The 71,266-nt window shown below is 44.7% G+C and overlaps 1 protein-coding gene across 3 annotated transcripts; it reads left to right on the forward strand.

Moving 5' to 3' along the window:
- The first annotated feature begins 14,695 nt into the window (after positions 1 to 14,695).
- KCNJ15 (potassium inwardly rectifying channel subfamily J member 15) lies at positions 14,696 to 50,281 on the forward strand. 3 transcript variants are annotated; one of them, XM_053970276.1, is made up of 2 exons: positions 14,696 to 14,777; positions 48,143 to 50,281. In XM_053970276.1, the coding sequence occupies exon 2, from the start codon at positions 48,159 to 48,161 to the stop codon at positions 49,287 to 49,289; it is 1,131 nt and encodes a 376-aa protein (XP_053826251.1). In that variant the 5' UTR covers positions 14,696 to 14,777; positions 48,143 to 48,158; the 3' UTR covers positions 49,290 to 50,281. The 3 variants fall into 3 exon arrangements, with proteins under 3 accessions (XP_053826251.1, XP_053826249.1, XP_053826250.1); XM_053970274.1 differs by lacking the exon at positions 14,696 to 14,777 and adding an exon at positions 43,996 to 44,117; XM_053970275.1 differs by lacking the exon at positions 14,696 to 14,777 and adding an exon at positions 47,681 to 47,790.
- Positions 50,282 to 71,266: the final 20,985 nt, after the last annotated feature.

Here is a 71,266-nt window from a genome sequence, read left to right on the forward strand (position 1 = left end):
ATCTTACTGTTTCTCTGGTTTTCCAATGAATTATTTGCACTTCTTTAGACAAATGAGGAGATTAGCTGGAAACCTTAAGTAATGAGTATTCTCCATTGTCTCTCTGATTAAAGCTGAGATTATCTCTCTGAGTCTTTGTTATCCAGGCTGTGATTTCACAAGTCATTTAAGCGTGTTGCTTAACATTTAAATATGCAAGAAAGAATTAGTTTTGTGATGGAAGTCCTCACTAATTTTGGGTTTCATACAAGGGGGGACTGTTGAAGAATTCTAGCTTTCCTCAAGAAACTCTAATATACTCTTTTAATTCGAATTTATTTGTAAATAATCGTAGAAAAAATGGCTAAAAATGAGGATGTTTATTCATCACCCAGAGAAGTCATAAACTGTGCATCATTCAGGGACAACTGTTGTGCAACAGCTGAAAGAAAGTTATTTGTATCTCTTGATTAAAAAGTGGCATGAAACCCAGGCAAAAAAAGGTAAGAAAATATTGGAAAGGAAATTATCACTTCTAGGTTTTGCAACAAGAAAAAAAAAAAAAAAGGGAAAAAATTTGTAAGCAGGTCTTCAGTGCATAAAAATAAGCGCAATTAATAAATTCTTAATTGAGTGAAAGTCACTTCCCTCTTGAAGGGGAATTTTTTGCCACATTCCATAACTATTCTTAGCAGAGAATGGACAGGTCACAGAGCAAGAGAGCAAACCCTTTTCCTGGTGTGCAGGCAGTAAACAAAGGAAACGCATCTGAAGCTGTGACCCTGGCCCTAAAACCTTGTGTCTCTCTCGGTATCAGCAATCAGGAAATGGGAACGTTTGCTAAAGAGATTTGCACATTACTCAGAGCGTGCTCAGGGTGAGAAAGATTCACGGAACATCCAGAAGATGGCATAGATGCAGCAAGGCTGGTGTGGGGAAAGAGGGGGAATGAAAAAAGGGAAGGGAAGGGAAGGGAAGGGAAGGGAAGGGAAGGAAGGGAAGGGAAGGGAAGGGAAGGGAAGGGAAGGGAAGGGAAGGGAAGGGAAGGGAAGGGAAGGGAAGGGAAGGGAAGGGAAGGGAAGGAAGGGAAGGGAAGGGAAGGGAAGGGAAGGGAAGGAAGGGAAGGGAAGGGAAGGGAAGGGAAGGGAAGGGAAGGGAAGGGAAGGAGGAAGGGAAGGGAAGGGAAGGGAAGGGAAGGGAAGGGAAGGGAAGGGAAGGGAAGGGAAGGGAAGGGAAGGGAAGGGAAGGGAAGGGAAGGGAAGGGAAGGGAAGGGAAGGGAAGGGAAGGGAAGGGAAGGGAAGGGAAGGGAAGGGAAGGGAAGGGAAGGGAAGGGAAGGAAGGGAAGGGAAGGGAAGGGAAGGGAAGGGGAAGGGAAGGGAAGGGAAGGGAAGGGAAGGGAAGGGAAGGGAAGGGAAGGGAAGGGAAGGGAAGGGAAGGGAAGGGAAGGGAAGGGAAGGGAAGGGAAGGGAAGGGAAGGGAAGGGAAGGGAAGGAAGGAAAGGAAAGGAAAGGAAAGGAAAGGAAAGGAAAGGAAAGGAAAGGAAAGGAAAGGAAAGGAAAGGAAAGAAAGGAAAGGAAAGGAAAGGAAAGGAAAGGAAAGGAAAGGAAAGGAAAGGAAAGGAAAGGAAAGGAAAGGAAAGGAAAGGAAAGGAAAGGAAAGGAAGAAGGAATGTCACAAATCTTCACTGGGCTACTCCAGGAAATATCAACACATGTACCAAAAGGATGGAGTAACAAATTTTCGAGGAAAAGTGTGAGGAGCTGGACTTGCAGAGCTGCAGGCAGGGTCAGAGAGGGGATGGAGCCTCTTGGAGAGGCTGGAACCTACAGAAAACGAGGGGCAGCGAGGAGGCTGGGAGAGGCTGCAGGAGAGAAGGGGCAGAACCAAAATTTAGGATATCTGTAGGGAAACCACGGTGGGACAGGCCTGTCAATAGCTCCTGAAGGACTTGGAAAGGGAAGGCTGCTTCTTTGGATGTTACTGAGATGTTATGAATGTGGATTATTGTAATAGTGTTTTTATTAGGTGTTAATAATGGGTACTATTAAATTGATATTAATAAGTGTGCTGCTATTGTCTGCCTTGGATTGGGGAAGAAGTATGTTCCACATAACAAGTCTGTTATTCCAAAAATAACTAAAATATTATTTTAATAATGAAATAATGGTAATATAATTATTTAAATGATATCAATATAAATAATAGAAAACCAAAAAATGTATATAATATAACATAAATATCTGTTAACATAATATTATGTTAATAACATAAATATAATCATTTAAACACTATTTTTAAAAATTATTGTAGCCAATAGCTCATGGTCAACCACAATGAAATATTTTATTTGGGATGGTCATTTGGGAAATCAGGAAACACTGGGCAACTTAAGCTTTCCCCATAAAATATGATCTCAGTACACAATACCCAGCCAGCTCTCCTGGTACACAGTGTCAAAGACACTTAGATCCCAATCTTTGATTGACCACTTTCTATGGTAAATAATTAAATATACTCTTTGGTGGAAGAGGAGCCAGTCCAGTTTAAAGTGAAAACCACAATTTCTGTGAAGAATTAAGAAAGAAGAAGAAAGCAGACAGTGTCTTCTCCTATTTTAGTAGCAAACCTATTGCTCTAAAATATGATTTCCTGCTTCGTGGTTTCTACATCATCTTAAAGGATGACAATAGGAGTGTCTTGCACAAAGCACAGTTCCATTTCTGGGGTAGGATACCAGACTCCCCTTCCAAAAATCCAACTGTCCTGATCCACCATGAATATGTAAACTTTTAGTATGGGATCTATTTTTTTGTTACTGAACATGTTCTAGATTGTGAGATTGTGAGGATAAAGAATTCATAATAATTAGGGCTGTAAAACCTGTTTTTGTATTAGGAAGTCAAAAATGTCATGTTTGACTTCTTAAATAAATTTCCACTTCTTTGGCTGACAGGTATAGAGTTGTCAGTGCTGGAGATATTTAACTGTCACTTATAGAAAAATTATTCTCTTTTTGAGATTACATTGAAACTATTGCTTTGTCCAGAATTCTTATGTATAAAGGAATCTTCTATTAATTACCTTTGGGCTAGCAGAAAAAGAAATGTCAACGAGCTTGTTTAAGGAGATAATTATGAAATAAAACTTAATGAATGGCTGTGTTCCAGAAAAACCATACAGTTTCTTCCATGTAAATGAAGCAGGCCTTATAAATATCTCAGGCTTATCTACAACATTCCGTGGCATCTTCTGGTTTAGAGCAAGTGCTGTGTGTTCACTTTGGTGTTCAGAGTTTGATTGGGAGGGGAGCAGTTCTCCCTCATGGGACCATGGAATAGTTTGGGTTGGAAGAGTATCTTGGCTTGAAAAGTCAGGAATCTACTAAGGAAGGCAGAAGCCTCCCATGAAATGGAAAATGTAAAGCCCCTCCCTCCAAATTATTATAAATTTGAAATTAAAAGGCTCTCAGGCAAAGATATGGGAATAGGAATAACAGTTCTTTATTAGGGAAAATTAAAAATAAATGCGGTAATACAAAACAACCCTGCCAGGGTCAGAGCAGGCCCTGGCAGCCTGTGGGTCAGGGTGGTGGCAGCAGTCCCATTCCATGGTGGCTCAGCCCTCCTGCAGTGCCAGCTGTGCTTCTGCTGGAGCAGGATCCTGGACAAGGCTGGAGTTTTCCTCTGGAGCTCCAGGGCTGCTGGAGATGGGCCTGGGCTTCCTCTGGGAATGCAGTGGGGCAGAAAGCTGCTCCTCTGGGAATGCAGTGGGGCAGAAAGCTGCTCCTCTGGGAATGCAGTGGGGAAGAAAGCTGCTCCTCTGGGAATGCAGTGGGGCAGAAAGCTGCTCCTCTGGGAATGCAGTGGGGCAGAAAGCTGCTCCTCTGGGAATGCAGTGGGGAAGAAAGCTGCTCCTCTGGGAATGCAGTGGGCAAAGGCTGCTGTGGTGTTCCCCAGGTCAGATTGTATCCAGGTAGGAATGCTTGGCTCCTCCCCTGGGCACAGCATCTCCCCATGGGATGATGGAATTTTCTCAGCCATGCAGGGACACTCACTGGCCATGAACAGGAGATAATTAATAATTAATGGCCCATGGACAGAAGAGATCTCCTGGAGGGAGGATTGGCTGTTGGAGAGATAAAGAAAAAACTGCCCAGTGAACAGCAGAGAACTGCCCCAGCTCTGACAGATGGGAAATAGAACACACACCCCCAACTACATCTTGCATTTTCAACCCAAGACAAAGGGACATGCAAGATCATCCAGTTCCATGCATGATTCTTCCACTGTGCCAGGCTGCTCCCAGCCCCAATGTCCAACCTGGCCTTGGGCACTTCCAGGGATCCAGGGGCAGCCACAGCTGCTCTGTGGCTCTGGGAAATCTGTTCCAGTTCCTTTTGGCTCAAGCAGGGTGCTGAGAACTCCTGGTCCCAGTCCCACGTCCCTCTGAGGTCTCACTGTGGTGCTAACGAGGTTCATTTTTCCAGGCTTTAATTGCCTGTTCCGTGTTGGCTTTTGGAGCTGTCAGGGTGAACTTGCAGAAGCTTAGCCAGCATTTTGTGAGGCACGTAATTATCCCACCTCTCCACCAGCCTTGTGAAATCAAAAATAGCCGTGCCAAAAGATAACTGTTTCGTAAGCACATCCCTCCTTGCTGAACCCAGAGGCCTCAGTGCTCAGTTAGTTAATCACAAATCAGACTGATTGTTTTATTCACATTAACAAAGCTCCTAATTTTGGCTTTCTGCCTTTGTGGAGACTCAGCTGTTCTGTCTGAAGTGACTCTTTGAGATGTCCCTTGTCTCATAAATCTCTTCTTTTGGCTCGTGTTTTTAAATTTCCCATTTTCTCTTCTTTTGGCTCGTGTTTTAAATTGCCCATTTCTTGTCAGATTTTACCAGTGAGCAGCCCATACAAAAATGTTAATGTTGGTTTCTCCTCAAACATAGGCTCTGAATTTTAACCTGCCTGGAATTTAAACACCACCTCCTCCTCAAGCAGCTTAAAGTAAGATTAAAACAGTAACTTGACATGGAGTTTTAAAACACAAACATCTTTCCAATCACTTCATTTTTGATGTGTTTTAAAATTTGGCAAAATGTAAGAATTTTGTGTTTACTGCTTGCCAGAATGCTGCACATACTCCACAGCAAGTGGAATGCTGCTCACCCTCTGAAGTAATTTATTGTTATAAATCAAACTGCTGACTCTCCATTTCTAAACAGAGGAGGAATCACCAAAATTCAGCCTTTTTAACGGGAAGGGTTGGAACAGCAAAGCAACTACCCTGGGATGGTTTGGAGTAAAACTCACTGACTGCATTGTCAGAGACTGCATGTCTTTCTTTTCTCATTCATAATTGGGATATTTAATTTATTTAATTAATATGACACTTTTTTTTTTTAATTGCTGATTTTCACAGGAAAGAAAACCCCTCCCCTATCTAATTCTACCACTTTATATATATATATAATTGAAAGTCTAGTGCCAACTTTGATTTTGCCCTTTTTTTGTCATTACTTGGAAAATTCCTCTAAGACCACCAGGAATAACCAACCTATTCCTTTCTACTTGGGGCACTGCACCTTCAGGAAGGATAGGACCAGTGAAAGAGTGTTTAAAAACATCAGAGAGATAAAAACAAGAGAGAACTGGTTTGAATTAAGTGTTTGTGTTATGGAAAAGAAGATTGAGTTAGATAGAGCAAGTTTTCAATTATATAAAAGATGTGGGGAGGAAAATCTGATCAAAACAAGTCTCTGTGAGTGGGTTCAGTGCACAGAGAACCATTCAGGAGATGAACCCTGCCCCACCTCATGCACCACTGGATCTCTAACCTGACATTTCTCGGGAAATATTTATCCCCAAGCATGTATTTTTATTTATTTTTTTAATATATATGTCCATTTGGTTTCCATTAAAATTGAAATACACATTTAAATTCACAGCTCTCATTTATCTTGATTTAAATTCTGGCTGTAAAAGACTACAAAGCTGATAAAGTTGCTCTTAAAATCCCATTTATGGCAAAGGGAAAGTGCACCTCATGTAGCAATAAAGTAATGAATTCACTAAAATCTTAAGAACAAAATCATGATTATTCCAGATCTAATAGTTACAGGAAAAAAATAGTGCTTGAATTCAAATTGATATCTGTGTGATTTTTAGTGGAGAGGGTCACAAGCTTTTCCTCTTGTTCAACAAGGAGATGCATGAAGTGCACATGAAATACCTGCTCAAATTGGATGCTGAATCAGGAGCTTAATTGGTTGAAAATCTACAGCTCTGCCTTGAGCTTTTCTCTCCTCTTTGGCTGGAGTCCCTGAGAGCAGCTCTGCTCAGTTGCAGTCCAGTAATGTCAAAATCACCAGGCATGAGGGCACAGTTTGCTTCTGGTGAAAGCAGGAACAGTTTGTGATCATTCGTGTTCAGAGCTGCACTAGAACAAAACATAATCGAGTTCAGCTTTTTAAGGGGGAAAAAATAAAATATGAGAGGGGCTGGGAGCTGAACCTATGGACTGCAAGGGCCAGAGGAGGATTCCTGGGTAGGAAATACAGCTGAAGAGGCACTGCCAGGAGAGTGGCCAGCCTTCAACACTTCCCCACTCCCAGAAATCAGGGGTATCTACCAGAAAAAGCTCTTGAAAATCTCCTTTCTAATTCTTGAGAAGGAATGGACTGACACTTAAAGGGGGATGCAGAATCAGAGGCTTCTGAGGTGGTTCTGAGTGGCAATCAGGGGCCAAGGTAATTTGACATTTTTTATACCAATTTTTATTTTGGTTAGGGAAGTATAATTGACCTAATTAAAATTAAGATGTAATGGATTTGGACAGTATTCAAACGTATCAGAAACATGGCTTAAGTTTTGAAAGTAAAAGAGGCTGTATTTTGTTAGGGCCATGTACAGCTGCTTATACAGTTATAAATGCAGAAACTTTCATCCCTTAGAACAGATGATAGAAAAGGCAGCAGATGTTTCTTTTGAAAAACTTACTTTTAACCTGGCAATGATATTTTTCACCTCACAAGTTGCTGCACTGTGTTCTGTTTTCATACATTTTTTAAGGATTGTCTTGCTTCTTTCTAGGTTAAATGTTGTGGCAGGAGTGTCTGGAAAAGTGTTGTTAAGAACAGTTTAAAAGTTGTTAAAGAGTGTTAAAAGTTTAACTTCTGTGCTCACGGTATGAGGGCAGTCTGACTCTTCCTTCACACTTCTCTTTGGCAATTGCACACTGAGAAAGGGAGAAGAGCAAGTTCTGAATTCAAGAATCCTTTAAAATCTCCAGTGCAATGGAGTTAAGGAAAGCTTTCTGAGTGTGCACAGCTATTTCTTTGGGAAGCAAGCTCCCGAAGCAGCACTGCAGATTGCAGGAAGCTTTTCAACATCTGTGAAATGCAGACTGTAAGTGGAGCTGAAAAGAACCCAAATCTGTGAAAACACCCGGTCAAACCACCCAGACAACTTCATCTGGGCTCCCTCTGGTGCTGCCTGAGGCAAGAAAAACAGAACCCGCAGGCAACTTTATCCAGGCATCACTAAAGAGTCTTGTTCGGTGAGTTCCTGTCTAGCATCATTCCCACAGCCAGGGAAAGCATCCTCTGGATGTTTTGGGATTTTTTAAGGTTTGCTGGAGCTTTCACTGAGTCTCCAACACCTGCTGCTGTTTCTAAAGAGCCTCAGCCTCACTAAATGCAGCAGAAATTTCATTTCCTCAGGGTCTGCACAGAGCACCTGAGGTTTCTGCAGTTTCCTTGGCACTCAGGATGTCTGTGGCAGCTTTTCCTGGGATAGGGCAGGTTGGAAGTTTGTCTCCTGTTCTGTAGGGGCAGACAACCACTATTGCAAGCAGAGGGAAAAGCCAGCTTTGCTCCCAGTTTTTCCAAATCCACAGCCTTGCTCTGGAGCTTAACTCCATCTTTTCTGCTCAGCTTCAAGAGTCTCAGCCTGCTGCCTCCTCTCTGTGTTTCCTCCTGCCAGCTCTCCCTCTTTGCAGGATGCTTAAACCTCTCTTGTTTTCCACTAAAAAAAGGGATCATGGGTTGCATTTGTCCCTCTCACAAATTCCAAGTGGCCAACGCTGGCATTAAGATTAAAATTCAGCTGTGATTGTCCAACTAAAGAAGGCTCACCAGCCTTGAGTTTCTTATGAATTAGCTCCTGAAAAAAAGATCCACAATTCAAAATGTCCAAATGGGTTCATGCTTCCCAGGATTTGGAAGCCCACAGCAGAAGCCCTAAAACACAGCCCCTGGGAGGTAACTAAAACACAGGCAAGTTTATAATGAAAAACCACACAATTCTCTTTATTTTCCATGTGCTAAGGAGGGAAAAAAAGGAGGAAAAAATGTTTCCTTCTGCTTTGCTTTAAATGTCCCAGTGTGTGAACACACACCAGTCACTCCAGGCAGGAGTTAAAAGAGGGGCTGAAAATACAAAATCTGTAATGGATGTCTAGACTTGGAGTCACTTCCAACACCTTAATATTCCTGCCCATGGGTGAGAACAAGGTGGGTATGTCCACTTTCAATTAGCAGCACATTCCTCCACATTTTCTCCTAATTTTTTTTTACTCCACACAAATAAAACTCAACAGCCACTTTACAGATGTTTAATTAGACAATTCCCTTCCTGTTAAAAATTTTACATTGAGTTGTCTCAAAAGGCACAGGAGTGAGACATGACTTTTATAGAGAGGAAAAAAAAAAAGAGTTGGACCACAAGGAGCAAATTAAAGCAATAGTTAAAAAATGAACTGCTAATTCAACCACATCTTCAATGGAAAATTCATATTACAATGCAAACACCAGCATATTTCTTTCTCCTTTGTGAGTTTAACTTGGAACCTCACCACAGCTTTAAAACTGGATGAAAAGCAAAGAGTTTTGGAGTGAGAATTTCTAGCATCTGTTTTGCTGTGGCAGCACTACAAGAAAAAAAGGCCCTTGTATTAAAAGATAGCTGAGGATGTTTGGCTCAGTTTTCTGACCTTGATCTTCATGTTGACACTGAGAAAATCTGATCACTATACCGTAATTTACTTTTTTTTCCTTTGTGCAAACTATAATTCTGCACTTTCCAATTATTTCTGATGTTATTTAAGAGACATTTCCAGGACCTCAGCATGACAGACAGGTCTTGGTTTTTTTTGCTAAAGGTTACAAGATGTACAGTTTGAAAGCTGTCAAATTAAATAATCAGTCCACTGCAGTTACAGGAGGGCCACTAATAGGATCAGAAGGCTGGAACACCTCTGTGCTTGAGCCAGGCTGGGAGAGCTGGGATTGTTCAGCCTGGAGAAGTCCCTAGGGGGAGCTTAGAGCCCCTTCCAGTGCCTGGAGGGGATCCAAGAGAACTGGAGAGGGACTGGGGACAAGGGATGGAGTGATGGAACATGGAACAATGGCGTAAAATGGCAAGAGAGTAGGTTTAGATGGCATATTGGGCAGGAGTTGTTCCCTGGCAGGGTGGGCAGGCCCTGTGCCCAGAGCAGCTGTGGCTGGCCCTGGATCCCTGGCAGTGCCCAAGGCCAGGTTGGACACTGGGGCTTGGAGCAGCCTGGCACAGTGGGAGGTGTCCCTGCCATGGCAGGGGTGGCACCGGATGGGCTTTGAGGTCCCTTCCAACCCAAACCATTCCATGATTCCACGATTTTAAACTGGTGTCTTAGGTTGGAAATGGGGGTGTGTGTTCTATTTCCCATCTGTCAGAGCTGGGGCAGTTCTCTGCTGTTCACTGGGCAGTTTTTTCTTTATCTCTCCCACAGCCAATCCTCCCTCCAGGAGATCTCTTCTGTTCATGGGCCATCAATTATTAATTCTCTTCTGTTCATGGCCAGTGAGTGTCCCTGCATGGCTGAGAAAATTCCATCATCCCATGGGGAGATGTTCTGCCCAGGGGAGGAGCCAAGCATTCCTACCTGGATACAATCTGACCTGGGGAACACCACAGCAGCCTTTGCCCACTGCATTCCCAGAGCAGCAGCTTCCTTCCCCACTGCATTCCCAGAGGGAGCCCAGGCCCATCTCCAGCAGCCCTGGAGCTGCAGAGGAAAACTCCAGCCTTGTCCAGGATCCTGCTCCAGCAGAAGCACAGCTGGCACTGCAGGAGGGCTGAGCCACCATGGAATGGGACTGCTGCCACCACCCTGACCCACAGGGGGTCAGGGCATGTTCTGACTCTGTCGGTTTGTTTGTTTGTTTGTTTGTACTATTGCATTTGTATTTTTAATTTTCCTAGTAAAGAACTGTTATTTCTATTCCCTTATCTTTGCCTGAGGGCCCCTTAATGTCAAATTGATAATAATTTGGAGGGAGAGGGTTTACATTTTCCATTTCAAGGGAGGCTCCTGCCTTCCTTAGCAGACACCTGTCTTTTCAAACCAAGACAATTGGTGATGGAATTCCCCAGCTCCCTTGCCTGGTGCTTGCTTATCCTGAAAGAAAGGCCTGAAGCATTGCCTTGTGGCACAGCAGTGCCATGGCCAGGGCCACCAAGCAAGAATTGTCCCCTTGCACCTCTAAGGAGCTGCTTGGACCCTCAATTGACCTCTGGACCTCCAGTTGCTACAGGAGGATGCAGGAACTCTGAGGGCAATTACTCCAGGGCAGGAATTCGCCCTCTGATTACAAAACATCTGACCCTGTGTACATTTTCAAGATTTTTTTCTCACCAGAAATGGTTAAGAAGTAGCCAGAATACAGTTCATACATAATCAGAGTTGTAATGAGGCGTTAAACATTGTGGAAGATGAGGTACTTGTACCAAGGATTTAATACAGAAGTGGTTCCCTTCACATCACAGACAACTTTGTCCTTGTAGATTGAAGGTTTGCTGACAAATGAGTGCTGAGTCCTGACCCTTGTGATATCAGCAGTAATTTGTCATGTGCTTTCAGTCACAAGGTTTACCACTGGCACGATGTTTTATAGAAAATCAGAGTAGTGTTTTTTCTCTTTGGAATGCATGGTGTGGTTTGATCAGTAAAAATACAAGATTTCATTGTTTTACTGAAGTCTTCTTTGGATTCTTGAGTTTGCCTGCTGCGGTGCCACACTGGGACTGAGTTTTGGCTTTCACAAGAAGCAGAAAAAGAGATGTTATAACAACCCCTGCAGTTAATGGATCTGTCAGAGTCTTTATACTACAGCCTCATTAAGTGCACTTTTAGCTGAAAACAATTGCCCAGTGACAGTGACAAGGAGAACACAAGCAAATAAAAAGTTTTATTTCCTACAGGAGTGGACTAAATAATTGATTTTATATCCAAGTGATCTATGGGAAATGCAATGCCAGTTGTTCCAATACAAATAGGAAAGAATTAATTTCTCCACAAGGAAAATCCGTATTGATCAGCCGAGCCTCATTAACCACTCACAAGTCAGACCATTTAAAGTAAACTTCAGGAAATCACTTTTGTGGCAATTTGTTTCCCTTCCTCAGTGTGAATCAAGCAGAGAAGTAATTTTTTGAAGTGAAGCAAACACTGGTTTGGTGATCCATAATCTCAGCTGGGCTTGTAATTCCAATCAGTTTGGAACAACTCAGGTTCACTGCTCCGCTTCTGCCTGGTCTGGGATTACTCCTAGGGAGATCCTTCTGTGGCTGAGAGAACCATTCAGGATCCCATTTTCTGGGGGAGAATATAAATCAGCTGAGAGCTGATATAAACCATGGATACTGCTGCAAAAGCCTGGCCTAGGTCCCACAGAAGGAGTATGTGGTGACAGGAATCTGCTGAAGGATTCTCCTGAGTTCTCAAGGGTTAAATTTTGGGTGCCCCCACAAGCACATCCTTTCAAGCTGTCCATAAACCAAGGGTGAAGCAACAGGACTGAGTAGGAAACCCTGACATCTCCAATCTGGCCAATTTTTGAGGCTGCAGTAAATGATCTACTTCCAGATTTTTGGTGATTTGCCTTAGAAGAACCCAAAAGATCAGGGCTTCCTAATTTTCCTTGTTTCTTTACCCCTGGATTACCAGAGAGCATGCAAGAGTGTGCTTCTGGGGGCTTTTTTAACATCAGTACAAAGCATGATCCCAGAGTTGTGCAGCACACAGGAAACCAGGTGCCCACATTTAAATTGAAACCTGCCAAATGTCCTGCTTGGGGAACGCTTTTGCAAGTTTCCCAAGGAGAACACTGCAAAGGTAAATCTTGCCCCACCTTGTGGGGTGAGAAAAGTAAGAGACTTTCCTTTTCACATCTCAGTTTGCATGGAAATCAGGCAAAATGACTGAGCCATCTCAGTCCTGTGCAGAGAAACAAAACAGACCATGAGGAGCAGTGTCGGGGCTGGTCTGTGCTGTGAGGATTTGACACCAGCCCATCCCCAAACCCCACCACCAGCCCAAACTGGAGTGACCCCCAGATGGAGTGATTGCCAGGAAATCTGGAGAAGGAGATGAAAATCTGTATAAAAACAGAGAACATGAAATTCTGCACTTGTCATGCTCTGACTTTGACCATAGCTCTTTCCTCATCACATCTCCCTAATGATGTTTGAAAATGGATTTGCTGCCAAACCATTTTTGCTGTAATTTTTTTTTTTTATATTCCTGAGCTGAAAACCAGCATGCATCAACACAGACATTGATACTCTTCTATATACAATTTTTGTTTAATATAATTTGAAGCACAAAATCCTGAAACTCTACAAAATTTTAAATCCTGCTGGCCCCGGCAGACCACAAACTCTCTGCTTGTCTTTCCTAAGAGAAGACTGTTTCAATAGGTCTAAGAAGTTGAAAAGACCATCTGTTGGTCAGCTTTGACACCTGAAAATCACAGGCACTTCTCATATGAATTTTCAAGGTTATTGGACTATGTGCATTGTTGTATTTTCATTGAACCATAAACACTGATAAGGTGATTTCAACAAAAGATCAGTTTTCACCTCGGAGGATGTGGGCTCACGTTTGCCTGTTGCACTGTACTAAAACAAATGTGTTTGTCTGAATTCTTCCAACCAAAGAGCAAAAACATCACTGGGAGCCAGTGAGTTCTGATACAGAGAGAGAGCTGGCTCAGCTTTAGTCCATGTGGCCAAGGAGGCCACTGGCAGCAGGGCTGGGTGAGGAATTGTGTGTCCAGCAGGAGCAGGGCAGGGATTGTCCCTCTGGGCTGGCTCTGAGAGGCCCCTCGAGGGCTGTGTCCAGTTCTGGTCCTGCAGGAGAGACCTGGAGGGGCTGGAGCATGTCCAGGGCAGGGAAGGGAGCTGGGAAGGGGCTGGAGAATTCCTGAGGGAGCTGGGAAGGGGCTGAGCCTGGAGAAAAGGAGGCTCAGGGAAGACCTTGTGGCTCTGCACAGCTCCTGCCAGGAGGGGACAGCTGGGGGGGTCGGGCTCTGCTGCCTGTCTCAGGTAAAAGAATGAGAGGAAATGGCCTCAAGTTGCAGCAGAGGAGGTTCAGATTAGATACGAGAAAAAAAAAATTCTCTACAAGAGAAGTCAGGCATTGAAATGCACTTTTCAGGGAGGTTTGGACTCACTGTCTGTGGGATTGCTCAGGAGGAGTCTGGATGTAGTCCCTGGGGACAGGGTTTGGGGTGATGCTGGTGGGGCTGGGGTGGCACTGGATGATCCTGGAGGGCTCTTCCCACCCTGATGATTCTGGGATTCTGTGATCTCTGCTTGCAGTTTTATTCCTGTGATCTCTCCTTGTAGTTGTGCACACACAGATCTGTGCTGGAAGTCCACGATTAGCTGCAGTGTATTTAATTTGTGCATGTTGGATATAGAGAAAAACTGCACAGAATTGTAAGTGGAGAAATGGAGGCCAGAAAAGTTGTGTCTGTTCTATAGGAGTAAAAGCTGAGCTTAGCTTTTTTTTCCTGTGTGCTGTCATTTCTGTGGTAAATTGTTAGTCCATTTCATTTACAGTATTCCTGAGAAATGCCAATGGGCTATTTCCCTAATCCAGATGCACCAAAAATAAAGCAATATAATATACTTGGAATTTTAATATCAAGGATAAAACCAGCAAAACTTTACAGAGAATCACCACTGTAAACGAGCCATGCTTTATGTGTTTAATTTATCTGCCTAGTACAGAGGCAGCATCTGTTTTCAGTGAGATGCTGCTTTTTTAGAATTTTCTTTCTCGAACTCAGCAGCTGGAATAAATGAAATAGCAGCCAAATTAACAGTTGGAGGGAATGATTCTGCTGGAATGAGGGCATGGAAGGACAGTTGAGGAGGACAGTGGCGGGAGGAGTTGTAAGCTCAGGATGTCCCAGGAATAACTCCCAGGACCCTCCATACACAGCTCCATCTCAGGAAAGTTTCTTGCAGTGCTGCTGATTCCTCTCTTATCACTTTCCACCCACAGAGCTGCAGGAAGCAGAGGAGTGAAGGAGAGGTTGCTCTGAACCCACCACACATCCATGATGTTGGAAAATTCCTGCAGGACACGGGCCACAGTGTTGCAATAGGAATAAACCTGCCCCTCTCCGCTCTGTAACTGGAGAGCCAAACATTTTGGCCTCAAGTCACGTTCTTAAGCTTCTTCCTGGATTCCAGCTTCCAAAATACCAAAGTATAAATTCTCTTCTTTCTTCTTTTGCTCTCCAGCCCTTGGGCTCACCACCTCAACCTGCTCCAGCAGCGGGGAGTGAGGGAGCTGCAGGAGCAGGCAGGGCTGGAGGGAAGGACGGAGCCCCAGGAACCAGCGGGGCAGGACAGGGGTGAGATGAACTTCCCGACTCTCAGCAGCTGCCTGCCAACACCCTCAGGAGGTGCCATCAGGAAGAGGAGCCCCTGGCTGCTGAGGAAGGACCAGGAATAAAAAAAAAAAGGTATTTTGGGCGGGTGCATGGCAGAGTGGGCAGACAGTGAAGGGTTGGCATGGCTGGCCACAAGGAATGGTGGAATGAGTTTAAATTGCCTTTATTCCAGTGAAGAAAATTAACGGAGTTTTTAGTCATCCCAATTAAAGGTCTTACCACACTAGATTGTCCTGGTTAGAAGCAGGGCTCCATCACAACTTGACCAATTAAGGATCTCTGTTTAAATACCTTTTCTAGCCCTGTGTTTTCTCTCAGAGGATCTGAACCTTTCTAACACTTAGGTCCCTCCATGCTGCCAGAGAGAGCTGAGTGGATTTGAGAACAATACCTGGAATATTCTTCATTTCCTTCTCTCCATGGCTGTGTGGCACTGCAGAGCTCTGGTTGCTGGTTTGCACCTTATGGAATGCTATTTTCTTTAACAGTGGCACTGGTATTAAAGTGTAAAATCCCCCTGCTGTCCCCTTCCCCTTTACAATGCTGAATGCAGCACCCACATTAGGAGCCCACCCAGGGAAAGGATCAGCCTGCCAGGAGCTGGAATATTTTGGATGAGAAGCACTACACAAATGCAAGATGATAGTGCTGATAGCATTAACTACCTTGTAGCTCTGTGTTTCAGGCGTTGGAGAGGACTGAATGATTCAGAGACTGTGTTTGCAGTAATAGCTTTGCACAAAGGGGTCACTTAGAGATAAAGTGGCAGTTAATTCAAACCAGAATTTCAGGCTTAGCTTTGCCTTTTTCCCCCCTCTTTGAAGGAAATGAGAGGTGACACAATTGGATTAGCTACACATTTTAGGCTTTTTCAGAAACTGGGATATTATTTGCTGAAAAGATTGTAACAGTTCCAGGCTGATAAATGCAGTACATTGTTTTTGGCATGCATATCAATTCTTAAAACAAATGCTCTTTACCAGAAATTTTGTAGAAGCTCCTTTGGACTCTGGACAGTCTATTAGGTAAATATGGGCTTCGCAGCACTATAGGAAAATGTAGAGTTATACAGAAGCTTTTCAAAGCTTGGCAACACCATCCAGCCCAGCTTCCTTTACTTTATAACAAAGCTCTTGAGATAAGAAGAGTGAGGGAGATAGAGAGGTACTTTGATTGGCAAATGTGTCAGGAACAGAGATACAGAAATGGGAATCTGTGTGAGGCTGTTCCAGAAACCCGAGAGAAGCAAAGGATCCTTTTCTTCTCCAAGAGCACTGGGATGTCTGGGATCACAGGAGGTGAAAGGGATCCAGTCTGCCAAGGAATGTGTGAAAAGCTGCCTTCTAGAAAGTGCCTTTGTTCTGTGTGCACACATTTGCCATCGAGTACCAGCGTGGGGGTACAAATTCAGGTTTTATTTGCACGCAGGTGCCCATCTCAATGCAGATATAGACTGCAATGACTTTAATTTAATTGACCTTCATTTCAGAAACTGCTGGCAGCTCTTCAGAGAGGACCACTTCTCTTTGCTCTTTCCATCATTCAGCTGGTTTCATCTTTGCTCGAGTTCAGTGAAACGTTTTCCTTGCTGTGGAACTCCAGTTAAGGAAGGATTCACCTGCTTTGGAGTCTGCTCCCAGACCCAGAACTGGCAGGACATCTTGTAATGTGCTGCGTCCAAACACTGTCTTGCCAAAGCTGGAACAAAATTGTCTCGCTCAGTTTTGATAGCTCCGGATTCCTGGAGGTTCAACTTATTGGAAATCCAGAGCCCTTTCCATGGCCTGGGCCCGAGGGCCAAGCTCCAGAAGAAAATCAGTGTGGCTCAGTGAGTTCTTCTGCCTTTTTGGGCAGCAAGAAAAGTCACATCAGGGCCCACGGTGTGGCCAGGACCAGGTGTTGCCCTCTTGCTGTCCAAAATCAGCTTATCTCCACCATCCAGGTGGGAATTTTGGGTGTTTTTTGAGACAGACTCACCTGTGTGGCTCTCTGAGTTGTCATCCCCTGCCTCAACTGGCTCAGTAGAATCTTATCCATGATATTCACTGGAAATCTTTTGGCTTTGGTCACAGTAGAGGTTTTTCCTGCTTTGATTCACCTGTGAAAGCACCTCAAACTTCCTGTGTCCAAGCGCAGGGCTGTGTTAAGGGATAGCTCCTGCCAGTCTTCCAAGGTGGCTTTGGGTGATTTTCAGGCCACTGATTGGCAAAGATGAAGAAATCTCCCTGCAGATCTGCTGGGATATATTCAAGGAAGTGATAAAAAACCAAGTGAAGGAAGTTATTGAAAAATACACATAGTGAATGATGGTCTAGATGAGCAATAAAACAAGGCAATATGGGGAAAATGTAAACAAGCCAGGCCTGAAGGGAAACAAAAGAAGTAAAAGTATCTTGCAGAGCACTGAGAAAATCACTCTTGAGACTGGATAAGCAGGGAGAGATCTGAGGGAAGATCAGGAAAGCAAAGTGCAGAGCAGTGTCCTAAGGGTTAACTTCTCTGGAAATGCAGTTGGGCTTATAATACCAACAATTAGAGGAGAAAAAAAAAAAAAAGAAAAAAAAAAAAAAAAAAGTGGTGAACCACATAGCCCAAAGGTGAAGTAAATATGGAAGAAATATTTTGAAGCCTGCCTTAGCCAGCTTTAGGAGATTGCAGTTCCTCCCTGCAATGCAAACACTGTGGACAGGTTTGAAAGGGCTCAGTTTCTCCAGCAGAAAACTCTGCTCCAAGAAGGAGTTAAAAGGAGAGATCCTCCAAGAAGGGATAAATACCACAGCTGGCCTTTGAGGGACAAAAACATCTGAAAAGGTGTATTGGAGCAAGTGGAGGTTGGAGGTAGCTGAGTAAAGAAAACAGTGGAATGAACCCTGAGGAAAAGAATTCCTTTCATTCCAAGCAGTCCAGAGGTATAATTCATTGTCCTGATGAAATCAATTGTCAACAGGCTGCACTCAAGGCACAGAATGGGGGAAGAGACAGAGTGGTTCAAAACAGGGAATGTTGCAGTGGCCAAGGTTTCAGAAGCCAGGGAATACATGGAAAAGTGTGGAGAGTGCAGGCACTCCCTGTGAGTCCATTTTCAGTTATTCAGCTGAGGTATGCTGTGGGGAGCAGAAGAAACACAGGGAAAATGTGAAATTGTGGAATGATTTGGGTTGGAAGGGACCTTAAAGCCCATCCAGTGCCACCCCTGCCATGGCAGGGACACCTCCCACTGTGCCAGGCTGCTCCAAGCCCCAGTGTCCAACCTGGCCTTGGGCACTGCCAGGGATCCAGGGGCAGCCACAGCTGCTCTGGAAATTCCATCCCAGCCCCTGCCCACCCTGCCAGGGAACAATTCCAATATCCCATCTAAACCTATGGTCTTTCAGTCTGAAGCTGTTTAATGCACTGATGAAATTTCTGCTTGAACTCTTACACCATAGAGCCTTGAGGATTTATGGGGTTAAGCAATTGCTTCACATATTCAAAAATTCCTAAATTTAGTGAATGGCAAACCAGTCTGATTTCACCGTCATCCTTTTGGCTTTTTATCAGGCATTATAAAAACTGGATGTATTACAGAAAAAAGTCACTGCAAGTCTGATGTTAAGGTTCATGTGCAGGTGCAATTGCAGATCTGCTAGACATTCTTAGGTTGCAGACAATCTGGAGGAATTATTTAGCAATAATTGGCATGTGGATGCATTGGTTGTAGCTAGAAAAAGGAAGTTATAAAACAAGCTGATTGTTATGTGAACCCTGTTAGCTTTGTCTTAGCCAGGCATTTTGTGGTGCTTGAGGTTAAAAGTGTGGCATTAAAGTGTTATATTTCATGTCAAATATGCATGTGTCAGGACAGAGCATGAAGAGTGTGTTTTGGTGGACTGAATGACATAGTCAGTAAAAGTAGATATGGCACATAAATGCTGAAGTTGGAACAATACTGAGTGCAAAATACAATCATTTGGAAAGAAAAATGCTGGAAAGCAGCTCTGAGGAGAAGTATCTGGGGTCCTGAGGGACAATGAGATGTCCCTGGGCCAGCAGAGTGCAGAAGGCCTGGGGATCATCGGGATGGGCACTGCCAGCAGGTCAGGGGTGACCCTGCCCCTGTGCCCAGCCCTGGAGGCACCTCTGGGTGCTGTGTCCAGCTCTGGCTCCTCAGCACAGCAGGGACAGGAGCTCCTGGAGCTGAGCAAGGGCCTGGAGCATCTCCGTGCCCAGGAAAGGCTGAGGGAGCTGGGGCTGCTCAGCCTGGAGAGGAGCCCCAGTGAGAGGGGCCTCAGCCCTGGCTGTCCCTGTCTGTCCCTGTGTGTTCCTGTGTGTCCCTGTCTGTCTGTCCCAGTGTGTCCCAGTCTGTCCCTGTCTGTCCCAGTCTGTCCCTGTGTGCAGGAGGGCAGAGCAGCCCCAGGCTCTGCTCCAGGCCCAGCAATGGCCCCAGAGCCACGGGCAGGGGCTGAGCCCAGCAATTCCTGCACAGGAGGCACAACTTCTGCCCTGGGCAGTGCCCAGCCCTGAGCAGAGCCCAGAGAGGCTCTGGGCTCTCCTCCCTGGGATATTCCAGAGCCATCTGGACACAGCCCTGTGCTCTGGATTGACCCTGCTCCAGCACGTGTCCCCAGATGTAGCTGTAGTCTGGAGGGTGTGCAGCCTCACAGGCCAGACCGACTGGAACAAATTTGTACTCCCAGAGACCTTTGGACAGCTCTAGTCTTTATTGGGGCCTGTAGGGAGACTGGCTTTTCCTGTCTGTACAGTAACTTTCAGACATATTTTCTGTGGATGATAAAATCAGGAGAATGTGTGGGGGTATATGAGGCCACCTGGGTGCGATTTCCTAATAGCACACGTGGGGTTTTGTTCTGGGGTTGTTTGTGGCTTTGAGTGCTGCTCAGCATCTCAATCCCAATGCATTGGTCTGTAAAGCCCCTAGAGAGCATTTTCAACCATGGGTACCTGTAGTTCAGCATCTAGATCCATGTTTTAAGGCTCTTTCAAGTGGTCTGCTTTTGAGAAATGGAGAATGTTTAATGGCCTTGACACTGACTGACACAGCCTGTGACAATGGAGGGGAATGTGCAACCCTTAGATTCTTAATTAACTGCTCAACTAACTAACTTAATTAACTAACTTAAGGAAACTTAAGAAAAGCAAGTGTCCCATGCTAGAGACACTCAGAGGGACAAAACAGACCCAGCCTCCTCTCCTGGTATCTTGAAGATTGTATTTAACACCACTTTTCAATAGTTGTCCCTGATATAAACATGGTGGAGTTAATTGTCATTAAAGGAGCCTTTTAGTCAGGGCAGTATCTCCCAGTTAAATCTCTCTTTTCTTCACCTGCTGCCATTTGCAAGCCTAAACAGTCCTTGCAAACATTAAAATCAGGAGAGCTCTGATGTGTTTTTCATGCCTTTAATTTTCCCCTTCACATGATGGATGGTGGGATTTATTGTAGCTCAGAGGAACAAACCAGTTGTTATTCAATCTGCCCCAGGCAAGCTGCCCTGGCAACAGCCAAAAATAATAGCCATGGTCCCTGAAAAGATTCTGCTTAGAATTTCTGAAAGAATTCACCTTTGGGGCAGGGAGCAAGCATGGAAAAATGCAGCCCCAAAGGTCAGCATTTTGCAATGCTCATGGCACATGAAAATAGGAGGTTGTGATGGAAACTGTGGTGCAATCCTGGTGACAACGGGTGCAGCCAGCACCCCTGTCCATCTTCCTGTCATGGAGCCATCACTTGCTTCCCCTCTCATATCATGGGTTGGATTTTACTTCCTCTCAAGGCTGAGTTCTGCAGATCAACGATGACAACTCTGCTTTCTGCAAAAACCTGATCTTGAAGCTGAGCCTTTCCAGCCCTGTCTGGACAAATGTTTGCCCTTGGTGTTTGGAAGATCACTTTCCATATCTTCTTTTGCCATGATCTCTGTTGGTGATAGCAAACTTCAGGACAGTCTTTGTACACACACCCTGTACTGAAAACTCTGTGCCCTTCCCTTTATTACCCTCTTTTTGTGCACTTTCTGTGGAGTTCCATGCTCTGTCAACCTCAGGAGTTGTCTGTAGGCTCACTTCTTAATCCTCTTGGATAAAGTTTGGCAAAAGTACACACTTCAGTTCCTTTCATTCAAGCCAGAAGATATTTTTCCAGGAAGACACATTTAAAAATGCACAAAGGTACTCATTTAATTTGCTCTGCCTTTTTACTGCTGTTTCCTGAGAGGCCATCTAGTCTGGCTATCTGAAACCAGTGGCAGTAATGCCACATTTTTGTCCCAAGTAGTCACAGCTCAAAGAAATTCTGTAAAGAAAGTACCAAAAAGGTATTTTTGCAGGGCTCTTATTGGTGCTCATGGAAAGAAGTTTCCAAGTAAAATAAACCATTATTTCTCAAGTTATCCTAAAGCAAAGCTCCGTTAAAATATCCCTGAAGTTTTAAAGGTAAGAAAAAAACTGATCTACTTGCTGGATTCTGATGAGAATTGGGCTTGAATTAGAGAATTAGAGAATTAGAGAATTAGAGAATTAGAGAATTAGAGAATTAGAGAATTAGAGAATTAGAGATTGTGACCCCATGGTTGGAGGATGCAGAGTGGACTTTGCAGATTTACTGATCCAAACAAACTGAAATGTGATTAGGAAATCCCTTCCTACTGCTTGCTGTCCTCCAACGTATGCTACTGAAGATACACAAAATTGAAGATGAAAGTTTCTCTTTGACTGAGGATTGCTCGTTGTGTCACATCAACAGGAGGGATCCAGTGGTTGAGGAGCTGGAGTTTTCCAGCAGTTCCCAGAAGGATTCCTGGTCATCAGGGCAGCTATTAACTAGGGAAATTCACACTTGAGGAGAAATCACAGAACACCCAAGAGAGAGACCACCATGGGTCAAGGGGAGGAAAATGACAGACCAGGCAAAGCTGCCTCTGTTTCTTGTGGTCAGTGGCTCTCACAGCTGGCTGCTTCCAGCCCTGCCTCTCCATCATCCCCTGGAGCAGCTCTTCTAGACCATAACCCTGGGTCATTGCTTGGGCCAGACACCCTGTTTGCAGCTGAGAACAATACTGAGGGTTATGTCTTGCAGACTGTAGTTTTCCATGAGCGTGGATCCAATCCTACGGCAACAAATCCAGCCTCATGTTACAGCTATGACCTGAGGGACCTGGAGAGTTGTCTGCTCTTGGAAGTGCTGCAGGAAGCAGCTTTGCCTGCTGGGAAGCTCCCAGCAGTGTGAGCAGAACATCCCCATGGGGACTTTCATGTGTCCTGCTGGCTCGTGATGTGGCAAACGGAGCATGCACCCACCACAGAGTATCACAAAGCAAAGATACGAGGACCAGTTCCAGGAATCTGAGGTGAATTTTTGCTGCTTTGGACATTTTGACCAGATTGGCGGAGGAGCGGAAATTAAAATCCCTCTTAGATCTGAAGCCCATTGTCATTTTCACTCTGGTGTGGAAGGCCAGCTTGGATTTGAATTCCTGCTTGTGAACCTTCCCCGTCTCTGGGCAAGAAAGAAACCCAGAAGATGCTCATTTCCACAGCCAGGGAGAAGGCAGCCAAATGTGCCTGGGAATGAGTGATTTTTCTAAGGAGGCTGTTTTTCCTCCAGAGCTTTCTGCTACCTGGAAATCCTATTGCTATCTTGGGTGGCAATGTATCCGTATTGCTGTCATCAAGAAGCAAAAATTCTGGGCAGAAGCTTAAATTTGGAGGCTGTAAAAGTCCTTCCATCCCTCACAGGACAGCAGTGGGGCTGGGGGTCTGAAACCTTGAGCCAGCTGGATGAAGAACAACCACCTAATGTGAGCAGATAAGACACATCTCAGCAACTGCAGCCTTCTCACATCCAAACTCGTTGGGATGAAGTTTTGGAAAGCTGCGGTAACAGGGTTTCCACAGAGGTCACCGCTCGCTTCATTGAGAACAGAGCTGGGCTCTTCTCAGCCAGATCCTTCTGTGTGGAGCTCATCAAGCAGAATAAAATCCTGTTCCAATTATGTGCTTTCCATGTGCACAAATCTCCCCCAGGAGCAGCAGTGTCAGCCACAACCTCTCATAATGCAAAGAGCATATTGTGGAGGGCTTGTACCCAAACCACGGCGTTAACCCGGAGCAGGCTGGGAAAATGGGCTGTGAATTCCTCGGGGTGGCCACTGCTGCAATGTCAACAAAGATGTGACAAAAGAAAAAAGGTGGAAAAATGTGTGTTGAGCATGCTGAGAGCACATGTAAGTGGGGAGAGTGTGGTGTCTGGTTTTTCTGGAGTGTGAAGTTTCCTGTCCCCATTAGTGTCCACAGCCCTGTCCCAGCCCAGGGAGGAGCTGGAGCTGCTGCAGAGAGCCCAGAGGAGGCTCCAGGATGAGCAGAGGGCTGGAGCAGCTCTGCTGGGAGGAAAGGCTGGCACAGCTGGCATTGTTCACCTGCACAGGAGAAGCTTTGGGCTGAGCTCAGGGTGGCCTTGCAGGGCCTGGAGGAGCCCCAGGAAAGCTGGAGAGAGACAATTTCCAGGGGATGGAGGGACAGGACACAGGGAATGGCTTCCAACTGAAAATTTATGCATTTAGATGGGATTTTGGGAAAAAATCCTTCCCTGTGAGGGTGGGCAGGCCCTGGCACAGGGTGCCCAGAGCAGCTGTGGCTGCCCCTGGATCCCTGGCAGTGCCCAAGGCCAGGTTGGACACTGGGGCTTGGAGCAGCCTGGAGCAGTGGGAGGTGTCCCTGCCATGGCTGGGTGGCACTGGATGAATTTTGAGGTCTCTTCCAATCCAAACCATTCTACAATTCTCTGAATTGCATTTCCTGCAGCACCTTCAGGCCCGTTGTTTTACCTTTATTTCATGGGAATCTCCATAATGAATTTTAACCCTCTCAATTCTGTTTTTATCATGAACTTCATCAGTAAGAATCAGGTGAATGGTTTGATGAAGAGATGAATACTCTAAAGCACATAAGAAAAATACAAAAACTAGAGGAGTCTTCAAACAATTGAAAACATAGAGTATATAAAGCACAAATATCTGTGTTTACCAAGACAAGGCTCAGCTTTACACATGGATTTAGTTGTGTAAAAGCACAATAGGTTCTCATGTGACACCTCTGCCTGCTCAGGACATCCTGAACTTGTTTTGGGCAAGAACCATTGCTGTGGTTTTTATAACAATGCCAGTTTCTTTATATCCTGTATCTGATTTTTAACTCATAATTTGGGGATTCCCAGCAGCAGAAAAAAAGAAATAAGGCTTGAAGAGTGGCTGTGGCTTTTCCCCATGCACACTGCATACATCCTTTTGAGCTGGATCATATTCCACATGAGAAGCCCAAAGCACTTTTTCAGTAAAATAACTGATTTTTAGATCAAGTTGCAGGTACAGATCTGATGAGTAAGGCTAACTTTTCTGCCAGGGATCCAGTTTTATTGTTTCTTTTCCTTACTTAACTTCATCCAGAGACAACATAAAATCTGAAAATGTCCTAGCAAGCCTCTTATCACCATGGGGTTTCCTGCTCAGCCTTATTGAATGCTGAAGTTTGGATCAGTATTTCAACATCTCTAGCCCACATTTTTAAACTCACATGTTGTTGCTGCAAGTAAAGAGATTTATTAGCCTTGGTAAATGTGAAGGTAAATCTGAAGGGGAAAAAAAGTGAGCTTACACATTTTGGAGGGTTCGAACTGACAAATTAACTTCTCCTTCTGTCTCACCTCAGCAGCAGTGTGGGAAAAGCCCCAGAGCTTGTGGGGACCCACAGGGAAGTGACACATGTTTTAAGTGGAAAACTGTGCAAAGAGAGGTATTTACATTTTTAAATCATGCACACAAAGCTTAAAACCAGAACTGTTGTGCATCTTTCAGAGCATATCCTCATATTATGATCTTCCAAAGGCCCCTCACACTACAGTGGATTTCATGGTCACCATGTTGCCACAAATCCTGATTTGGGGAATGTGTGGGAATAGCACATTATTAATTTATGCTTAGGGCAGTTTGTCAAACTTTACCGAGAAGAAATAAGGGGAAAGTTTTAATTGGAAATTTTTAATAATGTATAACCCCAGCTAAACATAATTTAACTGGATAGTGAAAGAGAAATCCTGGTATAGGTGCTTCATCCCATGACAAAGCTCTGCAAACAGAACAGCTCATCTGAAAGCAGGAAAAGACTTTCACAAGTATTTTTATATATAAATATAAATATATTTATAGCTGTTGCCATCTCCCTCATAGTAAATATAGAGACACCAGTGCAACAGGTTCATGGATTCGGGGAACAATCCAAGTCCTGTGAAATTCTTTAGTCTCTGGCAAAGTGGAAAAAAAAAAATCACCTCTGAGTGTTGCCCTTTTAAATGCAAAACAGCTGCTGCCTACTGGCACTGCCTGAGTGCTGCACTTGACAGCAGAATTCCAGCTCCTGCTTTCCTCTGGTCACATATCATGACATTATTAATATCTGTTAATGACATTTAGATCCCTGTTTAGCAGGGATTTGGCTCTGGCTGGTGTGATCTCTGGGAATTTGGGGTGGGATGAGTTTGGTTGGTGAAGGACTCATCCCAGTGTTTGATGTGCTCCTTCTCCCAAGGGAAAGGGAAGGAAGTTATCCAGGCACTGTGGGATGTGCCTGCAGGTGATGCTGAGCTTGCCTGTCCTGGAGTAGCTTGCTGGGATTTGGAATTCCCAGGAATTACAGTATAAGGGCATCAGAATTACAGATCCAAGGGCATCATGTGAGCCTTTCCAGTGCTGCAGCAACTTCCCTTCCCCTGCTGCTGTTTGCATTCCCAGGGAATCCCATCAAATTCCAGCGTGGTACCAATGGCAGTGCACAGGCTCTAAACCCTGTCTTCAAGGTACCTGACTCCATCCTGCTCAAATCATCCCTGCCTGTGCTCTCTGCAACTGGGAGACAAAAGAAAAAACCAGAAAAAGCCATCAAAGGAAAGGAGTGTTTGGATAAAGACATTGGAAAATTTGGTGGTCAGGGATTTCAGCTGCTGCAGCTCAGTGTGTGACAACCATAACCTGAATTTAGAATTTATTTCAGATGAGTTTCAATCTCCCTTTGGCCAGCAGGAAAGGGGTAATCGATAACATTGACTTTTTATCCTTCTTCCTCTTTTCTTAGCTTTATACAACCACTCATAACCTTATTTATTTAGGAAATAAGGCCTTTCAGGGACTTTGATCAGCCTGGCTGAAGTTTCTTCAAAGATTAACTGACTTCTTTAGAAGCAAATCAGTTTCCTCTGAAGCAGGTATTTGCTTACCACGTAACTGGGTGTTGAGAGCTGTGCAGTTATAAAGTTTGCTGGGCTCAGCTGTAGATTTCCTTAACACACACTGCTGACATCACTGAGTCTCCTCTTGGACTCTTTTTCTTTTTTTTTTTTTTTTTTTTTTTTTTTTTCGTCTCTTTCTCCCTCCCTCCCTCTCCTCCCTCCCTCTCTCCAGTTTCTTTATTCAGGTAATTCCAACTCAGGCTTATTTCAACTTGTTTTTGACTGACAGCGAGGGAAGGGAGACTCTCTGAGGGGTTTGTTGTGTGTTGAATTTTTTCTGGGTTTTTTTGTTGTTTTTTTTTTTTTTTTTTTTTTTTTTAATGCACAAATGCTTTATTGAAAAGCCGCCCAACCTTCTATAAAAAAAGATTGTTTGACTTGTCATGACGATAACATCTAGTAAGGAATCTGAACATTGCTCTTTTACAGGTAAGAGGTATTTGTCAAAAATCCATACATGCTTAGCAGTGCTTTGGGAGCTGTGTGGAGCTGGAAGCTAAGGAGTAGGTGCTTTTCCTATTTTTTCTATATTTTGGGAGTTTAAGGATTTAGAAACCATGTGTAAGAGAAAAAAATGTTTATAAAATTGTGCCATTTTCTGGATTTTGACATAGAGGCAGTTCAGCAATTAAACAAAAGCTGTCACGGCTTGGTATTTCTACTGATGTAAAGCACTGAAATGTGGGGTTTGTAATGCATGGGGCTGAGATTTTTATATGTTGGGGAGGGGGACAGATGCTGAACTTGTCTTTGTCCCTGTTTGCCTGCCAGGATTTTTTGCCTGTAGAAATACAGAGTGCTGTTTAGAGTGTTGGAATCAGAACTTTCAGCCAGCTCTTGCTCTTTTTTCCAGTTCAGAAATCAGTTTTCATTGGCATAGTGGGAAAACCTGCCTGGAACTTTCTCCTGTCCCTTTTACCTTTGTGTATAAGAAAAGAGAATGTCAGTTTTCTGTGGAAGGTGTAAAGAATGTAAACATGTCTGAGTTGGAGAACTTCAGGCATTGTCTTCCAACTTCTGCCTGTGTCTTCACACAACTTGTTTTCGACAGCTCTGGCTTTTCCTCATGATCACAATCAAAGCCCGTGGTGCAAATTTCCCTCTATTTTCTACTGCCTCCCTTTTAATTTTCACACTGGGATCGTGCTGCAGTGAGAGTTACAGATAAAATCTCTTTTTCTCCATGAGGTGCTGGTTGTGAAGAGGAACAAAGCTGGCTTTCCTTTGTGAACCAGGAGTATCCACAGCACTTTTCAACTAACCTGATTCCCTCCCATATTGTATTTAGAGGGATTTCCAGGGTCTTTCTGATCACAGTGCCAGTGTATTTACCTACCAAGTCTGTGTTTTCTTGTGATTTTTTTTTTTTTAATTGAGGGGGAAGGAGAAGATTTGCTGCTAAAGAAATGTCTTCTTTATTTCCCTGGTTGTAAAATGTCACAATGCTCCCTGCACTCCCTAATAACAGGAGGGAGAAAGCAAGCCTGGAGTGTAACACGGTGCTGCTTGTACAGAACAAACTGGCATCACTTTTATAAAGCAGAGTTGTAGACCAGACCAAAAACTTCCCCAGGAATTTCATCCCAGTAAATGAGGCATGGCCTAGAGACAAAAACAGCAGCAGATGACTTGGGCTTCAGTCTTCCAACGTACATACAGTAATTCAGTCTGTTACTTTTTATAGAATTTCAAATGAAAGCAAATAGTTCTTTTTTATCCTAGCTCCTCATGCAATGAAGCAAACAAGCCATTAGCCCACAGCCCTGATTGCAGCTGAATTTTTTATTGATTTATCCAGATTTCATTAAAGCTGTCTGGAATATTATTTCTGCCTCCTGTCCTGTTTCCCTCTCCTCAGACACACAGTCCACAGAGACAGGCTGTGTTCTTTGGGAACAGGTGGAGACCAAGCCTGGGAAGGACCAAGAAAAACAGAAATGTTACTGTTTTACATGCTGAACCTCAGAGCCTTTTGAAATAAATTTTGATTCACTTTTCCTCAAGGTAAAACAAGGCAGGTTTTGGGGTGATGCCTTTTTTATTTGTTTGCTTGATGGAAGGAAAAGTCTTTACCATTAGAGGCACCTTACATGCGTATTAAAATTATAAAAATTATTGATTATTGTATGAAACAGTCAATCAACTTTGTCAATTTACTAGGAAGGAATTTACTAAATGCTAAATATCTGAAAGCTGAGCTGTCCTTAACCCCTTGGGGTGAGAGAAGTCATTAATGACTTGAGTGAGTTATTACAGGCTTGAGCATCATTTCAGCATTCAGTGTGTCTGGATGTGTTTGTTAGTATGGCAAAGGGCTTGGAGTTAATATGGCAAAGAACTTGGCTGTTAATATGGCAAAGAGCTTGGTGTTCAAGAACTTGGTGTTAATATGATAAAGAGTTTGGTGTAAATATGGTAAAGAACTTGATGTTAATATGGCATAAAGTGGCAAAGAATTTGATGTTAATATGGCAAAGAGCTTGGTGTTAATATGGCAAGGAAATTGATGTTAATATGGCAAAGAGCTTGGTGTTAATATGAGAAAGAGTTTGGTGTTAATATGGCAAGGAACTGGATGTTAATATGGCAAAGAGCGTGGTGTTAAAGTGGCAAATAACTTGATGTTAATGTGGTAAAGGGCTTGGTGGTAATATGGCAAAGAACTTGGTGTTAATATGGTAAAGAGTTTGGTGTTAATATGGCAAAGAGCTTGGTGTTAATATGAGAAAGAATTTGGTGTTAATATGGCAAGGAACTGGATGTTAATATGGCAAAGAGCTTGGTGTTAATATGGCAAGGAACTGGATGTTAATATGGCAAAGAGCTTGGTGTTAATATGGTAAAGAACTTGATGTTAAAGTGGCAAATAACTTGATGTTAATATGGTAAAGGGCCTGGTGGTAATATGGTAAAGGGTTTGGTGTTACTATGGTAAAGAACTTGGTGGTAATATGGTATAAAGTGGCAGATAACTTGATGTTAATATGGTAAAGGGCTTGGTGTTAATATGGTAGTTTGGTGTTAATATGGTAAAGATTTTGGTGTTAATATGGCAAAGAGCTTGGTGTTAATATGAGAAAGAATTTGGTGTTAATATGGCACAGAGCTGGATGCTAATATAGCAAAGAGCTTGGTGTTAATATGGTAAAGAACTTGATGTTAAAGTGGCAAATAACTTGAAGTTAATATGGTAAAGGGCTTGTTGGTAATATGGTAAAGAGCTTGGTGTTAATGTGGCAAAGAGCTTGGCATTAATATGGAAAAGAACTTGGTGGTAATAGGGTAAAGGGCTTGGTGTTAATGTGGACAAACAACTTGGTGTTAACAACTTGGTGGTAATATGTTAAAGAGTTTGGTGTTAATGTGGAAAAGAATTTGGCAAAAATCATGTGCATGTTCCTGGAGTCAGCAGGGAAGAAGCAGTTCCCAAGGATTGGCTGTGCATGAACTGAAACTCCTGCTCACTCTCTGCTTGTCTGTGCTGTGCTGTGAAATGCACGTGGATCCATCACAAACCAGAGCATCTCTGCCTCTTCCCAAGAGCAGGAAACTGTCCTGTCTGACCAGGGCAGGAAATTGTCTTTGTGTGGCCAGCACAGCCTGGGGTTTACAGCAAGGCAGAGATCGTGGCCAGGCAGAAAGGGAACGAGACGTGACAGGAGCGAAGATATAGGTGTTGTCACCCTTCACTGGACAAATACTGCTTGGACATGAGGAGGGATTCTTGGGATAATCCTGCAGTTCTGGGATAAATCTGCAGAGTTTTGGGACCTCTGCAGTTCTTTACACTCACTGGGGAAAAAGGGGTTTGGCAAATTTCATCTTCCAGCAGAACCTTCTGCAAAGCTTCTGCTGCCTCTGGTGAAAGTGAAGTGCTGGGACAAGGGTTGGTCCAATTTGAAATCATATTTGGCTCCTTTCAGGTTGGTTTTTCTCATGGAGATCCTCAGCTGGATTTGTCTGTGCTCAGAGAGGCACCTTCTCTTTGTCATGACTCAAAAATAATAAAATAAAAGAAATTTTGACTGGGACAATAGTACAGCCTGATCAGATTAATTTAATCTCCATTGTTTTAACTGAGGGGTTTCACTGTTGCTTCAATCTGGTTTCGCATCATGAACTTTTCCATATCTAAAATTAGGACTTTTGCACTGAGAATGTATGATAAAAATGGTTATCTGTTCAATATATTACCATAAATCTGTAGGGAAGGAATTTATATAACAATGCACCTACTTTACTTTAAAAGGTGTATTCTTAGCTCAAACCGATGGAGAGAAAAGAGTAAAATATATCATGATCAAATTTTCCCCTTTTCTTCTCTAGAATTACACAGCCTGACAAAAACATATAATAAAATAGATACAAATAAAATAAAACAAAATAACCAGAATAAATAGGATAAAATAGAGGTTTACATTTTAACCAGTGAATAAATTTTATTGGTTAAATTATTTTAATTTCATTTTTAATTTCCCAAGGAAAATAGCAAGCAGACAAATGTTTTTGTGATTTTTCTGACCTTGCCTGTGAAATTTCCCCAAAGTTTCCCCCTTGTTTTCTGCTCAGCAATGATCCACTCCAAGCTGCCCACCCTGACACTTCCATGCCAGCTGTTCTTTCCTGAGCCCTCTCACCCAAGCAAACAGACTTTGATTTTCAGAGAAGACCAAAAGTGTATCAGAATCAGGGAGGAGGTGTTGGAGTTGCAATCCTGATTCATTTCCTTATGCAAATGGCAAAACTTTCTCACAAAAAAAGGATGAAAACCAGAAAACCTTTTAAGGCAACATTTTATTTTAGCCCTACATTGAGTTTGGTTGACTGGCACAATTAGTGGCACTTGGTAGTTGATCTCTGGACTGTTCCCAGCTTAGTATTTTTAGATTAAAACTCTATTTTCCCTAAGAATAGGCAGAAATTAATTGTTGTAAGGGACTCTGTTGGGGTTCCTGGTCCTTGAAGTACTTTCCTACTCTGTTCTGTTGTTGCAGTCTAAAAAATTATCCAAAGAAACTCCAAACCATAAAAAAAAGACACTGAACCTTACATATATCATTTTGAAACAAAAATTTATACAATTTAACTATAATTTGAACAAAAAATGCAAAATTTAGTATTTACGTCTTGTCAGAATGAAATGTCCAAACCTGTGACTTGATTATGACTCAAAATAATATTATTGGTAGTAAATATCTCTGGTAGTAAATTGGTAGTAAATATTTTAAGGTCTCAGCCAGGGAACATAAAATCTTATATTAAGAAAATTTCTTTGGGTTTTTTTTTGTGCAGAAATGCAAAAAAACACATTTCAGTGGGGCAACCCCAGTGATTTATCCTGCTGTAGCTCAGTTCTGCTTTTGCAGGGGTATTTTTGGTTGATAAACAGTGAAAATGTTTGAGAGGACACCATGCCTTTAAATGCTCCAATGCTTGTTTAGATTTTATAAATAATGATTATATCATCAAGGAAAAGCTTTTTGTCTGTGATTGCTTTACAATCACAAGGAATGCAGAGAAATACAAGAAATTTGTTCATCACCCAAGACGTCACATAAATATTGAAAATGCCTTAGAAACCAGTAACAGCCTTTCTGTTCTCACAAAAAACTTTGATTTAAGCACTTTTCTACATCAGCTGAAATATTTAGAGTGAAATCTGAAAAAAAAGCTGGACGAACGACCAGATCCTCATTCCCCAGCCTCAAAATGAAGCAGTGGACAAGAATTTGCTTATCTGAGTTCTTAAAACTGCAGTTGCTTAACAGAAATTAATGGAAATTGCTCCTGATCTTCAGCTTTGCTCAGCTTGAGGCACTACAATAATAATATATATTATTATTATTATATATAATATATAATATATTATTATATTATTATATTATTATATTATTGTTATCTATTTTGCCACCAAATAATTCTGGTTCAGCTTTTTGCTCTTTATCGACTGATCGCTGCTGGCTCCCATCTTGCTAATAAATGGCAGGTGGACCATGGTGAAAAGGAGAGGAGGATTTGAAATCCCACCATGAAAAGGGGAACCTTTGAAAGAAGCAGCTGTGACAGAGGTGTAGGATGTGGGCTGTTCATATTTTCACAGAATCCCAGAATCTCTGGGTTGGAAGAGACCTTCAAGACCATCGAGTCCAACCCAGCCCCAACACCTCAACTCAGCCCTGGCACCCAGTGCCACATCCAGGCTTTGTTAAACACACCCAGGGGTGGTGACTGCACCACCTCCCCGGGCAGCCACTCCACAACTTTATCACCCTTTCTGTAAAACTTTTCTCTAACATCCAACCTCTATTTCCCTTGGTGCCGCTCGAGGCTGTGTGCTCTGGTTCTGTCAGTTCTGCCTGGAGAAAGAGCCCAACCCCACCCTGGGATTTTGGAATTGCACAGATAAAAACATTGGGGGTGTTGGTGACAGGGGCTGGACACGAGCCCAGGGGTGCCCAGGGGGGCAAGAGGCCACTGGCAGCAGGGCTGGGTGAGGAATTGTGTGTCCAGCAGGAGCAGGGCAGGGATTGTCCCTCTGGGCTGGCTCTGAGAGGCCCCTCGAGGGCTGTGTCCAGTTCTGGTCCTGCAGGAGAGACCTGGAGGGGCTGGAGCGTGTCCAGGGCAGGGAAGGATGCTGGGAAGGGGCTGGAGAATTCCTGAGGGAGCTGGGAAGGGGCTGAGCCTGGAGAAAAGGAGGCTCAGGGGGGACCTTGTGGCTCTGCACAGCTCCTGCCAGGAGGGGACAGCCGGGGGGGTCGGGATCTTCTGCCGTGTCCCAAGGGACAGGAGGAGAGGAAATGGCCTCAAATGGCACCAGGGGAAGGTTCAGGTTGGAGACTGGGAAAGAAAATTTCCCTGGCAGAGTGGTCAGGCCTTGGGATGAGCTGCCCAGGGAGGTTTGGAGTCGCTGGAATTGTCCCAGAGGAGTCTGGATGTGGCCCTTGGGGACAGGGTTTGGGGTGATGCTGGTGGGGCTGGGGTGGCACTGGATGATCCTGAGGGGCTTTTTCAACCCTGATGATTCTGGGATTCTGTGATCATGGATGAGGGAGCCTTTTAAACCTTCAGGCTTGATGAATCCATATTTTGGTGAGGGTGGTGACAGTTTCTGTGTTGGCAGGGATAACCAAGCTGACCTGTGGCAGGGAATGTCAGAGGCAAGAACCTTTAAAACAGAGCAGACATATCCTACACCCTATTTTAAATTCCTAGATGGGTTGTTTTTATTTAAGAAACTTGTTCATAATGTTCAATGCATAATTTGCATTTTTTACAAGAACTAAACCATGTTTGTGATGTACAGGGCACATCATGGTGTGTGATCTCACCTGGGATCCCACACAGCACAGCATTTCTCATGGGATTTCACCTGAAAGGCTTCAGCAGTACAACTCAGACTGACCTGTATTTATTTAGGATATTCCAACTTCAAATGCACACCTGTACCAGGTAATTAATGTGTAATCCTCATCCTTCCAGGAGGAGAGGGGTGCCTCCACATGCACTGCAACAGTTGATTTTCATGGAATAAATAAACTTGGCAGCTTTCAAAAGCTCTGGCCTTGCTATAGAGATGTAAGGAAAAGACAAATTCAGCTGTCTAAAAGTTCAGCATCTGGTCTCAGGTAATCAGGCACTGCAGGGAGATGGGCACATCCCAAGGTATCCCAGCTTTCTATCCTGGAAAAATGAGTGCTTCCAAGGAAATAAATCACTTATTATCTATGCTGATGCCGAACAAAGACTACAGTCAGAACAAATTATTTCTCACAGCACAGCAGGTCCTCAACACACTTTGCAGTCAGATGAACAAAGAGGAAAACTTTGGATCTGCTGTAAATTATTTCAGATCTAACAGTGAAGGACACAGAGGAGGGACTCTGTAGGTAAACACAATGATGGGGAGAAGCTTGTGGAAGTTGTATCTCACACAGGTGGATTTTCAGGATGTGGGAATTTTATTTATGTCACATGGGAAGCTATTGTGGAATGGGAGAAGTCTAAACCAGGAAAGGAGTAAAAAAAAACCCAGGGATTGATTTGAGGACAAAGAGGAATGAGATGCCAACAAAGAGCAGAAGAAAGAAGAGCTCTGGGGGTCATGGCAGCAGCTGTGGAAAGGTTAGACTGTGACCTTTAGGGGTATAAAGAAGTGAAAGATGTGTTTGAATTAATGAAGAAGAAATTAAAATGGTCAAAATAGCAGAAAATAAATAATATTTTTTTTATTACCCCAGATTTTTTGGGTGGGTCAGATGAAAAGAACTGTGAGCAGGACTGTTGGGAAATGTTAATTAATAAACTGAAAACCTGGACTGGAAGAAAAGGTGGATTTTGGAGATGCTGTGGCACCAAGCTGCCTGCAGACCAGAAGTCTGAGCTGCGCAGCAAACGGAGCAGGAGAACAGCTTTTCAGAAAGAGTTTTTACTTTGGGAAAGGTTGGGTTTAACAGAGTGTCACCAGAACAGGGAATGGGGGAGTTTTCTGCTTTGCCACTGAGCTGCCACCTGGCTGGTGGAGTGACAGTCCCTGGACTTTCAGCAGTGCCATGACCTTAACCCCTTCTGAAATCTGCTGCAACTGGAGATATTCACAGCCCTGCTCAGCTGCTTTTTGCAACCACTTATCTTCAGCACTTACCTACAAAACATGAATTCTGTTCAAACAGCACTAAAATAGAATATAAACAGCACTAAAATAACACAGAAAGGTCTAGCAGTTACACATTTCCCATCAAGTGTGTTTTCCAATAAAAATGAAGGCTTTATTAAATACTACAGGAAAAGTAGAGGGTTAGAGATCAAAAAGGTTGATTTTTCCACTGGAAGAATGATCTCTTGTGGGAGATGCAGTTGATTTCCTCATTCCCCAGTTATTCTTTGTGCCTAGACTGAATTTCCATTGATGCATCAAGCCTTATTACAAGGCGACAGAAAATAATTGGGGAATGGTGGTATTTTTTGTTCTCGTAAATCAGGCAGCTTGGAAAACATCAAAGTGCCTCCTGAAACCCACGGCATCTGTAAAACTCACAGAAAAACAAGGTAGAGGAGCTGCTGAGCGTTGTAAAAATAAGTTTGCGGTGTCCTGAGCGCAGTCGGAAAAAATTCTCGGCGGAGCAGGAACAATGTTCTATTCAGCCTGATGACTCCAGTGATCAAAGCTGGACCTTCCCAACTGTAAAAGATTGCAGGAGCTTTGGAGATGACACGGGATCATAAAGGAGCAGCCATAAAGATAAGGGATGTGTAAATAAATCAGGAAATCAGGCTCCTTTGAGGGTAAGGAAACGCAGGGGCTTTGAAAAGCAGCGTGAGATTTTTTCTCTTGTTTGGGCACATTATCACTGCTTTTATGGAGGTTCCTAAGAAACTGTGAGGAAAAGAACAGGGAGGAGGGAATTGTAGTTGTGTTCCCAGATCCCAACAAGCAGGACAGGCTGTGTCCCTCCAAGTGTCACTCGTCACCAAACCAACCCACGTGGTCCTTACAGTTGGCTGAGACTTTTCAACCAGAAGCCTTATGGGCTGAAAATACAGGTTTAGATGGGAAAAAAAACCCCACAATTTTGAACAGTAAAAAAAATTGTATTTTGGAAGCAAGATGCCACTATCTGCCACTCCAAGGAATGTTTTGTTCCTCACCTGATTTAAATGGGGTATACACGTCTGTGCAAATCTCAAAAGGAAAGGCTTAGTTTTGGTTTGAACAAACAGGCAGAATGACCTTTTTATATTTTGTTGTTTTGTTGTGGTTTTTTTTTATTTTATTTTACCAGAAAAAGTTGAAAGTTTTTTTTCCTTTTTTTTTTTTTTTTAAATTTTGTTTTGATATTTCTGGTTTGGCGAGAAAATCCAAAAACATTGACGTGCACCAGAACTTTCCTCCCTTTCTGAAGCCACAGTCTCTGCAGCTGACTGAGGGGTCTGTGTCATGGAAATTGGCAGGGATCAAGCAACTTGGGAAAGCAATGAGGAAAACAAATATTCTTTTCCCTCTGATTCCTTGGGAGTTTATCTGAAAGACACAACAGAGCAGGGCTGTGTAACCTCCCAGTCAAGAAACTCAGGAAACAGCTTCTTCTTAAAAAATACCAATTTTTATTCCATTTTTTGCAGATATATGAGTGACAATAAGCTCCTGTACAGTGTTAGCATGTTGCTGATGGAAAGGATAAATAATTAACCTGGCCTATTTTAATTTCCATCACCTAAGAGTGAAGGGATACAAACCAGCCCACGTCTTTAAATCCATGGGCTAATTTCAGCTTGGCTTGGCAGGTGAACAGAGGCTTCAGAAATTATGCTCCAACAAGCTCCAGGAAAGCAGGGAGCTCTGTAAGTCAGAGAGGATTTATTAATGCCTTTCCTGAGAAGAGGAAATCAAGGGGGACCAGCCTTAACCAGGCATCAGAGAATCCCCATGGAGGCCAGGGAAATGGAAAAGGCTTTGGATGGAGCTCGTGTGTTGTTACAGCCCTTGGTCCACCAGCTTTCCACAAGTTCAAATCCAAGCTGGACAGGGTTTGGAGCAACCTGGAGTAGTGGAAGATGTCCCTGCCCATGGCATGGATGATCTTTAAGGTCCTTTCCCACCCAAATCATTCTGGGATTCCATTAATTTACTGGTAGCCCAAAATACCCCATTAAAGGACATGACTGAAGCCATTTCCACTCAAAACTCCCCAATGTTTCTTACCATTAATCTTTGATTTTCTCTCAGCGCTCACCTAAAATACCAGAACATTCAGGAGTGTTAAGTACTCCATATGAACAGAATGGAGTTTTACCAACCAGCAGCTACTTTTGCTTCACATTTATTCATTTTTAAATCTCCTTGGCACTCCACAATTCCTGCTCAGAAAGCACTGGGGCTCGGGACCTCATGAACCTTAGGAAGAAAGCATTCCCATGGACAACACTGAGGTTCTTTCCTATTTCTGCTCTGAAAACACAGGTACAACTAAATTCTCCCTTCTCCTCCACATGGTTCCCCCCCTTAAAATGTGCAGGAGTGGAAAAAAGGGCATTTTTCCACTCATTGCAGGAAGAGTAGGGAAGCTTGGCACACGAGTGAGCTATGTACTGGAATTTGGGTGGGTCTAGGAAAAAGCACAGACTTCAGTGGAAAACATATATGGGTGTGTGTGTATGTGTGAGCAAAAGCCTTTTAAACCTTAAATTAACCACATCCATGGATTGGTCAGGAGCAAAATTAAATTAAAAAAAAAAAAAAAAAAAAAAGAGAGAAAGCTGCCCTGAAACAAAACTTTTGGGCAGCACTGAGGATAAGTAACCCTACACCAATGGGGAAGTGTCACTGATATCTTTAATTCTCGCCTGACCACCTCAGGGAAGCAGGTGAAAGGCCCTGGTTTGTACATCAGCCCAGAATTTTGGTGGTTTAGAGGACCCCTTCTGTCCCTTCTGGAGCTGGTGAGGGGCAGCAGGGCTGGGACAGGAGTGGGGACAGGGATGGGGACAGGGTGTGTGAGCCCCAGGGTGAGCCCAGCACACCTTTGGGAGATGTTTTAGCAAAGAGCTTGGCTCTGAGAGCACAGCCCCAGGTGGTGGTTCCTGGTCCTTGTGGATGTTTCCAAGACTGGGCATTTGAGGAAATTATTTTATTTCAAGATCTAGAGTCTTTATTCAGGGAAATAATAGCCCAAAGGGGGATGTTTGTGTGGAAGAAGATGCATCCACAAGTGACTTTAGATAGGGCAGAATCTCCCACATCAGTGTTTTAGGTTTGCAACTGCTTGTGCTTTGCAGAACTGGGAATCACAGAATCACAGAATCTTCTGGGTTGGAAGGGTCCCACAAGGACATCAAACCCAATTTTTAAGGTAATGGCCCCCAGCCTTGGTGTTTTTAGCACCAAACTCCAACCAGCTGAGCTCACACACCATGGAATGATATTGTAATAAAATAGTACTTTAATAAATATTTTTAAATAAAAAATAATAATATTTAAGAAATACTTTTAAATTTTAATAAAAGTATTTCAATAAAGTATTTTAATAAATCTCTGACTTCTACGTAAGTGCACATAAATGCTTGCCCGTGAAATATCACATCTTGAATCTATTGGACACTATTGAATTTTCTTTCCAGAATTTAAAAATTTGTAAGTTTTGTTTAGGTGAAGTAGATTCCAAACATTTGTTTGAGATGAAACAGAGCTTTTTCTCCATTTATCACACCTTGACAATCCAGGGAAATTGATGCTTTATGCAATTTGAAATCTTTGTAGTGCAGAGCAAATGGGGTAAGAATGAACATTTTTGAAGATGTTGTGCCCCTCAAAGAGAATATTGTCCACAATTGCTGTAATTCACTGTAAAGCAATTAATTATCAAAAAATAAGTCAGTTACATGTGCCAGTAACATCATCTGTGCTTTGCCTAAGAGAGAGAGACATCCAATGTAAAAATAATTTAGGTTTGCGTGAGAGAAGTGGGTACTTTGTCTCACAGGCTGCATTTTGCCAGCATGAGTGAAGAGTCTCTTTTTGAAAACATTTTCCACAGCGTGAACTTGTTCACACAGGCAGGGCAATTCTTCATAACCAAATAACTTCCTGAGAAAATCAGCTTGCAACAAGTTTTAAGATGAAACCCTGACAAACCCATCCTTTCTTGGAAACGTGCTTTGTATGATGGCAGACATCCCTCCAAACTCACTGCTGTGCCCTGGCCATGCAGAGATGACAGAAATGTGGATTATTTAGCTGGTTACTCTGTATTTATCACTGCTCTACCTACATAAGGCAGCACAAATCAGCTACAACAAACAGGTTAAAAGGATCCGGGATTTTTTTAATAGGAAAAACTTTACTCCAGTAACAGCATCCACCTTCCTGCTGGGTGAAGGTGTGCTGTTTCCCCAGTTAGATTTGATTTTGTCCACATTAGGAATAGATGAAAAGAAGGTTACCAATATACAGACCTTTAAATATATTTTTTTTCCCCTTACCAGCTTCATGGTCTTTTGCACCCTACCATTACTTTCAACACTATTAAGGTTTTTAGATATTTAAAAGGCACAGGAATTTAAATATTTTTTTTGGTGGAAAACTCTTCTTATAGCCTGACATTTCAGTGTTGAGATTTAGTGGCTGCACAGAGAATGGAAAATGATGAGCAGGTTTATCTATGCAGAGTATGTGTACATAATATTTGTGGGGTACTCACAGGGCATGAAAGTAATTCTTAACGAGCTCGTGGCATGGGCTAAAGGAGAGCTGTGATTTACTGGAAATGTGATTTATGGGGAGAAAGCAGAGCAAAAACTCTGCCCCAGCACCCTGCAGGGAGCCTCACCCCCACGGCCACACCTCCACCCAGCTCTGAGAGAGCCCTGGTGTGCAGTGACTAATTAAAAACAAACCCCAACTTGACTGGGACGCACAGCAACCAACTGGCACCACATATTGTAATTCAAAAGAGAGCTGCTGAGCCCCAGGATGTGTTCCTTTCCTGGTAGGGGTGGGATACAGGTAGGAGATGATGCTCTTGGGGTGCTGCAACCTGGGGTTTGATGTTGGGTTTGGGGGGTGCCAGGGGATCTGGCATGAAAAAAAAATAAACAGGGGCAAAACCCACTGTAAATTGTCTGCTCTGACAGGTCTGAAATGCCCCACTGCTGCCTGATAAACGTCTTCCCTGTCTCAGCTGAGAGTCAGGGAGAAGCAGCAGCCCTGGGGAAGGCAGCCTGCAGCTGTTTAATCCAAATTTTTGAACAACCAGGAAAGCGCTAACTTTTGTCCCTGCCATGACTTGGCACGCTCCTCTTCATTTTCAACCACCTGCTGACAATTGAAATTAAAAATCCAGAGGAAGTGTCTGTTTTTGGGTTTGTTTGCTTGCTTGTTTTTAAACAAATCCAGATTTTTATTAGGCCAAGAAATGAATTTGGAGGGAAAAGGCAAGCAAACAAGAAAAGAAAGCAGAGCAGTTTTCTGTTCCACTAACCCCTCTTCAGCTTTGAAACAGATGCAGCAAATTTCAAACCAGCTGCAGACTGGCAAATCAGTTGCTCTGAATCTGACTTTATTATTGTTATTGCTATTATTCGAAGTGATGAAGTGATGGGTGAGTACTGGGAGGTTAAAAACAAGGTGCTGTCCTTTATCTGCTGTGAAGGAAGGAAAGCAAGCACACAGCCAGCCTGTGGTGAGCAATGACAGTCCCAGCAAGCTTATCATGGAATCATGGAATGGTTTGGGTTGGAAGGGACCTTAAAACCATCTCATCCCACCCCCTGCCATGGCAGGGACACCTCCCACTGTCCCAGGCTGCTCCAAGCCCCAGTGTCCAACCTGGCCTTGGGCACTGCCAGGGATCCAGGGGCAGCCACAGCTGCTCTGGGCACTCCCCACCTGTCCAGGAAGAATTCTTTCCTCACATCTAAGAATTTTTTCCTCACATCTAACCCTGCCCTCCTTCAGCTTAAGGCCATTCCCCCTTGTCCTGTCACACCCTGTCCTTGTGAAAGGTCCCTCTCCAGCCCCCTTTAGGAACTGGAAGGCTCCTATAGGGTTTCCCTTGCAGCAGTCCAGTCCAATCCCTTTGTTCTCCTGCTGAACTGGGAAGGAATTCCCTTCCCCTTGAACTTTCTCCAACATAACTTCAGCAGTAAATGGCTTCAGACTAATTGTTGTCTATCTGCCTATCGAAGCTGCCACGCTGTGAGCAGAATACTGAAAGGAAACACAGACACCCCTGATTTGGGTACAAAACCATGAAACTCTTGGCACATGAACTCGTGCAGGAGGATTTCAGCCACGTAATTTATACCAGGCAGTATCCAGAGAGGCAGAAATCAAGGGAAAACATGCCTTTGGGGCAAACAACTCACCCACCTTGAGCCCAGCCCTGGAATCAGACAAAAAAAAGGCATCACCAGCCTCTCTGGGTGCCTTTTCCCTGGGAGCTGTGCTCCAGAGAGGTGGCCTGTCCCCAGTGTGGGATGGGGAAGGCAGCAGGAGCTATGTGAAAACACTCTCCCAGCAGCCAGAGCAGCTGGCTGGCCAAGGGCCCGTTCCCAAAAAAGGAATTAAGTACTTAGGAAGGACTTAGGTAGGCCTGAGTTGACTAAGTGAAAAACTATTCTGCAGAAAATCCCTGCCCAGCTCCTGTTTCGTGCTGGAATGTGTACAGGTGTCTCCATCCCTGACCCTCACCCTGCTGGATGCCCAGGAGCTCTGCGTTCAGGCATGCCACAAAACACCACATGGATTAATTGATCCTGTGTCTAAGCAGGAAGAGCCAAAAAATGAGGCTTTCCTTGGCTTGTCTTCAATCTTCTCCCAGCACATCCCCTGCTCTCCTTCTCCACCTCCCTCCTGCTCCTCAAGCCGTGTGGCTGCTGCCACTTGTACTCCCAAATCTGATCCCTGGAGGTGAAGCTGAGACTCCTCCTTGAGTCTGAGGCTTTGTTCCCCCATTTCTGACTGATAAGGGGCTGGGAAGATGGGGAGAGGACACCTTGCACTAAATGAAGCTTTGCAAAATTTGAAACCACTGAAAACAGAGTTGTTGCTGCCTGTGGCAGGGGATTGGAATGAGATGATCTTGAAGGTCCCTTCCAACCAAAGCCTTCTGTGATTCCATGACTCTCTGACGTGATGGAGAGGTCAGGAATAGGTGGTGTGAACCTACAGGGAGATTTTTGATGAACATAAAGCATTATGCAGTCAGCTACACACTTCTCTTGAGGTGGGGTAAGCACTCTTGGTTTGGAGCTTTTGATTCAGAAAGTGGGAAGGGGAGAGGAATGGGATACAAAAAAAAGTGAGGGAAAGCAGGATAGTGAGGTACCCCCTGGGGTAAAGAGAAATACCTCCAGGGAGGAAGAATGACTGGATTTAGCTGATGGAAGTCTCCAGGGTCATCCTGGAAGGGGAGAGTGAAGAAACAGTGGCAATGACTGCAAAACAGGACAACAGTTGTCATTGAGCTCTCTGAAAGTTTAGTCCTGGCTTTGTAGTGGCTGCTAGGCTCAGCTGGGGTAGGACATCACTCCTGTTCTGCCCCAGCTTAGTTCCTTCTCTGTGCTGAGATGTTTGATGTTCCCAGAGCAGCCCGAGATGTAACTCAAAGTGGAAGTGCAGGCTGAGAGCTCGATAAGCAAAATGCAACAGTAAATGTCCCTTTCAGCCTTGCAGAGCAGCTCTGGCACCCAACTTCCCAGAAACAGAGAGGGCAAGATCCCAGGAGTCTGTTCAGACTTGTCTGTGTAGAAAGAGCCAGGGATGGTTTGCACAGCAAGAATGAGGAAAGGGTTTGTGGGTGGGAAGAGCATCACAGCACGGGCAGGTTCTAAATGCTTAGCTGTGCTCTCCCAGTGTTTGAAAAGATTTTGGAGCAACAATGTGCCAGCCAGGGAGGCATTCTAAAGTATTTTGTACTGCCTTGCTGAAGAAAAGCCATTCATAAAAAAAAAATGAAAAAGCACAACAGGTTTCTGAGGAAACTTTCTCTCTTTATTATTTTTTTTCCCAGCTGTGCATAAACCATATTGCTGAGCACAAAAAGGAGAGTTTCATGATGTGGGGAGTTTATTAATTTCTTCCTGAAAGAACACTTTTGTGTACTTGAAGGATGTGCATGGCCAAGTCCCTGCTCATCCCCAGAGCCCAGGGCAGAGGCTGGAGGGCAGGATTTTGGGAGGGTGGATGCTCACTTGCAGTGTGTTAACTGCTCACACCCTTGCAGGGTGTGCTTTTTCTCCCCTTGGAGGCCTTGGGAATCACCAGGAGCTTCTCCATTAACTGAATAAGCTTTAAGTCATCTTCTGCCTCCATTCTGCCTTCTTGGTTGTTTTTCTATTTCTTTGCATCAGTGTAGTTCCTAAAGCTCCTCTGTGTAAATCCATAATTACTGCAAAGCCTTGCACCCTGTCCTGGGGAACAACAGCATTCCTGGACAAATCTCCCTCAGAAACAGCACACATGGGACTTCTCCAGCTTTAATTCATCTTCCATGCCCAGCAGGTAGAGGCAGATGGATTTGGGATTTTGCTTCCTTACCACTGCTCTGTGAATGGTTGTTGCCCTGGCCCTGATGTGGGTGATGTAAAACCCATCCCTGGCTTTACCAGTGCACCCCTCAGCCCTCCCTGTGCTGGCCCAGGACGTGCCCCTTCTTCCACCTGCTCCTGGTACCCAAACTGGCAAGAGTGACCACTCCCAAACTGGGAAGAGTGACCACTCCCAAACTGGGAAGAGTGACCACTCCCAAACTGGGAAGAGTGACCACTCCCAGGGCTGCTCTGTGTGATGGGTGGCTCCAAGGTGGTAGATGAAGGCGCAGCTTTGGGAGCTCATTTTGACTTGAGGCTGTATTTACGGTTCTCTTGCCTCAGTCTTTTTGTGATAAAAGCCAAAAATGTGCAAGTTCAGCTTTTCAAGCTTGCCTGTCACCACTCCCTAGTGAGTCCTAGCACTGAAGGGCTCCTTTTGGAGCCCAGGGTAGCAGTGTCCAGCTGTGTGGCTGTGCCAGAGGCAAAGCACCCTTTTCCAGCCTCTCCTTCCCTCCCTCCACTCCTATGAATTCCACAGCTCAGCCACTGAGGAGGATTTTGCTGGTTGACAGTTGCACAGCATAACCTGGTGCACAGCCCAGAGGGAGGAGGATGTTCATGCTACGCAGAGCACTGAGAATTCAGGAGGCACTTTTGTAACCTACTGAACCACATCAGACCTAGGAAAGATCTGAAGATTATGCAGCCCTCCTCAGTGTTTTCTTTCCTCACCCCTGGCTTTCCATTTCTTCGCTGCCAAGCCTGCTAATGGTTTTTTGTGCTGCTTGAGAAAACAGCTCAAGTTCTGCCCCCGTATCGGAGTGGCAGCGAAGCATGCGTGAGGATTTGCTCCAGTGGCAAAGCCACGTCTGATTGGGGAAAAGGAAAATAAAGGAAAACAGCTGAGGCCCTTCGAACAAGTCATGCTCCTGTAGGCTTTTAATCACTTGTGTCTGCCAAGAGAGATCTTGCACAAGCAAAGCTGGCTCCATGCAAGAGGAACATTTTTGTGTGTGTGCAGGCTGGCCCCGGCTCCCTGATAATGTGCTCCCTGGAAGCAGTGGCAATGTGCTGGTTAGATCCCTGGCTGCTGGAATTACCTTAATGGCAAGGTATTCATGCTTGGTGGTTTGGTATGTAGCTCTGTGTTTTATTGACCTTGTCTGCGCTGAACTTGGGAGTCTCCTTTGGCTGCTCCAAAAGGGCTGGTGAGGAAAGGAGGTAATTCAGAGGGCATTAGAATGCTAGACAAGCCTGAGACAATTTCATTTTCTTCCCTCTTGAAGTGTGTTTCCTTAACTCTGCTTCAGCTCAGTTTCATTTGCAGCTCCACTTTGATATACAGCAATAAAAAGTAATTTATCAGTGTAAAATCAGTTAGGGAACAGACAGAAGTTGTTATTTTAATTTAAAAATGTATATAACTCTTATTAATTAAGCTTGTTTGCTCATGTTAACTTAGTGTGGTAGATGTGCTTTGTGATTTAGAGTGAGCATAAACCAAACAAACCAAAGTATTTTGGCTCAGGTGCTGGGGTTGATTGTCAGGGCAGAGAGTGTGGGGTGCCTCTATAAGATGGGAAATAGCAATGCAGGTGCTATAATGTGGATTTTTTACATATACAGATAGCCATAAATAATTCATTTTGGGATATTATAGCGGTCACTTCACTCAGGAAGCAGTGGGGAAGTGGGGGCAGGAGAGAATCCTCGTCTGAAGCCCTTTTTTCTTTTTTCTACTGATGATTTCATCAGAGTTTCTTCCCCCAGGTGATTGCTGCTGGCTTCTGCCAGTGATAAGGGAGGGGAGCAGAGGCAGCGTGACAGATCCTCTCCTCCCATGTCACTGTGGCAGAGAAGGGAAGTATTTCTGCAGGGAAAGGAAACCAAGAGGAATTTCCCTGGGGAGGAAAAGAGCACTAGAGGAATTCAGGATCACACAGGAAAGAGTGATGTGAGAGGAAAAAAAAAAAAGGAAAAGAAAAGAGGAAGCAAATCAACACAAAACAAACAAAAAAAAAACCAACCCTGCCACCAAAAAAAGCACCAGGATTTGGCTGGGATCCATTTCAGGAAGTGGCTGTGAAGCTGAGTGACTTTGTCACAAATCAAGGGAGGACACAAAAGATGATGAGGGAGCTCTAAAAAAGCCTCTTTCATCTATAGCAGACTCCAAAATTTCCCACTCTGCCACATGTGGGGCTCAATATCCCACATGGGACAGGGGAGATGGACAGTGAGGAACAGCCTTGGCTGTGAGCTGGAGCAGCCTGGAGTGTGCCAGATTTGTCCAGGGCTGCACCAAAGCTTCACTTCTCAGCTTAAAACCTGAAATGGCAAATTTTACAGCTGTTTACTCTCTGTTGGTGCAGCCCAGGGAAGAAACTGTACTTTGAAAATTCCTTGAAAATTCCCACCTTTTGGGGGGAACTCTTCTGCTGTGGCATTTTGGTGTCGTGTCTGTGGTGCTGTCCTTCAGCGGGTCTGGCAACGTGGGAGGCTGCTGCAGTTTCAGGATTCTGTTCATTTGGGGCTCTTGGACGGGGAACAACCGATTCCAGGGCAGAGCAGAGAGAGGGCAGGGAGTCTTAGCAGACCCTTGGGAGGGATGAATCTTTTCCTTCCCTGGGAGGGTGGGCAGGCCCTGGCACTGGTTTTCCCAGGGAAGCTATGCCCTGGAGCAGCTGTGCCCAAGGCCAGGTTGGACACTGGGGCTTGGAGCAGCCTGGGACAGTGGAAGGTGTCCCTGCCATGGCAGGGGTGGCACTGGATGGTTTTAACTTCCATTCCAACCCAAACCATTCCACGATTCTGTAACTGTTGTTATTGACACTGCATCCCACGCACACATGTCCCACACATCCCTCCCTGCTGCAGGATCCGGGATCTCCTGGGTGTGGCACAGCCAGGTGAGTGTGGAGAGCTGAGTGCCCTTGGGCCATCCCTGACCTTGGACAGGTAACTCTGACCTTCAGACACCCTGCAAGCCCTGTCCCTGCCCCTCCAGCCCAAACCCACCAGCTGGAGCTCCAAGGAGGGAAGCTGGAGCCTTGGCTGTCCCCATCCCTGTGACCTCCAGAGGAGGAGGAGCTGTCAGCCCTGGGAATTCCTCCCAGGAGCACCTGCCCAGGTAGGCTGAGCAGGGAGTGGGATGGGGATGTGCCTCCAGCACTGGAGCAGAGATCCCAAACACCTCCTTGTGGCAGGGAAACTCGTTCTGACAGAGTGCAAGTGAAGTCCAAGGGGAAGTGTGCTTGAGAGGGAGAGGTGTACTGATTTCAGGACAGACTTTGGGCATGTTTTAAATCCATGTCCTATCCAGGGAGAGGCTTGGTGTGGGGCAATGGAGCCTCTTCCCTAAGGAACATGCACTTGCTGAAAGGTTTCCCTTTAGAGGCTGCACATATTTACTTCCCCCTGACAGCAGTGCTGGGTTTGGGTTGGCCTGAAGAGCAGTAGCATGTACAGTCCTTCCCAGCCCTACCCCTCCCAGCCCCCACGTTTCCTCCCGTTGTTCTTTTCCAGATCACTTGAAGGTTTTTTTCCTGTTTGTTATCCGGACATGCTGCGCTCTGTGTGTTGATTTGACTGTCACATAAGGAATCTCCTACTGGGATCATGGATGCACTCCTTTCTTACATAAATATATATCTGTGGCAATGATTCAGAGCTGTGGAAGAGAAATGTTGGTGATTAAACCTAAACTGGAATGAGCTACAGTTGTTAATAAGGGCTAAGTTTAATTACCCTTTCCCAGAAAACCTGCAACAGTGTGATGAGTACAGTCACAAACAAAAATTCTCCTTAATTGACATAACAGGAAAGGTACTTCAGTGAGCAATTATGCTGATGTCCTGGGCTGGCACATGTGTGTCCCACAAATATATCTTGTACTTCCTGCAAAATTCTTTTAAGTAGCTATAAGGAAGACATTATTTTTTTTTTTTCCTTTTCTTTTTTTTTTTTTTTTTCCCAGCAGTTGGCGAAAACTAATCACTGACTTGGAGGCTCTTTTTTGAGGAAAACAATGGGACAAAACAATGCCTTTTTGTGAGACCTGCCAAAGCACAAAGGATGCATGGGATGTGTTTTTTTTCTTTGTTGCTTTTGTCAGCAGGAAGTTTTGTTGTTGGGAACGACTATAACATGCACTGTCCTTGCTCTACGTAATCTCTGTCTGGTCCTGTGAGCCGGGTCCCGCTCCGTGCCTCCTCCAGCTGGCACGGGCAGGGCTCTGCCTCAGCCCGGGGGCTCTGCCCAGCCCTGGGTGCCCGCACTCTCCCTCTCCATCCAGACTGGTGCCCAGTAAACAAATCCAGGAGTCGGGTGCTCCAATGATTGCTGGGGTCGCGCAGGTCAGGGCCCACGTTTAGAATGCTGACTTTGTGAATTACTTTCATTTTTTTTAATTTATTTTTTTTTCCCCCTCAGACAGCTTAAAATGTGGGAGTGCTGTCCAGTGCAGACAGCTTCAGAGTGTTGCACCCAGGTGTAAATATTCCAGACCTCGCCTTTGATGTGCTCAGGTCTGCTTTGTTTCCCTCTAGGTTGGTTGTAGGTCCGTCACAAAGAGCCAGATCCGACTGAGTAAATCACTTGTGGAAGTTAATTGTTCCCAGTGAAAGCTGGTCTGGCTCATTCTGCCTCTGTCGCAGGAAGGGACAGAGGTGGTGAGCTGGATCTGCGTTCTGAACCCAGCGACTTTAATTCTGATCAGATGTCTCTCTTCAGGGCATTAAAGAAAACCTGCTCACTAATCAAAAAGAGCCTCTTCTCTAGAGAAACGTAAGGAAAAAAAATATATTTAATGCCTTTTACAGAAATAAAGTACTGATATAAAATTTCAGCTTTGACAAATTTCTTTTGCAGGCTATCATAAAAGAAACCTAGTTCTCTGTACTTGGCAGGCGTCAGAATCAAAGAATGATTTTTTTTTTTCCTGGAAAAAAAAAAAAGAATATCAAATTATTTGTGATGTCAGATACTGTACGGTGGTAACTTTATATACCAGCTGTTTTTATTCACTGCTGCTGTGTTTAGATGATGTTTGTGCTTCTCTCCATCAACATTTTCAAACACTCCTCAGAGTCGGCTCTGGCTTCATTAAGCAGCAAGCTTTCTTTTCTTCTCTCCCCAGGACTGAAGCAGTGAGGATGGAGCCCACAAAGATCAACATGTCCCGCGTGCCCCTGGTCAACGGCGGCATCGACAGCGCCATGCTCAAGGCGCACAAACCCCGCGTGATGTCCAAGAGCGGCCACAGCAACGTCAGGATAGACAAAGTCGATGGCATCTACCTGCTCTACCTGCAGGATCTGTGGACCACAGTCATAGACATGAAGTGGAGGTACAAACTCACCCTCTTTGCTGCTACTTTTGTCATGACCTGGTTCCTCTTTGGGGTGATCTACTACGCCATCGCCTTCCTTCACGGCGACTTGGAGATGAACAAGTTCTCCCCGAAGCGGGAGCCGTGCGTGAAGAATGTGGATTCCCTGACTGGGGCGTTCCTCTTCTCCCTGGAGTCCCAGACAACCATTGGCTATGGATTTCGTTTCATCACCGAGGAGTGTCCCCACGCCATTTTCTTGCTTGTGGCCCAGCTGGTCATCACCACCCTGATTGAGATCTTCATCACAGGTACCTTCCTGGCCAAGATCGCCAGGCCGAAAAAAAGGGCAGAGACGATTAAATTCAGCCACTGTGCTGTCATCACCAAACACAACGGGGAGCTTTGCCTGGTGATCAGAGTGGCAAACATGAGGAAGAGCCTCCTGATACAGTGTCAGCTCTCTGGGAAGCTTCTTCAGACCTACGAAACCAAGGAAGGGGAGAGGATTCTGCTGAACCAAGCCAGTGTCAAATTCAACGTTGACTCCTCTTCGGAGAGTCCGTTTCTCATTTTGCCTTTAACCTTTTACCACATTTTGGATGAAAGCAGCCCTCTGAGAGACCTCACACCTCAAAACCTCAAGGAGAAGGACTTTGAGCTCGTGGTGCTCCTGAATGCCACGGTGGAGTCCACCAGTGCTGTCTGCCAGAGCAGGACTTCCTACGTCCCCGAGGAGATCCACTGGGGCTACGAGTTCGTGCCTGTGGTTTCCCTCTCTCCAAATGGAAAGTACGTGGCCGATTTCAGTCAGTTTGAGAAGATCAGGAGGAGCACAGATTCTACTTTTTACAGTATGGACTCTGAAAAGCAAAAGCTGGAGGAGAAATACAGGCAGGAGGACCAAAGAGAGAGGGAACTGAGAACGATGTTGTTACAGCAGAGTAATGTTTGATTGGATGGACAAACTATTCTGAATAATCCTTTTTCTGCAAACTGAAAAAGAACATACATTCTGTGCTGTATGTCTGCTGTGAAACCAGAAGTGAAGCCCTTTTCAGGATTGTTTCCTTTCCAGTCCTATTTCAGCAAATAGCTTTGCTGTACAGTAAAACGACCCCTTTGGTTGTTAATCAAGTATTTTGTAATTAGGCAGGATTTCTTTGTTCCCGATCATGACTTAGCAAAATTGGGTTTGTGTTAAACCTCTGCCTGATGCCACCACTGAAAGCAGACACGCCACTTTCCGTTTGGAAAGTGAAACTGGACTCACTGTGCTGATTCCCTCAAATATTTATTTGACGTGGTTTTACTGTGAACATGCAGGGACAGCACACAGCACTGCTAGAGGAAAACGTGCTCCTTTGAAATACGTACCTTTAAAATGTATATTCTCCTACCAGGAATCACCTGCCTGGGAATTCCTGGCACTGAAAGTAAGTTGATTGAAGAGACAGATGGTTGGATGTGGGAAGAGCTTCAGGGAGGGGTTAAATTCCTTCTTAAATCTTGAAGGGATGTGACAGAGCAGTGCTGGGTGGTGGGGAGGGACACTTGCTCTCTGTCTCTGCTGCTTGTTCTGTGATTGTTTTAGGATCACTCACTTTTTTTAACCTTGCTAATGCCTGATTTATATCTGATAGCAAAAAGGGGAGATGAGGGCAAGACACACACAGGACCACAACAGCAATCAACTAGGGTTATAGCTGGCTTCGAGACACCTGGTTTTTATCCAATGTAAATAGTTTGTAACAGCAGCATAACAATACAATTCTACAGATTGCTTGCTTTGCTCTGGACCGTATTTAATTTTGGTTAAAAGAAAGCTGTGTAATGTCTGTAGACAATATTTACTTTTTCTGGCAGCCATAAAGGACAAGCATTCCCTTCATCCAAATCAATTTTGGTCTACTAAAACCATTCCATTAATAAATGAATTTAATTTGAGCAGTTCCTGATCTCTTTGTGGCACGGGGAGAGGGTGAAGTACCCTGGAGATGCTGAAAGAGCCGAGTGCTTGAGGGAGGCATTTGGCTCTGGCACAGAGCCCTGGGAATTCTGCAGGTCACTGCAGTGGCCAGAGGACAGGTGGCAAACCAGGTAGCACTGGTGTCCATGTAGCATCTCTGTTATAGAGGCTTTTTTAATGGGAATTTGAAATTATTTCTGACTCATATCACTTTGGCAGCTCTCTGAGTTCTAGAGATTCTGCTCCTCTAAAGCTTTGGCAAGGAAAAGCTGTTTTAAATGGGTCTGGCCTGAGAGCCACCAAGGCTGACAATGATGAGAGGATGGGGGGGTTGGAACCAGATGATCTTTAAGGTCCTTTTCAACCCCAAGCCTTCTGTGATTCTGTGACTTTTGGCATCACTGCACTTCTGGTTTTTTTACCAGTAATATGCTGAGCTTCCTGGCACCGTGTGGCCTGGTGGGATGCAGTGCTGCAGTCTGCCATGCAATGTTCTGTAAAGCAAATAAATCCAGCAAGCTGAGCAGAGAGCTCAGCTCACCAGGAATGGATGTCAGGATGAAAGGAGCACACACTGCAGGGGCCTGTGGGGTGTCTGTGAGTGGGGCAGGGTGGTGGTGGTGAGGAGGGGCATGAGGCACTTACAACTGCTCATTGATGTAAATTTTTAGCTTTCCTGCAGGGGAAAGCATAGAATTATAGAATCATGGAATGGTTTGGATTGGAAGTGATCATCTTCCACTGGACCAGGTTGCTCCAAACCCCATCCAAGCTGGCCTTGGACTCTTCCAGGGATCCAGGGGCAGCCACAGCTTCTCTGGGCAGCCTGGGCAACATCCAGGTGCTTGTTTGAAAAGATAAACTTCACTTAATCCACAGAGTTTCTCTACCCACTACAGAGTGAACAAGTTCTCTCCAACCACTGTAGGCAGGGTCTGCCTGGCATGTGTGGAAAGAATTTCCAGGTTGTTTTATGCTGGGTGGTAACACAGGTTTGCAGCCCCATATGGAGGATGTAAGTGTTTAAATGATGGATTGTTCGTTTCAAACTTTCCATCACTTTTCCTGATTTCTTGTTCCATCACACACATAAACTGTGTGTGCTCCGAGAATTTCTGCAGTCACTTCATCGATCTGAGGTTTGTGTCCTAAAACTTAAAGATACTTTGGGATGAAAGTGCACAGGTGTCTTAACTCTTCATCTGCCAAGCCCTAGTACCCATGTTTTGATAATCAAACAAACACCCATATTAATTTTTTTATCCAGATAAGGACTCGGATAATTCCTAAAATAATTGTCACAACTGTGTATTGACTATAAAACAACTTCACCAACAGCAAAGGAGCTGGTTTTTCTCCAGAAACATCTGATTGTGACCTGATCCCTTTGTACACCAATCCCAAAGTTCAGTCACTGTTTTCCAGTCATCAGCTTATCCTGGAAGGAAAAAGCATCTTAAAACAAAAGATTTGGAGGGGAAAAAAAAAAAACAAACTACAAAAATGGTTTTCTCTGGGCTTTTGGCTCTACAAGGAGAAGAGAGGAGAGAGGGAAGGGAAGGGAAGGGAAGGGAAGGGAAGGGAAGGGAAGGGAAGGGAAGGGAAGGGAAGGGAAGGGAAGGGAAGGGAAGGGAAGGGAAGGGAAGGGAAGGGAAGGGAAGGGAAGGGAAGGGAAGGGAAGGGAAGGGAAGGGAAGGGAAGGGAAGGGAAGGGAAGGGAAGGGAAGGGAAGGGAAGGGAAGGGAAGGGAAGGGAAGGGAAGGGAAGGGAAGGGAAGGGAAGGGAAGGGAAGGGAAGGGAAGGGAAGGGAAGGGAAGGGAAGGGAAGGGAAGGGAAGGGAAGGGAAGGGAAGGGAGAAGAAAGAGCTGTTTCTTTACAGAGAGAAAGAATAAAGTTGTTTCTCTACAACTCCCTGACAGGAGGGTCAGTGAGGGGGGGTTGGGCTCTGCTGATGTGTCCCAAGGGAAGGAATGAAAGGAAAAGACCTTAAACTCCTCCAGAGGAGGTTCAGACTGGATATTGAAAAAAAGTCAGAGAAACGGTGGTCAGGCCTTGGGCTGAGCTGCCCAGGGAGGTTTGGAGTCGCTGTCTGTGGGAGCGCTCAGGAGGAATCTGGATGTGGCCCTTGGGGAGAGGGTTTAGGGTGATGCTGGTGGGGCTGGGTGATGGTGGGACTGGATGATTTTAAGGTCTCTTCCAATGTTGATAATTCTGTGAAACCACTGGAAATCTTTTACAAAATCAAGACTAATCTTCATTAGCCAGTGAGAGACTGCACAGCAGCGTTATATACATACATAAAATTAATATTTATTGACTTCAGCTTGAGAAAGCAGCCTTGCTCTGGAATGAGCTGATGTTTTCCCTCCTGTTGTTGTGCAGGTGTAACTTCCACTGCCCTTTTCAAGCCCAGCAGGGCAGCAGTGGAGCAGGATGCTCAGCAGCAGTGGGAAAATGTCAGGACACATGATAGGAGCCAGCAGCAAACCATCACCTCTCACTGGTTGTGGCAACCTCAGCTCTGGGGACTTGCCTTGCCTGAGAAGGAATGGGATGGGGAGCCAAAAGCAAAACTTTGGTGAGCATCCCAAAGCTGCCTCAGCCATAAGCAAGGACTGTTGAATCTGAATTTAAAATTTCTGTGTCTAAAGAAAGCAGTGGAATCCCATTGCCCTGTGTGAGCAGAGCATGAATGTGTCTAAAAAGTAAAGCCTCCATTCCAGACACTATTTAAAAGTCAGACTTTTTAAAAATCCAGTCATTTGCTTTTTAAAAATTTACTGAGGAATATGACATACTTACATTTCTTTTATTTATGAGCTATCAGTGAGCAGAACATTTTTAGAGTAGCTTTATTGTTTGGACTTTACAGCCCACAAATGAATGAGAACTTATTTCACCTCACTGACTGTCTCTGAATTATTTGCTTTGGCTTTGGTTTCAATAATTCATTGTTCTCTTTTTATTTTCTTTCTTTAAAATTTTTCTTTTTTTTCTCTGTAGGTAGGTGATTGAATAAGCATGGTTTCACTTCTGTTGCTTCCTTGCAGAAGATGAGTGTGCCAGAGTCAAAATCCACCATCCCTCACTAAAGTTTCACTTCATCTTCCAAAGGGATGACAGTGTCTGTGGGAAGCCAAGGATTTGACAGGGGAACAGAGTGGTCTCCAGTAAAACATGGTTCTCTAATTTTCTGACTAGAACTAGGAGGGAAAATAGCCATTAAGTGTAAAATATACTGGGGGAGGAGATGGGAAAAAAGAGAGAAAAAAACTCCAAACACACACACATCCACGTGACCGAACATTTGCTACCAGGTTAAAACAAACAAACAAAAAAAAAAAACAACCAAAAATCAACTCCCAGATTTGCTGAGATGACTCAAAGCCATGGGAAAAGTGAATGCCAGTCCTGTATTTGAACAAATGTTCCTGATGCCTTGAGAGTGTGTTTGCTCAGTGTCAGCCTGATGACAGCCTGAGCTCCTGAGGGAACAGGTAAGACTCTGTGATGACTCTTGACAAATCCGTGATGGGGAGGAGTTTAAAAAAGCTCAGTGTGTGCTCCAGCTCTTGCTTATCTATTGTTGTTTTCCTGCTTGGCTGTGTCCTGCTCTCCCTCCTGGTGCTGGGATTATGTGAATAAAGGAATCTTCCCCTGCCTTGGCTGCTCAGCCTCCAGCAGAAACTCTCTGCAAATATGAGATTACCAGAACAGAGACCTTTCAGTGCCAAAGGTTCTGCTTGGACATCCTGTACCTCTGTGGCCTGACAGGAGCATTTCCAGGATGTCACAAATTCCCATTCAGGGCTGCTTTGTCCTGTGTCAGCACAGGGCACAGAGGGAAGGGAATTCCACCAGCAGCACAGCTTGCAGGGGCTTTTTGCATCTCCTCCCAACATTTTACTTTTTAGGCACATTAATGCTCTTGTACACACAGGGAAATGGGATTCCACTGCTCTTCTTTAGGCCCTGAAGTTTTAAATTCCTCAGTGCTGGCTGCGCCCCTCACCAGATCACAGAATTGATGATTTCAATCCTTTACCATTCCCTGAAATCATTTATCCACACAAACCATGACGTGATGGCTGACACTAATTACACTGGGAGGAGGAAAATGTTTATGGAAATAAGAGTACAAAAGACACCTTGCCATCAATTATTCCCTGTGGACAAAACCCATCCCTGCTCTACCTGTCTGCTCTGCTCTGCCTAAAATCAGCATCCTCAGGGCCAGCAGCACAATGGAGCAATTCCTGGCACTCCCAAAGCTCCAGCTGAAATCCAAGTGGCTGGAAGGCTCTGAGGGAACCAAAACCAGCTGGTGGAGGTCTGTTGGTGCTGAGATCCTGCACCGTGGAGATGCTCTGATGATTTTCATGCAGAAAAAAAGTGTCCATTGGGTGCAGCAATATGAAACTTTCATTGGCCACCCTCCCTTTGGGAACACACCAACCTCAGACTAAAATGTTGAGTTTTTATACATTAAAAAGGACTTAACAGAGGTCAGATGGCTCCAGGACTCATTACTGGCTTTTGCAGTACAAACTGTTCACTCCTATAGACCAATTTCAATGTTTTTTTTCCCTTCTCCTGCCCATATTAAGCATCTAATTATCCAATGTTGGTTAGGATCATAATTTATTTATCTTTCTTTGCTGCAAAGATGTATACTTGAACCATGAGCAGAGTATGATTTCACTTAACAACTGTGGTTAAGCAACAATCTTCAAGTTAGGTAATTGTTATTCATTCTTTACGGGATGAAATGGGTAAAATGGTCTGAGAAATGTACCCTTTGCTGTGCTCCAAAATAAGAAATATCTCAAAATAAATACCAAAGTCCAAAATCTGGGACGAATTAGGTGATTCATGCTAAATGACTGATCTTGCCAGTTATTGGAAAAAAACCCCAGATGGTTATTTTCATTAAAAAAAAAAAAATCCTAAATGCTACCCTGATGGCAGAAAAAGTTCAGGAACAACACTGTACACCGTAAGTGCCTCTGAAAGGTGCTTTCTGTAAGTCTGGGTAGTTTGCCAGTGGAAAGCTGCAGACAAACAGCTGCTTTCCTGTGAGGAACACAGGTTTTAGGGAATGCTGGCTCCCCAAAGAGTGTCCAGCTGATATTTGTGTGACAGAACCACTCCAGTTCCAGTGCAGCACCATCAGGAGGCTGGGGAAGGTCAGTGTGTGATTCCTCATGAAATTCCCAATTCCTTCTTCCATCCCTTGCCCCTCTGCTCTTTTCCATGGACTCAGAGCTGTTCTGTGCCCTGAAAAAGCAGTGAACAGCAAATGAGAGCCCTATGAGCTCTGCATGAACATGAAGCATCTCTACAACTGCAGATTTTAGTGTATAATATGACAGTTTATGGCTGAAAAAATAAGGAAAACGCTTTGCAAATGCCAGACAAGGAAGAGGGGGTGAAATAAATGTCTTCCCTCAGTGAGGAGCACTTCAGAACTGAGACTTTCATTCCACTCCAAATAAACTGCACCTAAGTATAAGGGAAGTTGTGCTTTATTGCTAGAAAATTGTCCTAAATCCATTTTTTTTTAACTTATTCCTGGGTGAATATGACAGCTGATCCTTTCTCCTGCAACCAGAGTGTCTGAAAGCCAGAACAGCCACTCCAAACCAATGTTTTGAAACCCAGAAATGGTTGAGCCTTCTGATACATTGGAAAAAAACTTTACTCAGCTGTGAAATGCCCATTAATGAAACACTGATTGCTTTACCCAGGCAATTTTATTTGTACAAACCTCACAAACCCAGGCAAATCTTTCACTATGAGAGGAAATAACCAAGCTGAGTTTATTCCCTGATAGACTTCTTCCATTCCCCACTTCTACAGCAAAATGAGAGCTCCTATTCACATGGAGTTATTCCAGCACAATCATTTAACAGCTCCCAGCAACTCAGTCCACAGTGGCAGTGCCTGTGGATGTTGGGGGACTGGAATGTGGGTGTCTTTCCCTGCCTCAGCTTCACTGAGCAATCCCAGCAGAAATAAAAAAGAAATAATCACATTGCCACATGACTCTCTCCATTTTACCACTCTCACACTCTGAATTTACGGCTCCTCTTATTCCAGATGTGTTTATTTGCATGTGCAGACAAGCCCCAGACTGGGAGGAATGGCTCCAGCTTCCCTCATGGAAGTGATCCTTCCCAGGAATTCTTTCTGGGTGTTAATGTCACTGAAATCCAGAGGCCAGATTCTTGGCTCCATGGTTCCCCTTCTCTGCAGCATCCTGGCTTTGCAAAGAGGACGTAAAACTGATCCAAAAAGCCAGCTGAACCTTTTCTCTGGCACAGAGGGAAGGATCATCAAGACCAGGCTGTTTCCACTGGAAAAATGAGCTTCATTTTGTTCAAGAGACGAATGAGCTGCAATGAAATTTTACAACTCCCATAATAAGCCCATTATCAAGATTGTGACAAAAAAAAAAACCCCAAAAAACAAAAAAAAAAAAAAAAAAAACCAAAAAACAAAACCAAAAAAACCCCAAACGAACAAAAAACTGTAAAAGCTTTAAACTTCCAGTAGTTTCATGCTAACCCAGAAGAATTTCAGCCAGCTCTAATTCTGTGTGGTGATGATCAGTTGGTGTCAGATACAGGTTTGTTTAAACATTATATTTTACAGCCCTAAATTTGGCTTTTTAGCTGGAATTTGAACTTAGACTTCACTGCTAATCCATGGTCAGTGACTGAACTGGTATTTCACAAGTTTGTCTGTGGACTTTCATATTCTGAAAGTGCCTATTTTTAAACCTGCATTGTGACACCACCATTACCAAAGAGTCATCTCATCCCTGAATACAGCTGCTAAAAAAACAGCAGCTCTGCCTGGTTTTGCTTTTGCTGCCCTTTGGAACGGGAGGCTTTTAGTGCTTCGTTAAGGCAGCCAAGGTCACTTACAGCCATTCCTCTTCGTAGCTGGGAAGCTGTGGCACAGAAGAGCAAAACATCACGGGTGACCCAGCAGATGAAAGCTGGGTGTGTCCATATGAGGTGTCAAAGCTGAGTTTTAGTTTGGTGAGATCACAGTTAGGTCGAATCAGGCGTTTTTAATACATTTGATGCTACCTGAGAGGCGGTGTGTGTGAGATCTTTTATCTCTTCCAGGGGCCTTACAGATCATTTAGTTCCCACCCCCCTGGGCAGGGACACCTCCCACTGTCCCAGGCTGCTCCAAATCCCAGTGTCCAACCTGGCCTTGGGCACTGCCAGGGATCCAGGGGCAGCCCCAGCTGCTCTGGGCACCCTGTGCCAGGGCCTCACTATCAGTTTGTTGAGCTTCCTTTGGATTTTTTCAGTTAAGTGGTGACTGGAGCCACTGCATTGCTCAGATGGATCCTCTCTAAGGCTGGACAACATTTGAGGATAAAATTTGATGTCCAGATTGAGAAGGGAAAGCTCAGCAACTTTCTTCTACCAGCCAGCCATAAAAATGTGTGACCTTGTCCTTCATCATCTTTCTCCTGCCCAAGCTGTGCCGGAGAGCTTTCTTGGGAATATTGTGTTCACGGTTAGGCTTAGGGAACAGACAGCTGGTGCAGGGCAAGAAGGTGTTCATTTATAACCATATCTTTTCTGGTGAAGCTTCATCCGAAATATTTTCAGGCAGCTACTGAGAGATTTGAGGGGGCGATGGAACAACATTCTCCAAGGATTTAAACTACAAACAAACCAGGGGGCTGGCACTGAGTGGGAATGTTCTAAATGTGAGGAGAGCAGCTCCAAATGCGGGTTTGGGTTACAGAAATAGAGTGTTTGCTGCTAGGGATGCATTTCCAGTCCCACCCCTGGGTCACTACGTGTCACCACAATGCACGTGTGTGTACGTGGGGATCTGTGACTAATTCAGCTGTTGGCAAAACACAAAGTACCCCAGACATGTTCCAGAGTCCCTTGAAGTCCAGGCCCCTTTCCATCGACTTCAAGGGACTCTGGATCCACGCTGGAGTGATGGTGAGCCAAGTTCACTGCTGGAACAAATGATGGCAGCTCCATGGAAGCCAATGTAGCTGCATTTACTTGTGCCAGCAGTGAATCTGGGCTATAAACTTTATTCTGCAGCGATCAGAGACTGCATAATTCATTCAGTGGCTCATAAGTAATTAAATTTTCATGGCCATCAGTGTATCAGCCGTGTTATGGGCCCAATTATGTTCTGTATGAAATAATTCTTGCCCACAATCATTTATTTAAATGCTCTCTCTTTCTTGCTGTTGTTGTTGAAGCCGTTATGGTTTGCTCACTCTCCTTATCTAAAATGCCATTTAATCTCTGAAGCCTTCCTGTTCACACAGTGGCAAGCTAATAAAATTGAATGTATGATTATGAGTCTGGTTTTCATTTATCCAGAGCATTGGTGGAGGAGAAATGGGACCACGTGACTTGTAAAAGAGCAGGGTGGAAATAACTCTGGACATTACTGGTTCTAGTAAATGTAGCAGCAATTCCGAGCTGGCTCCATGCTCATTTTCAGTTCAGGCATCTGAATTCAGAGGGGACCTCCAAAGAACTGCATTTTGCTGTCCCTTTTCCAGAAGGTCTTAGTGATAGATGGAAGAAAGTCGTGGAGACTGTAATGGCAACATTTATGATCATAAGACCACACAGACAAAAATAATAAATGGGAGAGCATTATGGAGGAGGGCCTGGTATTTCTTCCCCTTTCTGTTGTTTTATTTAAGTCCAAAGGCTGATTGCTTGTTTTATTGGATTTTTTTCATATTAGCATCCCGACAAATGACCATCATCTGTGGATTGTGGTGGATCAAATGCTCCAGGGACTTCCATCTCCTTTTTGGCCAGCTGAACAAAAAGCCTTAATCCAGATAACAGATGTCAAGTAGAGTATAGCTTTTTATGAACACATAAAATATATATGAAAATAATTTACTTTACATTTTGGCAAGAGTAGGCAGTGAATGTAATCAAGGCCACAAAAGCACTTGCAAACCTTATGGTAATGTGTGTCTGGGCAGGAGGAATTCTGTGGTAGTGCAGAAAAATGGAAGCAAAGGAATATTGCACCATTTCATTCTTGTTTTATATAAGCACCACCAGTGCCCAACTAGGAGGAAAAACCTTGTTAAAAACACTTACTGAACCTCTTTTCTTCTGTAAACAAGTTCTTTTTAAATTCTGTAAATAAAGATATCTTCCCTGAAAGCTTTAACAGAATTTTTAAAGCAGAGCACTTCTAATTTCGTGTTAAGGTGTAACACCTAGCAATACATTTTTTTTTTTTTTGAGATTTCTTCCCCTTCAGGCAACAACCACCCCATAAATAGTTAATGTGGTACTTGGCACGTGAGGGATCTGTGGTGGAGGAAGGAACAAGGTAGTGATGGGTGGAAATCTCTGATAACCCCAATAAAAATGTGGCCTGATTTGTTTTTCGTAAGCACCATCATCAGCAAGCTGGTAACAATTTACCAGCTGTACCAGGAGCCAAGCTGGAGTGATTAGGTCTAATTAATACAGAGTGGCTTATCAGAAATAAATTATTCAGCCTTGAAATTTCTCATTCATGTCTTCATGGAGAGGAAGGCACAAACTCCAGCATCATTTCCTCTCTTCCCATTGTTTGCACAACTGGCCTTTGGGGGTGTCCTGAGTATTGCACTGCCTGGAACTGAGCTTGCTGGAACTCCAGGGTGATAAATCCTTCTCTCTCCAAAATGAAAATGCTTTCAGGCTGTTAAGAGCCTTCACAGCTGCATTTGTGGCAATGCCAGTGTGCCCCAGAAAGGTTTTAGACTGGGGAGATTCACAGTTCAGGATAAAATCACGTTTCTGTCACCCATGAGGTAGGGACAGCCACAGACAGGTTTGGTGGGATGGTCACTGCTTGAGGAGCACAAGGCACGGGAAAAAATGTGTGGGGATGCTTCAGACACGGTACTGGGGGTGATTTAAATCATGCTAGTGAAGGTGGAAGTCTCCCTTAATTTAGGTTGGGACAGGAATACTGACATAATCTTCATATCCCAGAATGCTTGGGGTTGGAAGGAGCCTTGAAGGCAATCTAGTTCCTGTGGGAAATAGTAAAAGCAAGAAGATTTTTTTTTGAAAGCTGAGAAAACAGGCCTCAGAAACCGAAAGAACAGAAAACTTAGAACCAGTTGTAGCTGTAAAGTTTGAAAGTAAAAAAAAGTTATAATGGTATAGTAAACTAAGACATTAAACAATAACTTGAGTCTTAGGCTTAGCTAAGATAGACTTTAAGACTATAAATATAAATACTTAGAAGATATATATAGAAAGAAAATATATTAGTAAGATGGTAGAAGAAAATATATTAGTAAGACAGTAGAAGGTTTTAAGCTTGATAATGAAGTATTGTGTATTGTTAATAGAAAAAGACAAGCATTGTGTGAAACAAATGTAGGTGTACTTTTAGTAATTAACTAAAACAATCATCTGCAAGCTTTAACAATATGCAATTAGCCAGAAAGTGTTTAAAGTACTCTGTAACAAAAAAAAAAAAATTTAGCTGCTACTAGCTACACGTGAGCTTTACCATCTTCCTATTATCTCAGCCATGTAATGGAGCTGATACTACAAATAAAGCTCAAAGAAGGCACCCCAGCAGTCCTGTGACTGAAATAACCACAGCAGCACAGCTCCTGCTCCCTGCCACAGGTAGGGACAGCTTCCAGCAGACCAGGCTGCTCAAAGCCCCATCCAAGCTGGCCTTGGACACTCGCAGGGAGTGTCTACCTGCTCTGTTCTGCTGGCTGATGTCACACGGGTGATTTAAGCCCTACGAGCACATTTGGTGAAGTGCTCAGGTACCTCATCCCAGTCCACAGCTTCCTCAGGAGGGGACAAGGAGGGGCAGGCACTGATCTCTTCTCTGTGTGACCTGTGACAGGACCTGAGGGAGCGGCTGGAGCTGGCCCAGGAGGGATTTAGGGTGGATTTTAGGGAAAGGTTCTTCCCCCAGAGGGTGCTGGCACTGCCCAGGCTCCCCAGGGAATGGGCACGGCCCCGAGGCTGCCAGAGCTCCAGGAGCCTTTGGACACTGCCAGGGATGCCAGGGTGGGGTTGTTGGGGGTCTGGGCAGGGCAGGGCTGGCACTGGGGGATCCCTGGGGGTCTGTTCCAGCTCAGGACATTCTGTGATTCAATGAGGGCTCTTGCTGCTGCCCCCACATTTCACAGCCCCACGACAGCACCAAACACCTCTTTAACCACAGTCAGTTCTCCACCAGTCTGATCGTATTGCTCCAAGGGCAAGCCTCATATCACCTTAGCTTTGACTGCAGCACTAATTAATTTTGGGCTGAATGCAGCCCTCACAAGCCTTTGTAACAGCAGAGTGATGAGACCAGTGAAGCCTCTGCTCAAGAAAAGCCCCCCGAGCGCAGAGCGGCTTTGGGAAATATTTTTCATGCCTGTGACAAGTCAGTTGGAATTTCCAATCTGCAGCTTCCCCACAGCTGCAGACACCCCTCTGAAATGGGTCTGTCTTGAGGTATTTATAACGTGTCTGTCACCAGGGGAGCCGAGCACCACATGGAAAAGCAGCACCCAGGTTTGCAGCTGATGCAGCTCGTCATCCTTTTGTCTCTCTCCCAGGTTCTGCACTCTTCCAACAACAAAGAGCTTGTTACAAACGTTTGCCCCTCCAGAAGTTCCTCTGTGGGAACAGTGGGCAAGCCTGGTGTCTGCCTCCCTGCAGAGCAGCATCCCCTCCACAGAGTAAAGGATTTTACAGCTTTGATGTTTCAGTTCAGGAGCTGGGGTGGCTTTGGATGCCACAGTGAGCAGGCACATTCAAATTCTTTCCAAATTAACTTTCAGTGTCTGAATCTACCAATCTTGGCAGGTGAACACTTTGAAAGGATCACAGGCCAATGCAGAGCATTGCCCTTGGTCCTGCAAAGCCATGAACTGCTTTCTCATTTGTCCTGGATTAGGGCAAATTTGGGAGAAATTTGCCCTAATCTCCTTTCTGACCAATTCCAAAGGTACTTCAACCTGAACTAACTCTCTAACAGCCTGATCAGCCATTTCCTTTCCATTTTGTCTGCAGTTTTCATCCCTTCCTTGTGTTCTGCCCAATATTTACTCAGAGGAGAGTAATCTTATCTGAAAGGTGGAGTTTCTGCTCTTCAGAGTAAATATGCAGCTTGGACTGCTGGTAAATTACCTGTAAAGGAGCTGATAAAGGAAAATCACTCCCAAGCAGCTCTGGTCTGATCCAGATCTGAAGTCAGGTGAAGACCTGGGACTCCAGAAAGCAGCCAAGGAATTTGAACATTTTTTTTAATTGGAATATATGTCTGGGCAAAGTCACCCAGGGCTTCCCAAACCAACCCCACCACTGAGTTTTGTAAGTCTGAAGTCTGCCAGTTTTGCAAAATATGTTCAGAAAAAAACACTCCAAGGGGCATTTAGGTTACAAAGAGCTGAGGATTCATGGTGAAAGAGGCATTCCTGGTCACTCAGCTCACCTGGAAGGGCTCAGGCACAGGGATTTGCTGAGCTCCAGTAGCTGGGGGAAGCCTTTTGTGCGAGCTCTGAGCAGGGCTGAGTTTTCACACACCGGGGATACTTTGCTCTGCTTAAAATGTTCAAACTCCCCCAGGAGGGGGACAATCCAAAGGATGGAAACGTCAGGCAGAAATTGCTGACATTCCCTTTTCTTTTTCCTCCCTCAGGTTTCGAACCTGAAGGAAACAGAACCTTGAAGGGTCTCAGCACAGCCCCTCAGGTGTTCCCTTCTAGCCCTGCCTCATTTGCTGAGCCCTGCCCTTTCAGAATGCTACAGAGGCAGATTCCACCACTGATTCCCTATGTTTTCCCTAGAGAGGAGCCCCGTGGACTTCCAAGGTATTACCCACAAAGCAAACTACTGCTTCCACTCCTCTGGCCCTCCACAGCCCCCGTTCCGTGCTTGCTTTGCCCACACTGCTGCTCCTCAGAGACTATCACAGACCATGGAAAATTCCAAAATTCGCCTGTAGAATTCCTGCGTGCTCCAAGCGGGGGAAGGGGCTGGGTCTGCATCCAGATTAAGTTTAGATTTGGTTTGTGGCTCGAAGCTGACCTGGGACTAGAGTTCATGGTCATAACTGAGGAGTGGAAAATTCATGGATTTGCCTGATGGGGGATCTTCGTGAAAGAGCTGCTCTCATCAGATTTGGGGCACATGGGAAGCAGAGCAGGACATGGAGCATCCCCTCAACATCCATTGGTTCCCACGGGATGACCAGAAGACCTTGCATTGAGCCCTAAAAACAGTCTGTGTGAGGCTTCTGATTTTCTAATTCTTATGCTGAACAGGATCCACTGAATGCTTTGCTTGTGGGGAGCAAAGGATATTTAACAGTTGTTGTGACTTTTTGCCTCTTTGTGATACCTAAACTATGCCCTGGGCTGGGATTTGCCCCAGTCTAGCTGGGGGAGAGTGATCTTCCACTGCTACATGCTCTAAAAGAATAGGAGGTCTTCAAAACTAATGAGGGTGGCATCTCTTAGCTTAGAGAAAAAACACTTTTTGGCAGAAACAGCACAACCTGTCCCCAGGCCAGCAGGGTGAGATGAAATCTGCCTCAGGTCCTCCTGGCTGATGTGCTCCAGCACTGCGAGAAACAAATCTGTTTGCTCTTTTTATCAGTGCAGCACACAGCACCAGTTTTCCATTCATGCCATTGTTAATCCAAAAGGGAAAGAAGCCAAACCTTTCACTTTTCCACTGTTGTTAAAGCACAGCCGTTTTATTTGGAGACTCAGAACATAATTGTTTAGAGTCTTAAGTAAGATTCCTGTGCTGCCAAACATATCCATTCAGAAACCACGAATCAGCCCACTGAAGTTCTTAGGGCTGGCATAAACATCATGAGACCTTATACAAAGCAATTTTCTTTCTTTATTATTCTTTCTTTCTTTCTTTCTTTCTTTCTTTCTTTCTTTCTTTCTTTCTTTCTTTCTTTCTTTCTTTCTTTCTTTCTTTCTTTCTTTCTTTCTTTCTTTCTTTCTTTCTTTCTTTCTTTCTTTCTTTCTTTCTTTCTTTCTTTCTTTCTTTCTTTTCTCTCTCTCTTTCTCTTTCTCTTTCTCTTTATTTCTCTTCTTTGTCTTTCTTTTTCTTTCTTTTCTTTCATCTTTCTTCCTTTCTTCCTTTCTTTCTTCATTTCTTCCTTTCTTTCTTCCTTTCTTCTTCCTCTCTCCCTCTCTCCCTCTTCTCCTTTTCCTCTCTTGCTCTGCCTTCTCCTCTTTCCCTCTCATTCTCCACCTCTCTCCCTTCCTCCAGGAATAATATTCTAAAGCTTTACTCTGGACCATTAAAAGCAGAAAAACTTGGTTTTCAGTGGGAAGTGAGACTCAGCTATAACCACCTGACTCTGGGACATGAAGTTTTCAAAAAAAACCAAATATTAGTGGGGCTTCTAGTGCCATTACAAGAACCTGCCACACTTACCTGCCATAAGACCTCCACAAAACCTAGAGAACTAACAAAATTCAGCTGCATGCCATTTATTTCATTTCTTTTTGATTCCTATCTGGTGATAGCAATTTCATGGCTACTTTTATTACTATTCATTGTCTATTTTAAAGTAAAACCTAAGGGTTGTGGTCAAACTCAGGATACTCATCCACTGAGAGGCAGCCATTAAGTCTTAAAGGATGAGATGAACAAAGGGAGGAAGAAATGAGAGATTCCCTCTCCCTCCCCATCCCAGCACGAGGAGATGGAGTGGCTTTCCCACGCTATCTCAGGAAGTCTGTGGCAGAGCTCAGAACAGAACCTTGGTGTCTATTTCCAGGCAGGTTTGCCTTATTTGCAAATCCTTCCTATCAAGCCAAAGGCAAAGAAATGAGATCAGCAACCTGAGGTGACCCAACACCACATGAGCTGCGTCAGGCCATGCTTTGCCCCCTTGATGCCTCAGGTTTGAGCTTTTCTATTTTTCAGATTCTGTGCTGCTTTAGTGTGTGGGTCTGAGCTTCACATGAGGGGATGATGAGCTCTCTGCACAGAGCAGGGAGACAAAACAATTCCTTCTCCAGCTGGGCACCAAGGACAAATGATCCAAAGCTCAGGCCCAGGAGCACAAACAGCGTGGGCTGGAGAGAGAAAAACAAGCAGGATGGGAGTGCATGGGCTAAAGCTGGAATGGGACAATGAACTGCAAGGTGCAAATGGAGCAGAGCTGATCCCAGTGAGAGCCCCCGGGAGCGCTCGTGCATTTTGGGACCATTTTGGTTCCTCTTGGGTGCAGCCCTGGCTGGGCTTTGGTGCTGCCCAAGGTGGATCCATGCAGGAGATCCTTTTCATAAATCCCTGCTTTATTCTTTAGCTCTGCCCAGCCTCTGCTCTAGCTCAGCCTGCATAAGGCATCACGCTGGCCTGTGCAGGGCTGCTCAGGATCCCTGCTGGGACAAGGACAGGGTCCCTTTTGGGTGTCCCTGGGTGCTGAAGGGCAGCACAGCCCCTGGCACGTCACCTGTGACCTGAGGGTGACTTCAGGACTTGTGCTAACCCACATGGGACAGCACAAGCCGTGCTGATGTGACGTGAACTCAGTCACCCCCAACCTCCTGAGGGCTCCCTCTGAAACCATGGCCAGCTCTCAGGTGGCTCCTTTTGGTCCAAGAGGAAAGAAAACATGAAGGGCTTTGCTTACTGTAGCATGAAGGGAACAAAGGAACAAAGTACATTGCTTTTGGGAGTCAGTAAAGTGCAGAGAAATATCCCAGACCTACCAGGAATATGACTTCATTAAATAAAATAAAAATTGGTGTGCTGGTCAACTTCCTGAATTTTAAGGTATTTGTTTGATTATCAGAACTGAGCTGCTTTCCACATACCTGGAAAAGTATCTAATGTAAATAAACTTTATGACTCCCAACTATATATTATTAGGTAATGAACATAATGACTTTATGAAGGCTATTAGGAGTAACTGTATAAACTGTATCTGGGTCCAAGGACAGGTATTGGATGTTTTAATTTAAATTATTCTGGGGAAAACAAAAAGAGGGCAGTAACCTTCCAGTTTTCTGGATAAGGTGATTTAAGGTTATGTCATAAGCAGTGCTGTTGGGTTCAGAGGTCTTGCCTCCAATGCCTTGAAAATTAGATATCAGTGGAGTTTGGAAACAAAAAAATTATGGAACCAAAACTCCTTTCAGGTGGGAGGTGAGGATGGGGAAGCACAAGCAAGAGATAGGCTTGCTTTTGCCATCCCATGGGATGGGCCTCCCCAGAAGCAGGAGTGGTCAGGCCTTAGGAAGGGACCAGAATTAGGTTTTCTGCTGTTTCTTTCCTTGGAAGTGGATTTGATTTAAGGAAAAGTTGCTGCCTCTGAAGACTGTGCCCGCTGGTGATGGGCTGGGACTGAAGTCAGAGTGGCTGGCACAGAACAAGCCCAGCTGGGCCCAGGGATGTTGGCCATGCAGAACGAGCCTGGAGCTGCAGCTGGCAGTGCCTGGGGACCTGGGGGATCTGGGGGGGCTGGAGGGACCTGGGGGACCTGTGAGATGCTTCCCCCAGCACAGGGAGCGATGGGGACCAGAGTATGAGAGGGGTCCAGGCAGGGTTTGTGTCTCCCTGGGCCAGAGAGGTTGTTCATTTGCCACCTCTGGCAGCAACGGGGCTCTGATGGAAAATATTCCTCTTCTGGATGCTTCTCATGGGCCAGAGTGTTGTCCCTGTCACCCTGTGCCCCTCCAGGGCACTCTGTGGGCTGTGGCAGCCCCACAGCTTCCCAGTGCCCCTCTCCTCACCATGAGGTGCTTCTGAAAGAAAAACGAGATTTGTTGTTTGTTTTGGACAGTGTTTACACCCCTCTTTAGTTATTTTGCATACACAAAGGACAACCTTTGTCAGTTTTATTCTGATCCCTGCTCAGATCCATTTCCAGGGCTGATGCCAATCTGGCTGGCTGCAAATGCAGGTGCCCTTTCCTTCCTGCTCTCCTTTCTTGTGGTTACACAAGCGCAATAAATTATTTAGAACAGATTTTGCCACTCCAGCATCATTCAATTTAGTGAAAGTGCTCCTGTTTAAAGGCCAAATCGTGCTGCTCTGTGGATGTGTTCCCTGGACTCTGAGAGGAGCTACAATTATGTAATTTGGTTTTATGTGTAAATGGGCAGATGCTTTAAAAGCCTGTTCAGTTCTCCTAGAAAGGCTCTGCAGGAGCTGGCAGAGCTGACAGAGGGCAAAGCACCTTGTGTGCACACATTTCTGATCCAGGGTGGAATCACAGAATCCCAGAATGGTCTGGGTTGGAAGGGGCCTTACAGATCATCCTATTCCGCCCCCTGCCATGGGCAGGGACACCTTCCATTAGATCAGATTGTTCCAGGCCCCATTTGGGGTTCAACCACCTCCAGGTGCAATCTGTGGGGTTTGTGGGCATTTCAAACAAAGCTCCAGGTGTTTACAAGAGGATGGAGTGACAGGACAAGGGGAATGGCTTCAAACTGAACAAGGGCAAGGTTAGATTGGATCTAAGGTGAGAATTGTTTCTTGTGATGGCAGTGAGACCCTGGCACAGGTGCCCAGAGCAGCTGTGGCTGCCCCTGGATCCCTGGCAGTGCCCAAGGCCAGGTTGGACACTGGGGCTGGAGCAGCCTGGGACAGTGGGAGGTGGCCCTGCCATGGCAGGGGTGGCACTGGATGATCTTTAAGGTTCCTTTCAGCCCAAACCATTCTGTGATCCCGTGAAAACCATCAAGCCCATGGGAATACCAGCTGCAAGAGAAAGCTGTGGCAGCTCTGCTTTGCAGTATTGGGGGTCACTCACTTGCCACAGGTCTTAGCCCAGTATTTCTGAATTCTGCCTCAAGTTTTGAGGTGCAGAATGACCTCACTGTTGCCAATAACTTCTCCTATAAATTTAATATTCCTCTATTCAGGAGAAAATGGAACTCTGGGAGCTCATCCTGCACCATGAAATCATCTGGGCACACGAGCTGTGAGCCCTTGTCACCCTCTAAGACACACACCAAGAGGAATGAGGATGTTAAAAAAAACCCAAAGTGAATCCTGAAAACCCTGAAAGCACTAAATCAACACACAACATTGCACGAGTCATTTTTCCTCTGGGAAAGGAATGCCACGTGCCCCATATGCTAATTATGTGATATAATATACTTCTGGAGCCACATATGGCTCCCGAGCAGATAAAAGCAGGATAATAAGATTAATCCCCAAACTATGGATAGTAGAACAGCCTGAACAGAACTGTTGACTAAATTCTGAGAGTCATTTCCATTGACCTGAAGTAGGGATGGGTAAGACAGAGAGTTTTTTCTGTGTTGGTGTTTTTGTTTGGTTGTTTTTTTGGTTTTTTTTTAAATCCAGAGAAAAAAATCAAACCTTTGGTCAACAGGAAAAGCTGAATGAGGGGTCTGTGGAGGGCATGGCTGAGAAGCGAGTCACACACACAAACTCACAGTAAAACACATGGTCTTTGAAGCAGAGGTTAAAATAAAAGATCCCAGGAGTTTTTGACCTCCCAGAGGCTCAGTGCACCATGGGCACCAGCAGGAGAGAGGACTTAGGGATGGAAGCTTCCTGCTCCTCCAAGGCAACAGGATGAGAGTCCCAGCACGGCCCCAGGCATGGCCCGCAGTGAGATAATGTCACTGCTGCAGCCCCTGGGCCCTCCCACTTCCTCCAGAGGATAAACACCTCTGCTTCCTCTTGATTCTCCCAACAGATATTTGGCAATGGAGCTTCTCAATTTCCTCAGGAGAGATGAAGGAAAGTCTAGGTTCTTCCCAGTTGCGCAAATCCCCCCACCCGCCCCCGATTATAACCTTGGCATGCAGCGAGAAATTATTTCCTTTTTCATCAGTGAAACCTTTGCACAAGCATCCCCTGGCTCCTCAGCGGGCAGGAAAGGCACAGGAGAGGGCACAGCATGCTCTGGGTCGGTGCAGCCTTATCAGTAACTAAATATCAGCAGCAGGAGGATATTTCCTGGCACTTACGCCGTTCGCGCTCCCGATGACTCCGCTGCAATTTGTTGCAGCCCACCACCTCTGCCCCCTTCTCCAAAAGGGCTGGACACAGAGTCATTTCCAAGGCCTTTGCCACACCAAACCTAGAGCAGGATGCCAGTAAAGCCAGCACAGTGAAGGACAGCGTGCCTGTGTTTTTTGGAAGGCTGGCGAGGCAGTCTGCCGGGAGGAATCACCATAAATCATTAGCATCTCTCTTTCCCTTCAGCTCAGCAGGCCTTGTGCAAGGAAATCATTCAACATCCCATTTCCCTCTTTTTCTGGGCAGGGAGGGACATTTCAGCCCCGTGAGTTGCTCTGTTTTCCACGTGATCCTCCCTGGTGCAGGACTCATCCCTGGGGATGTGGCTCTGCTGTGACAACGGCGCTGCCGGCCCAGGCACCTGCGCTTGTCCCGCGGGCCCCTCAGCACCTCGTGGAGCGAGAGAAGGACTCTGCTTTAGCAACAGCAAGGACAGGATGCTGTGCAGTTTTTAGCCTTTTGTGTATTGAATCCCTGCCCTGCACAATGGCGTGTTTGGGAGCTCGCAGTCCCTCAGGAGGAAAACACACCGGAGGAAGCATTTCCTGCCGCGGGCAGTTGACAGCTGGCGTTGGGAAAGGGCGTCTCGAGTGATGGCGAGGAGGCTATTTTGGGGAGGTTTTGGTAAAATATTATTTTACTCCTCTTGTCAACAGCGCTGGTGGTTGCCACAACACAAGTGCAGTGACAGATCAAAGGGGGAAGGTGACAGCAGTGCAGGGCCTCAGGTCAGCGTGTGTGTCCCAGGCAAGCAGAGTTTTCCCCACTCAACTCTTGTCCTTATAGGGTAGGTTGGGTTCTCCCTCACCTGCCAGTCATATTTGCTGAGCAAGGGTGGAGAAGATGAGCACAGAGGTGCCACAAACCCTCAGGTACAGAATACCACGCATGGATTATGTCTCTGAAGAGCTGTGATTGCTTGGGGGGGCTCACAGTGACAATGCAGAAGAGCATGGGGTGAATTCAAGCCACTTATATGCCCTGGAAGTGTCCCAGACCAGGCTGGACAAGACCTTGAGCAACCTGGTAGAGTGGGAGGTGTCCCTGGCCATGGCAGGCGAGGTTGGGACTGGATGATCTCTAAGATCCCTTCCTCAACATTCTGCAATTCTATTTCTGTGGCTCAGTCAGCTCTTAACAGAGAAGAGATTTCATGGGCCTTATTTTCTGCAACGAGACAAGGACAAGTTGGAACATATAGGTCAGGATTATGATGATTTTGCTGAAGTCCTGAAAAAAACATGGATCATTTCAGTCGGTAGTGGGAGCATGAGAGGAAGAAACAAAGGAGTGGGCAAAGAAACTCATCCTCTGAGCTCCGAGGGCAACAGAATTGCAGAGCTGGAGGAGCTGGGGAATCTGAGGGATGTGAAAAGTAATGATAATTTCTATTAACTGGCAACAAAATGTTTTCTGAGCAAACCCAGGTTGTACATCTTGTACAATCACATGTTTGTAGCCGGTAACAGCCTCCACAAAACCCATGGCACAGCTCAGCTGGGCAGTAACATCATTTATTTTTGGGAGAAGGAATTTGAAATAAAGATGATCTAAATATGAAAAAAAAGAAAAAAATTGGTTTGGACAGTCATAGTTTCCATGTGTGGAAGTGCCTGAAACAATTTCTAACAAAAGGGTATAACTAAGAAAAATACTTATTTTAATTGACCAAATATTTTGTTGAATTCCTATCAAATTCATTGAACTACTTCAACCAGAAAGGGCTGAGAAGACAAAATGTTAACCAACAAAATATTTAACTTCAAGATTCTCAAACAAAAATATTTAGTTTTCCACTTTGAATGTGAGGGTAGCTTTCCAAAATAAATCTTTGTATAAATATATTTTTAAGATTAAGGCAGGTGGGTGAGTGTTTGTCTCTGAAGCCATTTATTTGCAGTTTGGGGCAGCTTTACTGGAGATGCAAAAGGACATT

The sequence above is a fragment of the Vidua macroura genome, chromosome 2 (assembly GCF_024509145.1).
Source record: "Vidua macroura isolate BioBank_ID:100142 chromosome 2, ASM2450914v1, whole genome shotgun sequence".
Classification (NCBI taxonomy): Eukaryota; Metazoa; Chordata; class Aves; order Passeriformes; family Viduidae; genus Vidua; species Vidua macroura.

What these genes read in the sequence shown, in the direction of transcription:
- KCNJ15 (XM_053970274.1), top strand. Translation starts at nt 43,996, where the DNA reads ATGCAAGAGGAACATTTTTGTGTGTGTGCAGGCTGGCCCCGGCTCCCT. An exon ending in GGAATTACCTTAATGGCAAG is followed by an intron (nt 44,118 to 48,142) that starts GTATTCATGCTT and finishes TTCTCTCCCCAG; the next exon opens with GACTGAAGCAGTGAGGATGG.